Here is a 72,089-nt window from a genome sequence, read left to right as displayed (position 1 = left end):
CAGAAGGTTTCAAGAGTGACAGGATGTACAGTCGACAAAGGAACCTTAGGCAGGTAGTCAGGGTGGGGATGCAAAATCACTTTCACCAAACCTGGGGCAAAGTCTAAGCAGGATGCGATATTGACAGAGCCTGCATGTCCCCAATTCTTTTCAGAGAAGTTATAGCCATAAGAAAAACCATCTTTAGAGTCAGAAGTTTGTCAGACGCTGATTCTAGAGGTTCAAAGGGGGTCTCAACCAGACCCTCGAGGGCTAAAACTAAGTCCCATGAAGGGATCTTGGCTCTTAATGGAGGCCACAACTGCCTGGCACAACAAAGTGAGCAGGCAGAAGATGCCTCCCAAGCGGCACCCCATCCACCAGGGCGTGGCAAGCCAAAAGAGCGGCCACATGAACCCTGAGAGTGGAGGGGCAAGCTAATGTTTCAAAGGGGGTCTCAACCAGACCCTCGAGGACTAAAGCTAAGTCCCATGAAGGGATCTTGGTTCTAACAGGTGGCCTCAACCGCCTACCCCATGAATGAAGCGAGCGAGTAGAGGATGTCTCCCGAGCGGCACCCCATCCACCAAGGCATGGCAAGCCGAAAGAGCGGCCACATGAACCCATGAAGGTTTCACAGGTCGGGCCTGGAATGGAATATCGTGCCCTCTGCCTGAGACAGAAGGTCCCTCCTCGCCGGAATCGCCCAAGGCGAGCCGCTGAGGAGAGACACTATCTCCGAGAACCAAACCTTGTTCGACCAACGCAGCGCTATCGATAAGAAGCAAGACCCTTGTTGGCGAACCCCGGCTAGAACTCCCAGGAGCAGAGCGACTGGAAGGAGGGCATACAGACACATTTTTGGGCCATGTATGAACCATCACACCCAGACCCAGCGGGGCTGGGTGACAGAGAGAAGCAGGGACATTGCGCTGTCTGAGAAGAGGCGAAGAGGTCCACTCCCTGTGGTCAGCTCTGTAAAATCTGATCCAGATCTGCTTGACTACTTCTGGGTGGAGTTTCCACCCCCCCATCTGTAACTCTGTCTGGACAGTAAATCTGCTCCCACATTCAACCGCCCTTGAATGTACACTGCTCGAGTGACAGGAACTTGTTCTGGGCCCAGAGAAAAATCTGTCTCGCTATTCTGATAGCGTGAGCACAGACCCCCCTGGTGATTATATATGAGATATTTAGCTGTACTGTCCACCTGCACTAGGACATGACAGCCCCTCAATTGGGGGAGAAAGTATTTCAGGGCCAGAAATACAGCCGTCAACTCGAGGCAGTTGATGTGCCAACTGAGTTGATGACCCTCCCATTCCCGTTGGGCTGGACGACCACTTAAGGCCGCACCCCAGCCCGTCAGGGAAGCGTCCGTCGTTAGCAACTTGCGACGACAAGGTACGCATAGAGTGGGACCCAAGGCAAAAACCGGGGTCTGAACCACATAGTTAGTGTACGAAGCCACATGGCGCGCCACTTTATTTGCCTGAGGATTGGCCCTAAGTCCTCTGGCTTTGAGCCACAACTGAAACGGTGTTATGTGCAACAACCCCAAAGGGAAACCCGTGGATGCTGATGCCATTAGACCTAACACTCTGGTGCTGATGATCAGTAAGATCTTGGTCTTGCCTGACTTTGCTCAGGGAATACTGAATGGTCTTGATTCAAGCGGGAAACTGTTGTGCCCACCTTGTGACCAAAAACCGAACAAACCCTAGATAAGTCGTTCTCTGGGCAGGAGAAAGAACACTTTTCTTGGTGTTGAGTCTCAACCCAAGAGAAACTAGATGAGCTAACACACTGTGTTGAAGCAGCATCTCATGTGATTGTGCTAATTTTAGCAATCGCCTCTGTAATTCAAAATTTGAATGCCCCGGAATCCCAATGGAGCCGGTAATACATCCATACATTTCGTATACGTGCGGTTACAAGGCTAGCCAAATGGAAGACCCGAAATTGGTAAGCTTTTGCCCCCAAGAGCGAACCTCAGGAACTTCTGTGTTGTGGCAGACTTTATATGCGAATACATGCGTCCTTCGGATCAATCGTGCCGAATCCAATCAAAATGTTGATTATGCGACACGACCGCCTTCACTGTAACATCTTGACCTTGAGTACTTTAACTGCTTCACGGTTTAAGACTCGAAGATCTGAGATTGGACACACCCCCCCCACCCTACTGGGGACCAGGAAGTAACTGCTGTCACTTGTGACAGTACGAACGCCAACTCCGCCTTCACGGAAGTGGAGACCACGCCGTTCAAACAAGGAGGATGACAAATAAATTAGTTTACTAATTTTTACCGTGCTTAACACCCATGCAGAAACGCCTGGCAGAAGTTCACACGCTGCCTGAGACTCTGAGAGTGACAATTTTAACACTTCCTGTTGTGGGGATGTTAGACGTTCTATGTCCTGGATGATAGCAGGATTTAAACACTGAACGTCTAACATTTCACTGGAAACCACTGCCCCCCCGAATCACCAGAGGCGGCGGGGATGGAGTAGTTTTGAGGATAACGGGGTGGGGCGAGCAAATGTTTGACACGCCCTGTCCCGTGGGGGCAGACTGGGCACCAGACCCCCGGACTTCTTATATTGATGACAGTCCTGAGGTCTGCCCTGGGAGGTTGTTGAGGATGACGAGCCGGTCTCCAGTCTTTACGAGGGAGAGCGCGACTCGCCACACTCTGCTTATTACCCCCCTAAATCTTGAAGGACTGAAGAGAGGTTGTGTGGCTGATAGCCCCTCCCCTTGAGTGCATTGAGGAAGAAACTGAGTGAACACTTCATGTTTCTTCCACTCCTTTAAATCTGGCCACTACAGAGTTAACTGAGTCACCAAATGAACCACTCAAATCCTTCAGAAGGTCAGCCTGATATGCCTGCAAGACAGCCATAGTGTGCAGCGCAGCACCAGCCTGTCCCTTTATATTTATTATTCTTATATAAATCATATACAATATATATTCCATATAAAATAATATATATATATATTCCATATAAAATAATATACAATATATAATTCATATATTTAAGCTTTGCCCACGACAGCCGACGTTTATTTTCTACATGGCTTCGTGGGGAGGTATGTCTCTTTAATGAAAATGCAGACCCAGGCGAGAGATGGCTCGTGAGCGTCTCCCACCTGGGGTATTCTCACATATCCACGCGATTTCGCACCCATGATAGTCGAAAATGTCGACGTCAAGGGTACAAAAACACGTGAAGTAAATGTTTTCTAGACAGAAACCTTAAGCTCACTGCGTTCGGGGATCTCTCATTCACGGTACCAGACAAACTGCCCTGGCCACCGCGCGAACAACCACCTCGATAAATTCCTCGTATGGATTCACTATCATGTGAGGAACGATCGCAGGCGGCTGCTCGAGGTCCGCGGACCCAGAGATTCATCATCATTCCCCGCGCGAGCCGAAGAAACGCCGGAGCGCGCTTCGGGATCACGCGGGGAAACATGCATTTGGTGAGCGAGCAAGCGAAAGGGACGGACCCGTCTCTTGCTCGTCAACAAACCCATTCGAGAGCTCCGAAAACTGGTGCGGACTGAAAGTAGCCCAGACGAGCATAAAGCATTTTAACTGCAAAGGCTTGCAATGCTCGCACTCGTCTGACTCAATGCAGCGACCGCATGCTCTTCCCCAAACACACACAGCAATAAACGTGTGCATCCAGTTCTATTTGAAAGAGAACATGGATATACAGCGTTTACTCTGCTGACTCGTTTCCAACTGATTAGATTTAACTAGAACTCTTTCCACTAATGTTTCTTTGTAACAGAGATGAGAAAGAGAGAGAAAAATCTGCACACTGCCATGTTGAAAACTAACTCCTAACAAAGATCTCAAGTTGAGTCTTGAAAGAGAGAGAGAGAATTTTTTTTTTTTTTTCAGAGACTTTGTAACACACCATAACACAGAGTTGGTCTGAAAACAAAAAGACCTGGTTTGCTCCAGCTGAAGCTCATCTATTTATAGCCTCGTGCAGCAGGTGCGCCTATGACGTCACCGGCCGAGGCTATAAATACCTCCGGGTCAATTTCATTGACGTGTTTTCACACTATTTTCACAGCTGGTTATGTCAAAGACATTTTTCCATTTGCATAAGCTTATGCAGCATTGAGTGTAGCTTTTGAAAGGGAACTTCTATTTTGGTCTTGATTTTAGATGAAATATGTCAGTTCCGGGGGGATTGTACTGATGTTTGACTGTAAGATTTCTGCGAGTCTGACGTTTCTCTCTATGTGTTTCACTGAGCCAGAGATCCAAACACACACCTTCTGCTTCAAGATACACTAGCTGTGAAGATTTGTGTTTTAGATATTTATGATAAATCATAACAGGTAAAAGTTCAATGTGACCATGTAAGGAAATGTTATGGATTTCTGGTTTTGAACATTTCATTTTTTCTAAAGATTTCTGCTGTATTTCAAAGAAAAAAATACATATATTAAAAAAAAAACATGCTGGCAGTCAACTTTAAATAATTTAAATGGTTTCTTATAGAGTTTCTTATTTCTCCATTGTATTTTAAGTTGATTATTACAGATATGATGCTATTGTTTTCTTGTGCAATAAGTGGTTTCCGCGTCGCCTCGTGTACATAACATCCATTTCTACAGGATTACTTTTTACACACACTTTGATTCTATTTTCTGGTATTTGTACACGTTTGTACTGTAGGTGACGGTAAATAACATTGTTTTTCTTTTGTTTGGAATAAAAACGTTCTCTCGTGTCACTTCTGATGTGAAACGCTCTTTCTCATGACCGAATCTCTCACTGATGCTTTGGTTTCGGCTTTACTAAATCAAACAAGTTTATGAGTTTCATCAGATTAGAGGTTGAAGAATAGAATTAGTTCTTATTTTCTGATGGAAGACAGTAAAATTAGTTAACATGAACTAACGATGATCAATACATCTTGAGCATTAATTTGTTTTAACATTTTCTAATATTACTAAAACTAAACATTATGGCCTGGTTTCAGTTCCAAGAGAAATACATGTAAACGTCATAATAAAAGCCAACGGTAACACTTTACAATAAGGTCTCTTTTGCATTAACTAACAATGAGCAATATATATATGGTAACACTTCAGTATGGGGAACACATATTCACTATTAACTACAACTTTTGCCTCAATAAACTCCTAATTTACTGCTTATCAAGGTAGTTTTTTCAGCATTTAAGTTTAGGTATTGGGTAGGATTAACGGATGTAGAACATGGTCATGCATTAATATGTGCTTTATAAGTTCTAATAAACAGCCAATATCCTAGTAATATGCATGCTAAGGAGCAACTAGTTAGTAGCGAGAATTGAACCCTAAAATAAAGTGTTACCCTATTTATTTCACATTTGCATTTATTAACCTTTGTAAATGTTAGTTAATACAAAATGTCCATGTTCATGTTAGTTCACAGTGCTTAACTATTGTTAACAGAGACAACTTTTGATCTTAGAAAGGTTTTAGTAAATCCTGTAGAAGTATTACGTTAGTACATGTTAACTAATTAATCTAATGTGTTTTAACATGTTACCTGGCCAAATTTTATTGATCATGTGATCTGACCCAGACAAGAATAAAATAAGAAATTATGTTCAATGTTCTCAGTCTTTCTTTCTCATGTAATTACAAATAAGCAGGAAATACAGCGGGACTCTTATTTTGAAATGTCTATCAAATAAACACTGTGGCTGACCGAAAGCTGGATTCCAGCCACCGTTAAAAAACTAGAAGAAGAAGAGAAGAACACTGTGGCTGTGTCCGAAACCACACATACTCTTTGAGTAGGTACTTCATTTCAGTAAGTACGTACTTAACAAGGGCTAAAAGAGTACGTACTATATAGCATGAATGTGATCCGGACATGATACGCCATGATGCTTTGCTTTTATTGATATTTCTTTATATGTAGTTTTGACAATTTTATTTTTGATAACTTGAAAAAAAAAAAAAAGAGCAACAGCTGCACTAAAATCAGTATCTTGTAAGAGTCGGTTTTGGTGCTAAGACAAAAGCTGAGAAACACACTCCAGCAATTGAACAATAAAAGTCACTAATCTTGAGAGAAAGATCTCACAGAAACTGTGTGACAACACCCTGACAAACATTCCTCCCCCCTCCCCATTTTGCCCTCTCCTTGTCCTGTTTTCAAGTCACCAAATGCAGATATACCAGTGATGATGTATCTTGTAAATCTATTGTTTTATCCCTTTCATGTTTGATGTCTTTTTAAAGGTCTCGGTACGAATGGTAAAATGGTCTCAGTTTCACTGCAGTCACTGGTAGTATTAGAAAGATTGGAAAACTAATGAGAATTCAGTCCTCCTTTTGAGGAATTTCTTCAAAGATATCTGATCCACTCCCCCAAAACCAGGTGGGGGTGTTGCAAATATTTACAACCTTTTGTTCTAGTTGGAGTATTTAAGGCTGGATAATCTAACTCTCAGGGGGAATATTCTGTAGTCAGACCCCCCGTGTGGTGCAAACTGCATGTAGATGTGCCAGACATGATAACTCTTTTAAATTATTTTCATATTGCTTTGCAATTGTGTTTTATGTTTTTACGCTGATCAGTTGTGTACCATGGATTCTTGTTTACTTATTTACTTTTCCTGTTTGGCCAAATTAAATGTTAATCTTGATTTATCTAGTATGATTCCGAAATCATTATTCTAGAATGGATCGATGTAGACTCCTTTATTACCGCAAAATCTAGGGTTATGATAGATCACACCGATGACGCCACGACTGAAGCATGGAGCGCAGCGTGCGCGATATTCCGATTCCTGACTATCGCTGGATTAGCAAGTTGTAGTCCGTGAATATTACTAAAATTACACTTTTTGTTGAGTGAGCATGTGCAACCACTTAAAGGTAAAATATTCACTCTGCATCCTCTGACTAATTACAGAAGTAAACATTTTGTGTCCGTGAGCGCGCGGTCCGGACGCGTCATGTCTCTCTGCGATATTGGGTCTCTCGATGAACGAATATAAAAACTAGGAAGATACAAAGAAAATCAACGATCTAAATTAAATCGCAACTAATCGTAAAATCAGCTGATAAACTCTAAATGTAGCACACTTTATGGAGTCACTTAGAATTGGAGTCAGATAAAATTATTAATGGAGTCAGATTTAAAATGAGATATCAATTAATTAAGAGAACTTCACCGAAAGGCTGAAAAGGCTTACACGCAGAATTCCTTTTGACCAAGTCATTAGTATCCGGTTTTTGGGCTAATGGATGGAGATTTACCGTGGTGACCTGTCCTCCGTGATCTCCCGGTGGCGGCGAGTGTCTTTTCAGTTAAATATTGGGATTGCCACAAGCGAGAGGTTTGATCTTCTATTTTTTCAGCTGTTATGGTAAGTCCATTCTTGTTTGTCTTTTAGAAATGTTGGGAGTGTATAGTACTGAATACTGTATAAATCTGATGGGGCGTGAAAATTTTACAACCATATTGCTTATCAGGGACATGAAAGCAACAGCGTAGAGTAGAAATTATATCCCTTTTTTTAAAATTCTCCTTGTTTGCATACGCAGCAAGAGAGGAAATTTTATTTCTGTACTCAAGAGAGCTCTGTAAATTAAAACCTTGAATTCTGAGGAAAATGTCCTGTTACATTTGTTTATTTGCTTTGCTGCAACAACGCGACAAATAAAAAGAACAAATGGTCACGTTAACTTGTGAATTAAATCTTGTGAGTAGATGAGCTAAAATATAATTGAAAAGATCTCACTGGAATCCTTTGTGTGTAAAATGTGAAGGTGGGCCTGTTCGGTGACGCTGTCACCACGGTTACCGACAGGTTCCTGGAGGCGAAAAAACAGGCAGCGGCGCTCAAGCAGTTCCTTCCCCGTAAGCCCCAGGTCTCGTCTGCTGCTGGGCGGGAGCAGCAGATGCCGAGTACAAGCTCCTCGCACAGGGCGCAGCAAAAAGTGAGTGTCGCCACTCGTACACCCCCGCAGAAAGGGTCGTCGGGTGCGCGGCGCTCACAGGCGCAGCCTTCTAACCCCAGGGCTGATCTGAGGACAGTCATTGTGGCGAGGAAGGCTGCGTCAAAGAAGTCCTGACGCCTCTGGGCCCAGGACAGTGAGGGTGGTCCCCTCCGCGGGCGCACGGTGCTTACCGCTGTACACGGTACCTGTGCGTCCGCGGTACCCTCACGGGGTCAGTCCGCCAACCCCGCCCGAGTGCCGGGGCGCGGAGGGGCCCCGCGGGTCATTCGAGGATGGCCCGCACCCTCTTCGGAGGGAAATTATGCCGTCGAGTCAGTCGTTCCCTGCCGGTTCGCCGCTTCAGGGCGCTGCACTCGCGAGGCTGGTTCCCTTAGTAGATTTTGTGTCAGAGTGGGAAAATCTGCCTCACATATCTCGTTGGGTCCTGCGATGTGTAAAGTTGGGGTACGCGATTCAGTTCAGATGCCGTCCCCCCAGCTTCAACGGGGTCCTCTCCACTGTGGTGGACCCGGTGCAGGCTCTGGTGATGACTCAAGAAGTACAGACTCTGCTGCAAAAGGGGGCTATAGAGAGGGTTCCCCCCCCCCGGACAGGGAGTCAGGCTTTTACAGCCGGTACTTCATAGTGCCAAAGAAGGATGGTGGGCTGCGCCCCATCTTGGATCTTCGCGTCCTGAACCGAGCCGTGGCAAAGCTCAAGTTCAGGATGCTGACACTCAAACAGATCGTGTCTCAGATCAGGTCCGAGGACTGGTTTGTCACGATAGATCTCAAAGATGCGTATTTCCATGTCTCCATCCTTCCGCAGCACAGGAAGTTCCTGAGGTTCGCTTTCAGGGGAGAAGCGTACCAATATCGGGTGCTTCCTTTCGGTTTAGCCCTTTCACCCCGCACGTTCACGAAGTGTGTGGACGCTGCTCTGGTCCCCTTGCGTTTGCAGGGGATCCGCATCCTCAATTACATCGACGACTGGTTGATACTAGCACAGTCAGCGCGTCTCGCGGTTCAGCATCGAGATGTTGTTCTCGCGCATATGAGGAGGTTGGGGCTGAGGCTCAACTCCAAGAAGAGTGTTCTCTCTCCTGTGCAGAAGATCACTTATCTCGGGGTGAGTTGGGATTCGGTCGCTATGCAGGCTCGTCTGTCGGAGCCTCGCGTGGGGTCAATCCTCTCAGCCGTGAAAGGGGTGAAGCTAGACCAGCCGCTCACTGTAAAGCAGTTTCAGAGACTGTTGTGTCTGATGGCAGCCGCGTCCAACGTTATTCCTTCGGGCCTGCTGTTCATGAGGCCGCTACAGTGGTGGCTCAAGACCAGGGGTTTTTCCCCGAGGGGGAACCCCTTTCGCGTAATCAAGGCAACGCGGCGGTGTCTCCGCACCTTGGTTATGTGGAAGGACCCCAGGTTCCTGACCCAGGGCCCGTCGCTGGGGGCACCGTGTCAGCGTACTTCTCTGACCACGATGCCTCCCTGACGGGCTGGGGGGCGACCATGAGTGGTCGCTCGGCCCAGGGTCTGTGGCAGGAGCACCGGCGTTCATGGCATATAAATTGCCTGGAAATGTTGGCGGTGTTTCAGGCTCTGAAGCACTTCCTGCCGCATCTCAGGGGCCATCATGTGCTTGTACGCACAGACAGCACATCGGTGGTCTCCTACATCAACCATCAGGGGGGTTTGAGGTCTCGTCGCTTATACAAGCTGGCGCGCCTTATCCTCCTCTGGGCTCAGGGAAAATTGCTGTCAGTCAGGGCTATGTACATTCCTGGGCGGTTGAACGTGGAAGCCCAAGTGGACCTGTTCGCCACTCACGAGAACTCTCATTGTCATCTGTGGTTCTCCCTGTCGCCTCCAGCTCCTCTCGGACTGGATGCGATGGTACAGGAGTGGCCGAGGCTGCCCCTGTACGCTTTCCCCCCGATCGCTCTGCTTCCGGGAGTTCTAGAGAGAGTGCGCCGGGACGGGGCCCGTCTCCTTCTAGTAGCCCCGTTCTGGCCGGGCCGGGTATGGTTCTCGGATCTGGTGTCTCTCCTCGACGGCTCTCCCCTGGAGATTCCGTTCCGGAGGGACCTTCTCTCTCAGGCGGGCGGAGTTTTTGTTCACCCCCGCCCGGAGTTGTGGAAACTGTGGGCTTGGCCTCTGAGGGGGCCCAGCTCATAAGTTCCGGTCTCTCAACTGAGGTTGTTGAGACCATTCTACACTCCAGAGCTCCTTCTACGAGGAAACTTTACTACCTGAAGTGGAGACTCTTCACCTTATGGTGTCGAGATCGCCTGCGGGATCCAGTTAACTGCCCTGCGAGCGTGGTGCTGGAGTTCCTGCAGGAGAGATTCTCTGCTGGGTTAGCCCCCTCCACACTAAAGGTGTACGTGGCGGCCATAGCTGCTTACCACACTCCTTTGAGTGGTGTTTCATTAGGGCGACACCCTCTAGTAACTCGTTTCCTCCGTGGAACCTTGAGGCTGAGACCTGTGACACGCACCAGGGTGCCGGCCTGGGACTTATCCATCGTCCTTCGAGGCCTTTCCGAGGCTCCCTTCGAGCCGCTCGAGGAAGTTCCTGAGAAATTTCTCACTTTCAAAACTATTTTTCTCTTGCTATTTCTTCTCTTAAAAGAATTGGGGACTTGCAAGCCCTCTCTGTCGCACCCTCGTGCTTGGAGTTTGCCCCGGGTATGGCTAAGGCCTTTCTCTCTCCGAGGCCCGGGTATATTCCTAAGGTCCTCACTAATCCTGTGAGACCTATTGTGCTCCAGGCCTTCTGTCCTCCTCCCTTTGTGACGTCAGACCAGGAAAAGTTAAATCTGCTTTGTCCAGTTCGCGACTTAGACGCCTATATCCACAGAGCTGCCCTGTGGAGAAAAACTGATCAGTTGTTTGTTTGCTACGGACCTCCATCCCGTGGGGGTCCGGTGTCAAAGCAGAGGATGAGCAAGTGGGTAGTCGAGGCTATCTCACTGGCTTATGTGGCGGCCGGACAGCCCTCTCCTTTGGCTGTTCGGTCCCATTCCACTAGGAGTATGGCTGCTTCTCAAGCTCTCTTGGCAGGGGCCTCCCTGCAGGAAGTGTGTGATGCGGCGGGGTGGTCCTCGCCGCATACTTTTGTCAGGTTCTATGAACTAGATGTTTCTGCTACTCCGGGGTCTCGGGTACTCGCCTCGTAGCTGTTACAGGCGGGCATCCAGACTCGCATGGGGACGTGGGTATTCTCGTTCCCAAAGCGGTGACGCAGCTCGAGTTCCCTTGAAGGGGAACGTCTCGGTTACGACTGTAACCTTAGTTCCCTGATGGGAACGAGACGCTGCGTCACCCGGCCATACTCCTCGCATGCCCGCAAGCGCCTTGTTTCAGGCCTTCTTCAGAAGCTAACGGCGTGTGTTTGCCGGTGTGCTTTATAGCTTCCGGGTCTATGACGTCACCCGCCTATGACGTTCCGTCTCTCTATTGGACTGATGACATACGTGCTTCACGACGCAATCACGCAGGGGCGTTCCCAAAGCGGTGACGCAGCGTCTCGTTCCCATCAGGGAACTAAGGTTACAGTCGTAACCGAGACGTTTTCCATTGCAATGAAACTCGCAAGTGTTAGCGAATTCCTCTCTGGGAGCAGCAGATTACAGGGGACCTGATTGGGGAAGTCATTTTACTGGGAATGTAATGAAAGTTGTGTGTTATGTTAACTAAAGGCATTCACTCTACAGGGTCACACATCACAGAGATCCAAAGGGTCAAGAGTTCAAATGACACCATAAACACCTGGTGACGAATGCTCTAAACAACAGATCTGACTTGTATAAACAGCATCATTTAAAGAGATTGCCCCAGGGGAGCTGGGTGTGATAAAATCACAATGCAGCAGATTGTGTAAACACAACTGCAACAGCAACTTAAGGTGCAACTGGTCTGACTGCATTTACACACAGTCAGATCTGACCATTATAAATCAGTTTATCTAACCTTTTCCTTTACAGAAACATGATCATGATAATGATACATGTCTTTGTAAACTACAACAAATGTTCTCCTAATGGCATAAAACCGTAACAGGTTAAAGCCATCTACAACCACTATCTGGCTAAGACCAGTAAAGAAAAAATAAGATAGCATCATCTATCTTAATTAAATTTGTGTAAAGGTTCAAGATTAAACTGTATTTCGCTCTGTGCTTGTTTTCCTTTCAGGTGAATGGCTGCCACCCTTCAGATCCAGATTCCACTGTGTCTGAAGTCAGGACACACACACAACTTAACATCTTGGAGATGGGTGGGAAGAGACTTCATGAAGCCATTCACACCTCACAGCACACATAGTTACATGGCTTCCCAGTATAAAAACTGGAATAAAATTATACAACACAGATTATGGTAGGATAGACACCACCCATCTCCTATACACATCCATACACAACACACATCCTTAATTCTATCACCGCACAACACATTTTTCCTGGCATAGATCATGGGACTATCCAGGCAAAAATCATACACATAATGCAAATTTATCATACACTATTAATCTTCATACATACAGGACAAAATAAATTATTTTCATAATTCCCTTTTTATTTGGTTTGAACAATTTTATTTTCATAATTACCTTTTTATTTTGGTTTGAACAATTTTACGGCTTACAGCCATGTCAACTTCCTGTATGTAAACACTGCAAGATGCATAAAACATGTGCATGGCTTTGTCACACATTAATTAATGGACAATTAATTGATCAGTAAACTGATGGACAAAATGTTTAATATGTCCAGTCCTTAGCATTGTTGAAAACTGGAAGGGCCCCTAGTTTCCAACATATGACTAATGACAATAAAATATATCTAAAGACTTAGATCTGGGATGCAGGCATTTCTATAAATTAAGTAAACAATTCTCAGTCAGACCTGCATCATTGAGTGTGACTCCGCCTGTACATCAAATGCGCAGAAGATGAGTGCCAAAGTTAAGCTAAAGATTTTAAATCTCTTTTTCTGTAAATCTCATTCTCTAAGTAATCTGATTGAAACATAAGAATTCAATAATGATTTGCATTTAAAACAACTGATACAAACAATTTTATAATGGCAATTGTCCAATTGTGTATTTCCATGTTTAATTATGTGATATATTTTAATTATGCATACTGCTGGTAAACCTACTGTTCCATTGACGGTTTTGATACCCTTCCTTCAATTCATCCAGACCATGTTTAAATTCCACTTCAATATCACTAGTGGTATTGAAGAATCTGGCGATCAAATGAGACTTGCTCACTAAATATATGACACTGAGAAATGAGACCGTTTTTACCACTCGCACTTCTGACAGGAGTTTATCAGCTAACAGTAAACCAGCTAACAGTAAACAAATATACACCGATCAGGCATAACATTATGACCGGTGAGTAACACTGATGATCTCCTGTTAGTGTGTGGGATATATTAGGCAGCAAGTGAACATGTTGTCCTCAGAGTTGATGTGTTAGAAGCAGGAAAAATGGGCAAGCGTAAGGATTTGAGCGAGTTTGACAAGGGCCAGATTGTGACGGCTAGACGACTGGGTCAGAGCATCTCCAAAACTGCAGCTCTTGTGGGCTGTTCCCGGTCTGCAGTGGTCAGTCTCTATCAAAAGTGCTCCTTTTAATGATTAACTAAGAGGAAACTCTTAACTAAGAACTTTTACTGCCACTCCTACTAGTAAGATAAAAATGTTTTGTGAATATGGAGGCAGGTTTATAAAAACATTATAACCTATTATAATACAACGTAAACATTACATTTTGTATACTTAGCTCATTATTTGACTCACTGGAATCTTTAAAGGTCCCATGGCATGGCATTTTTCTATTATTTTATAATGTTTCCTGAGGTGTAATTATATTGTTAGTATGATTTTTACATATGTCATAATTTAGAAATAAAAGGCATTTTTTCTATACTGCTGTTTGCCCTGTGGCTGAATGCCCTGCTTCAAGAGGCGTGTCTGCTGTGAGACTTCAGTAAAAACGCCCACTGTTGTGATTGGCTGACATCTTTGCATTTTAAATGAGCGGAGGGGGTGTGGTTTAACGAGGTCTACGAGGCACGAGCTGCTGCCAGAGAGACGGATGGACCTGAGTTCACTTCACATCAGTTCTCAGTACGTCTCAGTTCAGTGACAGTTGTAGTTACGGCATATACTACAGGTTATTAGTCTATTTTTAGTCGGAGGGACTGTCACTCATGTCAGAAAGTTAGTAACTTTAGTAAATTATGGAGCAGCGCTGACTGGAGACGCAAACCGTTTAGAACGATTCAGTCCGATTTGGTGAACTGATTCGGTTCACTAAAAAGAACCGATTCAAAAGAATGATTTGTTCGCGAACCGGACATCACGGAGACGGAGCGATTGCTAACAAAGTTATTTATAGTAACTACTGAGTTATGAGAGCGCTGTCAGTCAGCGCGAGTTTATTGTGTTTGTATCTGAGAGTTCTGAATAAACACGAGTCCCAGTCACACCGAGTCCGTCTTCATCATTATTCTACCAACTTTGTAACACATGCAAAGTACCATTACAGCTGTCGAGATGAACGAGTTACGAGTAAGTGTTGATAATAGCATTATTTTTAGATATTTTCCTATCATATGAAAAGCGTCAGTGACGCGCATTGAGTACACAGCGCAAAGAAAGACACAACAGCAGTAATCGAATGTAATCCAGTTTATTGTGGGGATAGCTGGCTAGCCCGAATATGCTCACGCTTACCCCCCGTCTGCTTAATCTCACCCGCGTTTGGTGCCTCCGCTGTGGGCCAGATGCAGTACTGGGGGTCGGGGATGTTGAAGGCCGAGCTTCGGTGTGTGTGAGGTTTATCTCTAAAGATGTTACTCTGCTGATGTTGAGCAGAAACGACTGTATGCACATTTAAGAACAGATAGACGCGACGAGGACGTACAAAAACACTGACTCACAAGATAGTAAACACCTTTCTGTCGGGAGAGAGAGAAGCCGCTGAGTGTGCACGAATAATAAATAATTAGCTATACATAAGAAATCACTGATCACAGATCAGAAGGAACTGAAAAAAGACCAAACACTGAGAAACTGCCAGCGTTCACTCGTTCACAAGTAATGATCTCAAGTCAAGTCAAGTCAAGTTCATTTATTTGTCTCCCTTGGGAGAAATTTGGTTTAGAGACAGGGTACTGCTGCATAGGCAGACATAAAACATATAGACAACATAAAACATAAAACATCCAACAAAGGAGAGGGTACATAACTGGCAACCAGATGGGGACCAAAGTGCAAGAGGATCAAGCTTGAAGTACATTGCAAATACAATTACACATTTAAAATGCAATGCACAGTAAAGTGCTGGTGCATGTTAAAGTGCGGTGCGCAATACAGTACTGATACACATTCGAACACACACTACAAATGCTATACATATTAAAAATACTGGTACGAATTTAAAAAGATGCTGGTACATGTTACAGTTCTGATAAAAAACCTCCCTACATTTGCTCATTAATGAGCTTAACTGACACTGGGACAAAAGAATGTTTGAACCGGTTGTATTTACATAAGGAGACCCTGTATCTTCTCCCTGAGGGCATCTGCGAGTATTCGCTGCACAAAACATGGGAACTGTCATTTAGAATGTTTTTTGCCTGAGTAAGGACAGCCTCGTTGAACAGTTCCTGAGGGTTAAGGGGGGGGTGACCCATAATCCTCTGGAGCGTTTGCATGGGCGTGCCAGATTCTCTGGGCGGAGGAAAGGGAGGTAACCGATCCCCAAGTGGACGCTTGGACGTCAAACCAGGAGACTTCAGGATTGGCTCGTCTGGCCTGTCATTTTCTCAAAGGCAGAGAAAGACAGCCAGAACTCGAGTTTACACCGATCAACATTTCTATCCACTTGGGGACAATATTCAGGCTAGGGGAACTCATATTAATGTTGAAAAACCTCATAAAATGAAAATTTCATGCCATGGGACCTTTAAATAAATGAATAAATGGAGCCCCACTTAGAGCCCACCATGGACCCATCATGTGCCCCTATGGGTTAACATACACAGGGCCCATGAGGAGCTGATGGACAAATTTATCCGAGCCCAATTTGGGTTGCCCATGCAGGGCCCAAGTGACACACGCAGAGCTTCACAAGTGTTGCATTATGATGAGAACAACAGTTTATTTGAGCTGAATGCAACAAGTTCACACTTCAGCTGTTAGTCCACAGAAAACCACACACACACACACACATTATTAGTGTTATAAAAGGCAACTTGGTAACACTTTGCAATAACAGTACATGAATAATCATGTATTAATACATGAATTAATAGTTAATTCAACATTAACTCATGATTAGTGAAGATATGAACTAATCATGAACAAATGAAGAGCTATCATGAACTAAGACAGGAGTCATAATGATTCATGCATGAATAACAGCAGCATTAATACATGTTAGTACATGTTTGATAATTAATGCATTAATTAACATGTATGGGTAAACTAAATCAAACAGGTTTTCTAAGAATGAATAACAAATATTTTGACTTTGAAATACATTTTAAAATGTATTATTGTCATAATTTAAACCATTTTTTATCAGAAGCTTCATCATAAATATTACTGAAAGCTACAGGAATAGTTTTTCATTACTTGTCACCCTTATCAAACATAGAAAATACTAAATCTGCTATATTTTATCTCAAAAGGTCTCAGTCTGTTTTGTGACATTCTCTTTCCCATCAAACTAAACCTACTGTGACTTATAACAGTTCCTGAGAAATCAGTTCCCAAAAAATAACCAAACAGGAAACATGCAGTAAAGTCAGGAAGTGAGGGATCGTCTGCTGGGATCCAGTTCTCTCTCCACCCAGAAACAGGCCGTGATGATACTGTACCTCCATTCTCTTAACTGGGCTGAATACTAGTTATACTAGTTACATGTGTATTTGATAGTAAGTTTATGATAAATCATGAGCTGAATTTGGTAAGTAGTTAACAGTGAATTAATCATGATGTGCCCCCTCAAGTAAAGTCATGACACAATGATGCATTAACAAGCCATGAGTTGATGTCGGTGTATGGTTAGTTAATAATGAATTAATCATGATGTGCCCCCTCAAGTAAAGTCATGACATAGTCATACATTAACAAGCCATGAGTTGATGTCGGTGTATGGTTAGTTAATAATGAATTAATCATGATGTGCCCCCTCAAGTAAAGTCATGACATAGTCATACATTAACAAGCCATGAGTTGATGTAAGCCGCGTTTCCACCGAAATTACCCGGAACTATTTGTACCAGGAACTTTTTTCCCAGGAACTTTTTCTCCCCCAGACCTGCTACAATCTGCGTTTCCACCGCGGTCTAAAGTACCGGGGAGATTAGGCAAATTAGTCCGGTGACGTGAGAATGCGCGCGGCTGCTCCTCCCAGTTACCGACGGACATTAATCACTTTTGAGCGATACTGTCTGCAACAATAACAAGTGTAGGTGATGCAAGCAGCGCTGCTTTTGCTGATTATGTACACACATTACCAACACTGCTTATTTAAACGTGCACTTTCACCTGGTTTGACCATTTTAATGCAAAATGGGATGATGGGCAATCCAAAATCTGAATGTGTTGTAATAGCTCAATTCCAAAACAAAACATTTTCTATAAAAGGATAATGAGGTTTCAGTCATGACAGATGTGTGAAAAGTTAATTGAATGAAAACAATAGACTGAATTAAGCGGTTGAAAGATTAGGTACTAGACTGCAAGTATTTTATTTTTTATCACAATAACATCTCTTAACATTCACAAAAAAAGTCACATGACTAGTATTACAATATGCTTCATTAAATGCATAATTTTAGAGACTTCTTCCTCAAATTTGAAATGAAGCAGGACCACACTTATGGCTTCACTTAAGTTGTGGTTTTAAGTTATTATACTACATTCACATAGTTATACATTTAAAAATATAATATTTGGGTTTTCTAGATATGTTTATGTGCATATTCAGAAAGACTTGCGAGCAGCAGCCCTTTTATTTGCTTCCTACACTATATGAATACAATTAGAATGTGGTTATATAGTTAGAATGTGGAAATTAAAGACACAGTGACATTTTACACATTTGACTTTATTTTAGACAGATTAGTTCTTACAAAATTAAAATAAGTGTGCACAAATAAACAAATAAATTACTAGAACAATAAAATGAAAAAATAAAATGTGAAAACAACTTAATAAAAAAAAGTGTATTTTTCAGTAACCTGTCCAAGAGCTGTGCCAACACGTACAATATATAAAGTACAAATGTGGTAGTGCAAATGCTTCATTCAAGCGGCTGGTCATTGTGGCTACTTCTTGAACGACTGGACAAACTGTCCAAGAACAGACAGAAACCCGGTCTGAAAGTCCCCCTGCTTTCTTCCGCTTCTGACTGGTGGAATGCCAGCTCTTGCCTCCTCATCTCTCCTCATCTCTGACCGTTTATCAAGAGAACACCCAATACCCAAACAGCGATACAGCCACAGCTATCCTTCACCAGAGAGAGCCATGCATCCTGGCAGGAGGTCAACCCAAGCAGCTGAAGAGACTAGATTTAAAACTACAAAATCATCTTTTAAACTAAATATATAGAAGTATGAAATCACACAGATTTACAATCATCTTTAAACTCAATATATGAAAGCAGAGAAAGAGATACATAGATTCATTATCCTTGATTATTCAGGTTAGGGAAATAGTAAAAAGAAACATTGAGAAGGATAGGTGTATAAAAGAAGAGACACAGGTAACTGACCTGCCCCTTCATTACAAATACATTTTTAAAGCATGTATTTTGTAATCTGTAGTGAAATACTTTTTAAAATGAACCTCCCCAATCCTGTAGGGTGGAAAAAATTATTTGAATGTGGCAGTACCAGCCTCTCTATATCAACAAATCATCAGGGTCATGTGAACTAATGAATATTCATGAGCCAAGCAGTAACAGTGTCGTTAACACGCAGACTAACCATTTAAGAAAAACTCCCTTGGACTATCAGGCTACTTTTACAATTGCATATCTTCTCAAAATGGTGCTCCAAACTCGGGAACAATACTGTAAGTTATTTTTAATACTTCTTGGCATTTGTTTTTTCATGGAAATAATATAAAAATAACATATAAATATAATATAATTTATGGCTTAATAATGAATTGGGTCAGCAAAATGATCAGCAAACAATTATTATATTAAAATTGTCCATTTCAAACAACAGAATGGCACATCTTTCTTTATAGTCTAAGTATAGCTTATAGTACACAACAATTAATGTCCCACATATTAATAAGATATAAGGACACAATAGCAGTAAAACTCTTATTAGCACATAAGCTGCTTTAACATTTAATACAAATAAAAAAAGAAACAAAACAAGAAAAAGGCCAAATCCCTTTTTTTTACATTATTGTAATAATATCAGTGAACCTTTGGTAATTTGATATGCTATCAACCACTGTAAAAAAAAAAGTTTTAATATAGGCCCATCTCTATATGTCAAATATTATTTGTTTGGGGGAAAATATTTGTGTTTGTTGAATGTTAATTTTGTATCATAGGCCACAGGCATATCTCTTGCAATTTTACATTGTTGGTTTACTTAAAAACATTACTTCAATCTTATTATTAGGGGCCAAGCACCGAAGGTGCGGAGGCACCTATTGTAATCGTTAGATTTCTTATTATTATTATTCCGCCATGGAAGTCTATGGCAGCCCATAGAACCGCTTGCGGGAAAGTTGTGAAATTTGGTACACTGATAGAGGTTATTACCAATAGTACCCACACCAATTTTGGAGTCTCTAAATCAATCTCTCTAGCGCCACCACCTGTCCAAAGTTTGACTCATGTTTTTGCTAATAACTTTTGAACCATAAGAGCTAGAAACAAAATCTTTTTTTCTTTCGATTTATTGGTTTAAACCGATTCGATCGCACCCTATGACGTCATTTACATCATTACAATGTACCCGCCATTTTGAATTAACCGAAACCCAACTTTTTCGAACTCCTCCTAGGCCGTTGGTCCGATTTACACGAAAATTGAACCAGATCATCTCCAAACAGTGTTGACAAAAAAACATGGAATTCAAGTTGATTTGTTAAATCGTTTTTGATTTACACGCAAACAAATTTTACGTAATGCTTGAAAAAACACACTTAAGCCAATATCTCCGCAACGCTTTATCGTATTCAAACCAAACTTGGTACAAGTCATCACAAGCATAACTTGAGGCAACATGCAGCGTTTCGTCGCAGCGCCACCTACTGGTCCGGAGATACGAAAAATGGCTATTTTTGCTTATAACTTCTGAACTATTTGTCCAAAAATCATAAAAGTAATCTCGTTAGATTCAGGACGGCATGCCGAGTCGTCTGATATCCAATTTTACCATATCGGCCATTTTGACTGTCGGCCATTTTGAATTATGTTCTAAAATGCTGTATTTTATGAACGCATGAACGGATTGTTACGAAACTCGGTATGGGTCATCAGCACGATGTTCTGAAGTAGCCTGACAAGTTTCAAAACAGCGCCACCTAGTGGATAATTTTTTTTTTCAAACGCCTATAACTTTAAGTGGGGTTGACTTATTTTCATGGGACTAACTTTTTTTGTCTCCTGAATCCTTGCCAAGTCCAACGATACCAAACTTGCCAGGTTTCGGCGTATGGTTTGTGCAGCGCGGTAATTTAGCACTTAAAAAACGTTAGCTGATATCTTCGAAACCGCTAGTCCGATCGAGACGAAACCAGCGCCAGAAAATCGTAAACATAGGTCGATAGTTATATGCTACTGCCCAAATGTCAAAATATTGATAGTAAGGGGTAGTAAAATCCAATCAAAGTCAAGTGTCAGTCATTTTTTACATGTTTTTTCATATAAATGTCTATAACTCCAAAACGAAATGAGATATTTTCACCAAAATTGACACACACGTGTATGGGCTCACCCCGATGACACATAAAAAAAATTGTAGGATTGTGCCTCTTGGTGGCGCTATAATAGAACAAAACATGACATTGGCACTGTACAACTCAATGTTTTAATGTGGTGTTTTAACGGTTTTGCTTCAAATGTCTTTACTCATTTTTTCAGTTGGTCTGCTGCTATCTTCCTTGTTTGCTTCTGTTGCGCTTGGCCCCGTTAATGGCTGCTTGCAGCTATATTTATTATTATTATTATTAGTGCTATTTAATAATAAATATGAATCATTAGCATTAAATGGGTCATATATTTTTAAGTTACAAATGTGTAGCTATATTTAGGTATTGTATAGGCTAATAGAAAATGCAAATGCAGTTTGTTCATGACAAGGAATGCACTGTGATGACATAATGCTTTTACAGTTTACAGGGAAAGATCATTACGGAAGATTTTTATCGGTCTGTGTCTACTGGTAATCATGTGTTGTCTGGTAAGTTCATTTATCACAACTGCATCTTTTAAAAATGCCTCCTTAATTCTTCAAATTAAAATCAATGATGCTTAATCAAACTAAATAGCATACAAAATATTGGGTACAATGCGGATTCAGTAAAATTGTGTAAATTCATTTGAGAACAATATCCTCCATGATATATGCTAACATTTATGAAGTAGCCTATGTAGACTTACAGGTGTGGCAGGTTATTGTTATTGTAGGGTACTATAAATGATTCTGAACTTCTCAATGTTGTCTATGGCTATAATATTTTCCAAATTGTAGATGTCAGAAAGATGCATTGAAAGCATATTATTATTAGTATTAGTATTATTATTGTGTGTATGCATTTCTAGTTCTCAGGGATTAAATGTGGAGAGATTTGAGATGGGATGTTATACCTACTAAACCGCCTCCTCCCCTGCCCCGCAACTTTGTGGGCCTTCATTTCTCCTGTATATTCATATTGAGGTTTCAGAATCGTGGAGGTGTGTGTATTGGCATGGATAGATAAATATTTTATTTTTGGTCGGGGTCGGGCCTGGGCAAAAGTGACAAAAAACGACACTTTCTTTCTACTTTTCGAATATTTTCTTAATTTTTAATTGAAAATAAACGGCTTTCCTATCTGATATGTGATGAGAAAAGGAAGCACAGCGAATTCAACCTCAGGTTGAATTGCGTCAAAGCTTAGTGCCATGCACCTTACCCCTACACTATAATGTATCCTGACTTTATATAATAAACCTGCACTTGGAATTGAAAAGTCTTACCGTTATTTGCGGCCTGATGGATGGATTCTCTCCCGCGTTAATGCAAGTTTTTTTAAAAGTCCTGTTTATAGAAATGTGCATCGCTGCTGTTTATCTATCACACACAACTGCAAATGATAGGCTAAGTGAATAGGTAAACACAATTCATGAACTCACAGGCGCAAGCCGCAATACATGCATGAGACAGCCTATAAACATTCCCTAAAACACAGCTGTCAATCAAATGAAAGAAATGTTACACTTCACGAATGAGGCGGTGCTCTTCCTTTCTGCAACACATTTATTTCTGTTTTCCTCTTTGAAGATATGAAAATGACAGGTTAGATCAGGAGCACTCTCTGTAGCTTGTACACTCACTCAAAACATACTGAGCGCTCTTTTACTCTACTAGCGTCAGTTTCCTTAACTCAGTATCAAATATAATGTCTCAAAGTGCAAGCATTAATGCATATTCATGATGACACTGACTAGACACGAGATATATACACAATCTTTAAAGCTACCTTCTCTAAACCCACGAACACTTTAAACACAATACACCTAAACATGTTCAGTACTCACTTTTACACGGTGCAGAGGTAAGTATAGTAGATAACAATGGTATTACATTACACCTCTTAACCGGATTGAGGGCGCATTCGTCCTTAAGCTTTATTTGTTTAAATGAGCTCAAATGACTGTCAGATGTAAGTAATTACAAGTGACAAACTATACATCATTTAAAAGATCTACCCAGCTAACAAAAAAAGGTCCGCAGAACGTCCCCTAAATGGCCTCAGCGATTGTCCCCTGGACGTCCATGTGTAGGGTCCTCTTGAGATCCCGCGAACGTCCTCAAGACGTCCTCCTGACGTTTATAAGGACGTTCACAGGACATCCAGCGGCCATTCGGGACGTTTAGGGGACTTTCCCTTTAGCAGCATTTTATTTTACATTTCGGCAAACCAAAGAAAACAGACACGTATGAATTGTAAGGAATGTCTCTGGTTACGTATGTAACCTATGTTCCCTGAGAACAGGGAACGAGACGCTGCATCAGCTGACGCTACGGGGAACGCCTCCAGCGTGACAGGTGCCTGAAATCATAATTACAAAACGTCAATCCTATTGACCGGCGACAGCCTACGACGTCATCAAGGTGCAACCAGGAAGTATAAAAGGGCGCCTTGCCAACATGACAGTATTTAAACGTCTGAAGGGACTGTTTGGCAGGCAAGCCTTGAGGCATGGCAAAGCGACGCAGTGTCTCGTTCCCTGTTCTCAGGGAACATAGGTTACATACGTAACCAGAGACGTTCCCTTTCGAAACGTTCCCTGACGCTACGGGGAACAATATACCAACGCCGCCATGCCGAAAGGAGTGCATGCCCACTGGCAGTGACAACTGTCAGGACAAACAAATTCAACTGAAATGCCTGAACCACTCCCCTTCTGGTCACATTAGGCTGTCAGTGACAGCGCTCCCTACGGTCAAAGCCCAAGCTATAAACCTGAGAAGCAACCTTCGCATACCATATGAAGTCCTACCCTGGCCGCTCGAAGGCCTGGAACCAGCCCATTCGACAGAAGGGGTTCCTTTAAGGGAACGTGGCAGGGGGACCCGAGGGAACCCGTGCCAGTCACTATTCCGGAAGAATTCACCAAATGCCACCAGGGAGGCCTGACCTAGCGACATCTATGTGGGACACATCAGTTCGGCCAACCCCTGTCTGTTTAAGTACAGAGCCTCTGGTACTTGCCTCCGGAGAGACATCCTGCTAGGGTACTGCAAAAAGACAGTGTCCTCCACCAGCCGGACCTCAGAGACGGGTTATCCTGGAGAGCAGCGCTCAGCGAAGTGCTTTCTAACCCTTGCTAGCTTTTAGCGTTGCTAAAACGTGCTCAGGAGGCCGAACAGGCCTACAGGCTGATCCTAGCTGGGAGGCCTCGAGGGGCCTACAACCGATGGATCAGTGCCAAGCGGCTATAAGCTCACAGAAGACTCTCACTTGAGAGGAGCTTCCAAGCCTGCCTGGTAGGTAACCATGCTGTAGGCGATCTATGAGAGTCCCTTCCTGTAGGGACCGCATAGTAACAGCGTCGTCTCGTCATGCTAGGGTATGCAGGTGACCACCAGCTGTCAGCGTAAAGCCAGTTATGTGTTCCATCCTAGGTAACTCGTCCCCCAGGGAGGCCAGAAGGGGCCTCCACCTGGTAACCTGTGCCGACTGCTCGCGTGTCCAAACCGCGGAGCTCGCCCTCAGGGAGGCCTAGCAGGCCTACCACCTGACCGCAGTCGAGCTAGCCCTCGAGGTAGCTGGGAGAACAGGGACTCGCTCTGTCAGGGAGGCCTAGTGAGGCCTACCACCTGTTTAGTCGTTGGGCGTTCCTCCAGGGAGGCTTAGTTAGGCCTACCACCTGACAATAGGTGCGCTAGAGATAGCTTTTTCACAGTGACTAGACTCATCTAGTGACTGTGAAACTGGAACATGCCCTTAGAGGAGGCCAGGTGAGGCCTACAATCCAATAGCGAATCCCCCAGGGAAGCCCGTGCCGCTTGCTACCTGTTAGCAACCCCTGCTACCACGTGTCACCGAAACTGGGGACCGGGGAACGATCTCAGGGAGGCCCGGTGCCTACGACCTGATGGCAGAAAGTGCTAGCCTCCAGGGACCTCGGCCACCTGGAGCCCGGGAACACCTCCTCAGAGGAGGTCAAGTGAGCCTGCTTAGCCCACAGCAGGCCCTTAGGGAGGCCTGGTAACGCCTTCCACCTACAAGCAGCTCATGCCAGCCGTCGAGGGACTGACGCCTCAGGCAGTGTGTGGTAGTGTGGCCCGCAGTGTGGCCCGCTATTCAGAGCAAGCTCTCAGGGGGGCCTGGAGGGGCCCACCACCTGAGCCAAGGTGACCCAAAAACGGGAACCTACCCCTCATCTCTAAATAAGAGGTATGCAGGTTCTATGAACCCTGCCGTGGACAGAAGACTGGCTGCTGCACCCAGGCTGACGGTAGCTGTCTGCTGCTGAAGAAGAACTGGACATCCAGATATCACCTGGGGACTCATCCCCAAGGAGGCCAAAGAGGCCTACTAGTTGAAGAGATTGTCACTGAAGTTTGACGTCGATGATTTACAGTCGCAACGTCGAGACTCCCTCCTGGAGTCTGCTGCCCAGACTGCCCAAGGTGGCTACTCACAACCAGCTGGCCTTCACACGCCCGCACCTGGGGCTGGCTCCATCCCAGAGGCTAAAGGGCCTCCGCGATAGCGCAGTCTCACAGAGCAGTGCCTACAGACATGAACCTAATCACATTGCCAACAGCAGTGCACTCAGCAAACAAATGCTTAGGAACCCTCTAAAGCGAGGGGAGTACAACTTATGTCACCAGCTTCAGGGCGGCCGCCTTACTTTCTTATACAGCGGTCTGCCGTTCGTGCAAGGACGTCAGCCATTGGTAATGCTCAGGCCTCAGGGGAGCATTCGATCAAACCGCCATGCAAAAGGTTGCGATGTTCAGCTCGACCCGAGCCCTAAAGAAGGTGGAGCAGAGGACATAGAGCAGAGGGTAAAACACATCATACAAAAATGTAACCCACCGGCCGTACCATCCTCCAGGATGAGGCCGGGGGCCGCCAGAAGGTGGCGGCCACACCAGCTCTGAAAGGCGGGGCACAGCAAAACTAAAGTCTTAGACGCACACAGCGAAAGACGCTCAGCCCAGCCCCACGACCACTGGCAAGGTCGCTATCCCTGCTGCAACACCTACACTGCATTACTAAATAACCCCAGAACGCAGAGAAGGGGGCGGGCCTTGGCCGGACTACTCTGTAATAAGAGGAGGCTGAATCAAGGATGCTGAAAAACAAGCACTGTTCTTATACTTAAAGACAGGCCTAGGGCGACATACCTGCTTTTAAAGGAAGCGCCCCCCAATCCTTAGCAAAGCCTAGGCCAAGTGGTGCGGTGCTAAACCTGCACTAGATCTACCCAGGGCTCGGGAAAGAAATATTATCACCCCTTAAATAAACAACGCCCAGGGGAAAGCACAGGAGGAAGGAAAAAAGGCAGCGCTCATCTGCGCACCCTGGGAGGCGGAGTCCGCTGCCTGCGCTGGTTCCGGTTACCAGCACTGGCTTCCTTCCTCTTCTTGTTGCGGGTGTCCCACCTTCTCTGCGCACCAGTCCTCCACGGAGGGGGCGCTCGAGAGGCGACGCTGGTTCGCTGGTCCCGTCTCCAGTCCTCAGACCGTGACGGGCCAGGGACACCCGGTCTCGTCCACGGGCGGCAACGACACATATCCAGCCTCAGCCAGTCCCTCGACATCAGCGAAGTAAGCTCGCTGATGCCGATGGATGCAGGCTGAATAAGGCTTCTTCCATCCCTTCGAGATCTGTTGATGGAGATCTGGAAGAAATGGAAGACTCCCGGGAGCTGGGCGGTCATGAGCGGAGAGAAACCGGTCATCCAAACGATTTGGACGCACAACCTCTCTCCTCGCGCGCTGCCACGGCAGCTGCAGTCTACCTGCAGCGCGCTCCATTACATCCACCAGCTCCCCGTACATGGGACAGGATGGATGTGAGGTTTCAGCCTCAGCTGACTCACCAACCTCTTCATCCAAAACGCTCGCAGTTTGCACAGGAAGCTCCCTCGAGAACTTCCCGTGCATGGTCCTCACCCAGACAGTAAACACAGAGTGTGTGTGTGTGTATCCTCAGGTGTAAGATACCTGGTACACGGGTCCACACATCTGCGGAAGTGGCGTTGCTTCTGAGCACACTTCATTCTCTCGATTGTAACTTTCTTTGACGCTTTACGTGAAATCGGCAAACAGTCCCTGAAGACGAAAAGATACTGTCATGTTGGCAAGGCGCCCTTTTATACTTCCTGGTTGCACCTTGATGACGTCGTAGGCTTGCGCCGGTCAATAGGATTGACGTTTTGTAATTGTGATTTCAGGCACCTGTCACGCTGGAGGCGTTCCCCGTAGCGTCAGCTGACGCAGCGCGAGTTCCCTTTCGAAAGGGAACAAAGTATATTTATTTTAATAGTTGTAAAGGTGATGTGCTCTTTCCGTGTTTGCAAACGCACAGGCAGCTGTGTGTGCGCGCGGGCGCGTGTGCGTGTGTGCGCGCGGGCGCGTGTGTGTGTGTGTGTGTGTGCGCGCGCATCTCTGGTTGTCAGCTGTGGGGTTAGTCCGATGGCAATTCTTCCACTTGGCTTCTAACCTAAAACAACAAAATTAACACACTCAGTAGTGTTATGATTTTATGTCTAGTATCATAGTTTGTCCATTGAAAAAAAAAAGACTGTTGACTATTTTGATTTCGTTAGACCATGGTCCAAATTAGCCTAATACTATATTCAGCGCATATTGGAAGATAACGGTTGTCCCAATTTGGGCTTTGTCTTTTTACTCAGTATATTTACTGTATAAAGTTCGATATTTAATCCCTATATTTGTCAATATCAGATAATGTCGTCTCATTTCAGCTTAACATAAGTTATAGCTTCGAAGTGCTAGCATAATGGTTAACAGCTGTAGGCTACTACACGATGGAAAACTTCAGCAAAAGTTTTAAAAAGGTAAAATTTTCATATTTTAAACATTACAAGATTAACAATGGTTATGGTAGCTAATGTCTACTAATCAAAAATTATAAATACTTTTTCTACCGACGAAAGAGAAAACTCAAAGCCGCCTCTGAGGAAATCCGGCAGGACCGTTAACTGTCTCTACGCAGCTAAGCGTTGCAATGGATACATGCTGCGCGTACCTTTAAAGAATGACGTCACTCGGGCAGGTCTCCCAGTGTGGCTATAGACGGTTTCAACGGCAACAACACAAACATTTTTTAAATTTTTTTATTTGAGCTATGTGCGCTAAAAATTAAGCAGTAAAATATTTTTCCTAAAATAACTTTTCTTGAATAAAACCGCCTTCACCTGACCAGGTAAAACAGGAAAATGTTATTTTTCTTACCTGTTATTTCCACTTTCTTTCCAGCAATGTGTTTTTTCATTCTTCACGTTTTCTTTGGCTGCATTCATTAGTTGAAGTCGATTCATTCTTTTAGAGCTCCGGAGATTCAACCTTATTTTCTTCATGCATGTGTAATACATAATAAATTGTAACCTATGTTTAATTATATTATTGAAGGGTATCCTGTTTTGATGTTTAAATTACTGCTGAAAACAAACTCGCGATTTGATGATAGTGATACTGGTAAGTGTAAGAGGAAAGTTATTTGTAACATTGACCTACAATTCATTCAAATCATATTTTTAGGCTAGTTTACTTGCACTAAAATGTTAATCTACAAAATATATATATATATATATATATATATATATATATATATATATATATATATATATATATATATATATATATATATATATATTTTTTTTTTTTTGCATACTTTCCATTTTCACAGTTAATTTAAGGGATTTTAAGAAATAAACAAATCCCCTTTTAAATCCAATACAGGTTTATTTTAGTTAAATTTTTCGTTTGTCTGAGTTGTGTCAGGTCTGATGATAAAAGGCAATGCATATGGGCGACTGGATTTTGCAAGTGTTGCTATCCCATATGGAAATGGCAGGTGAGGGACGAAATAGACGTTCGTAAACTGGCCTAGACAAATGTCCTGGGAACGTCCGGCAGCGAACGTTAAGCGGACCAAATGTAGATGTCCTCCGAACATCCGCCAGCGAACGTTATAAATGGAGACGTCCTCCGAACTTTCCACATGTCCACTCTCAAGCAAGGCCAATATCCTACATCTAGAAGTCGAAGAAGTGTCTTTAACCTCCCCAGATGACCGCTGTGTGGATTGTCATGCGCGTAGCGTAAGAATTCTTCACGGTACCTTGCTGGAATTACTAATTGCAACTTCTGTCCTGTCTGTCCTTTCTGTCCGTTGGGTACACTGCGAAATAGAAATCCATTTTGTAGAACATAATGCACTCGAGATATATCTTGAACAGTCTGTGACTGTGCTTTACCAATTAACTCCTGAAGTTCTACATCATTCTGTTGAGCGATGCCAACTTGAGTAAGATCTACCGGAATGTCAGTGGCAAGTGCTGTGGCCTTCACTACAGCAATTATATCAGATGAGGTGAGATTATTTTGGGTTCTGGATAACACATCCGGTACAACATTACACTGTCCTTTTCTATATTTGACGGTAAAGTGGAACCCTTGTAAACGTATAGTCCAGCGTATTAGTCGTGAAGATGGTTTTGGGTGTTGAAAAACACAGGTCAATGCTGCATGATCTGTAACCACTTCAAATGGATGACCCTCGAGATATGGCCTCCACTTCTCGACGGCCCACACCACAGCCAGACACTCCTTTTCTGAAACGGAGTAAGCCTTCTCGGGTCCTCGTAACAGTCTAGAAGAGTATGCTATCACATGCTCTTCTCCCTCTGACTCCTGTGTAAGTACAGCACCCAAACCAAGCTCACTGGCGTCAGTTTGAACTTTGAACGGTTTATCAAAGTCAGGTGGTATCAAGACTGGGGCTTGTGTCAGATCTTTTTTAATGATGTCAAATGAATGTTGGCATTGCTCCTTCCAAAACCACATGGAATTTTTCTGCTTCAGTGCATGTAAGGGGGCAGCTTTATCAGAGAAATGTGGTATAAAACGATGATACCAGCCTGCTAAACCTAAGAAACGTTGAACATCCTTAAGTGATTGAGGTGTAGAGAATGAATTGACTGCTGCTACTTTGGATGGATCAGTTTTTATACCATCACCTGAAACAATGTGTCCTAAAAACGATAGTGATCGCTGGATGAGATTACATTTTTTTAGGTTGAGGGTGAGACCTGCATCATGAAAGCAATGGAAAACTTGGCTAAGGTGTTGAAGATGTTCCTTCTCATTCTGTGAAAACACCACCACATCGTCAATGTATATGAAACAGCACTTGCCTTTGAGCTTTCTTAATACATGCTCCATTAATCTCTGACAGGATGCAGCTGCATTTTTCAGCCCAAAAGGAAGCCGTAAAAATTCATAGAGCCCTGTTGATGTGACAAAAGCAGTTTTCTGGATACTGTCCTTCTCCATATCCACCTGCCAATATCCACTTTTCAAATCCAGAGTGCTAAACACCGCTGCTCCATGCAGCGACTCTAAGATATCCTTGATCTGGGGCATTGGGTAGGCATCCAGGTATGTCTTGGCATTAAGACCTCGGTAGTCAACACAAAGTCTTGAACTTCCATCTTTTTTGGGACTACCACCACTGGTGAAGCCCAAGGGGAAATGGATGGTCGAATTATCTCTTTGGCTAACAAGTCCTTAACTTCTGAATCAATAAATATTTGCTTGTCTACTGAAACCTTGTAAGCACGTTTTCTTACTGGCACATCATTTGTAGTGATAATGCGGTGTTTTACCAGACTTGACTGTCCAATCTCGTGTGTGCAAACTGATGGCCATTCTAACATTAAATCTTCCAGTTGTCCCTTAAACTTTTCACCCATGTCAGCTTGTTGTGCGAGTTGGTAGATGGATTGTAGCGTTTCATCAGATATTGTAGGGGTGGGTAAAGCAAGATAAAAGTTTACAGTTGAATGGCATTCATTGGTTAGGAATGGGGAAGTGTTCCCTTCAGCAGTCCCTTCTTTTGTAGGCAAACTGCACTGTGCTTTTTGAAAATCTAACTTTATTCCCAAAGCAAGCAGAAAATCCATACCTAGGATGATCGGTACAGTTAAGTCTGCATCATTCAGGATAAACAGTATGAGTTTCATATGTTGCCCCTGGATCTCACAACTCCATTCCACCTTACCAATGGCTGTCTGCCGCTGTCCGTTGGCAAGCAGGAACGACTGCCCTTTACTTGACTGGAATTGTTCCTCTTTGCATAGCTGTTTCCACAAGGATTTTTGGATGAGGGACAAGGTGCTGCCAGTATCAACCATAGCCTTGAAGTATCTGTCTTGTAGGACGATGGGAATGGTGACTGTGTTTAAATCAAATTGCACATTGGATTGGACTACTCTGGTATTAGCATGAGGAGGTTTACGTTGAAGATCTTGAGAAGATTGAAGTTTCTTCCTTTGCTCCTCAACGTTGACAAGACTCCAATATCTCTTGGACTCATCGAAATCTCTTTCTATCTGTGTCCCAATTCTAACCAACTCTCCAACTTCTTTAACAGTTCCTCTTAGCAAACTTGCAAGACGTGGGTTGCAATTTGCTTGGACCACTTCCTTCTCAGGCATTTCACTCTTCCAACTCAAACATAAGGCTCTATATTGGAAAGCAAAATCTCTGATGCTCTCCTTCGCACCTTGTTTCCTCTCAAGTAATTTCCTTGCAGCAACCCCCTCATAATCTTCACTTAAGAATGAGAGCAAGAAAGTTTCTTTAAACTGTTTCCAATTTTGAACATTTCTCCGTTCAGCCAGCCACCAGTCTTTTGCGGTACCTTTTAATACAGCTGTTAGTGAAGCCATTATCTCACACTCACTGAGGGGGCGAACAGCAAAATATTCCTCGCATCTTTCAATGAATACGACTGGATCTTCTTCCTGGTTATTACTAAAACTAGGAAAGTCGAGTTTCACAGGTGGATTATGTTGCATTGAGCTCTGGCTTTCGGAAACTGGCAAGTGGCTATACGTTTGGTCTCTGGGTTTGACAACAGGATGTGTTACTAAAGGGCTTTGATCACGGTGAACCGGCGTAGAAATGGATGGAATAAGAGATCTAAGTTATCTAAGAGCTCCAACTGTTTCTTAGTTCTGTCACATTCCCGTTCCATACGGTATTTTATTCTTTCTTCGCTCGCCTTGCACTTAGACTCAAATTCAGCATATGGAACACAATCACTCATCCCTTGAGCGCATTCTGTTAAGCGACCTTCCAACGAAGTAATTATTTCTGTCAGCCTTTCTATTAATGCTGTAACTGATGTAAATGAGGTGTGACCTGGTGCTTCATCTGTTTCTGTGGGAGGTGGCGGTGGAAGATCGAAGTCATTCAGAATGTTGTCGTCATCAGGAATGTTATCCCTGATCCTTTCTTCCTCTTCCTCAGAGTCAATGTACAGTTCGCTAAACGTGCTAATCAGCTCCTTGAGAGGCTCTCTCTGTAAGGTGAATGGCTCTGATGCAAAATCCAGTCTGGGTGCTGACTCATCCCCATCTGAAGCAATATGATTGGCCATACTGGGTTAAAATAAACACTGGTTAATAGATGCAAATGTATAAGTTTGCTGGTCCCTGTTCGGGCGCCATTCTATAACTGCCTTAACTATTTTAAGTTTAAGACTGCTATAAGTCTGATTTTTAGGGAAGGGAACCAGCAACAAACTATTGCTTCATAGACATAATATAACCAGGTATAAATCACACAAAACAGTCAGGTAATAAACATGTGTTCTTGCAACTTTATCTAAACACAAAAAAACACAAAACATAAACAAACCAAACAAATTATCCCACAATGGATACTGAAAAACAAAACACACAATGACCATACAAGAGAGAACAACTGTAGAAGTATCAGGCTTGGGTATAAATACCAGTCTTTGCAAGTTTTGGTTGGTGAGAAACCAGCCAGCCTAAGATGGACACAACAGTGTTCAGGATGTAAAAAAAACCTTATAGCATATAGTCCACAGATGCAAGAGACCAGTTGGTGAAAACGTAGATGATGGTAAACGTGCAGGTATTCCTTACGATCCTTTGTGCTTAAGATCCAAGAGATCCACAAGGCAAAGAACCTACACAGACAATAAATTGCACTCCAAGCAATCTCAAAAAGTGGTGTGAATGCTAGGGTCACCAAAGAGTCCTTTTTGACTGAGCTTAAATCCAAAGTTTCCCAATCAGGACTCAAAGTAGTTTGTGGCCACACAGCAGGTAAGCCATGCTTCCTCTGTCCAACAAATCTGGCTAACTCTACTACCCACCTGGGTATATGCCACCTCCTGAAGCACCCTGGTGCCTCTGGTGGTGTGTAGTAGTAGTACCCTCAGTAGGAGTGAACATGGTAAGAGGCCTGAGTCTGTTACAGCATGACATGCATGAGACAGCCTGACACCTAATTCCCTAAAACACAGCTGTCAATCAAATTAATGAAATGTTACACTTCAAGAATGAGGCGGTGCTCTTCCTTTCTGCAACACATTTATTTCTGTTTTTCTGTTTGAAGATATGAAAATGACAGGTTAGATCAGGAGCACTCTCTGTAGCGTGTACACTCACTCATAACATAATGAGCGCTCTTTTACTCTACTAGCGTCAGTTTCCTTAACTCAGTACCAAATATAATGTCTCAAAGTGCAAGCATTAATGCATATTCATGAGTCATGACACTGACTAGACACGATATATATACACGATCTTTAAAGCTACCTTCTCTAAACCCATGAACACTATAAACACAATACACCTAAACATGTTCAGTACTCACTTTTACACGGTGCAGAGGTAAGTATAGTAGATAACAATGGTATTACATTACACCTCTTAAGCGGATTGAGGGCGCATTCGTCCTTAAGCTTTATTTGTTTAAATTAGCTTAAATGACTGTCAGATGTAAGTAATTACAAGTGACAAACTATACATCATTTAAAAGATCTACCCAGCTAACAAAAAAAGGTCCCCAGAACGTCCCCTAAATGGCCTCAGCGATTGTCCCCTGGACGTCCATGTGTAGGGTCCTCTTGAGGTCCCACGGAACGTCCTCAAAGACGTCCTCCTGACGTTCATAAGGACGTTCACAGGACGTCCAGCGGCCATTCGGGACGTTTAGGGGACTTTCCCTTTAGCAGCATTTTATTTTATATTTCGGCAAACCAAAGAAAACAGACATGTATGAATTATAAGGAACAAAGTATATTTATTTTAATAGTTGTAAAGGTGATGTGCTCTTTCCACGTCCCCGTGTGTGTGTTTGCAAACGCACAGGCAGCTGTGTGTGCGCGCGCGCATCTCTGGTTGTCAGCTGTGGGGTTAGTCCGATGGCAATTCTTCCACTTGGCTTCTAACCTAAAACAACAAAATGAACACACTCAGTAGTGTTATGATTTACCCTTCGTAGTGCCACTATGACGCAATCACACTTCAAATGCGGCCTTCAGAGGTGCAGCCTTCACATTGGGATACCCTTCGTAGTGCAGTTATGACGCAATCACACTTCAAATGCGGCCTTCAGAGGTGCAGCCTTCACATTGGGACAGCCTTCATAGTGCCGCTATGACGCAATCACACTTCAAATGCGGCCTTCAGAGGTGCAGCCTTCACATTGGGACAGCCTTCATAGTGCCGCTATGACACAATCGCTCTTCAAATGTGGCCTTCAGAGGTGCAGCCTTCACATTGGGATACCCTTCGTAGTGCCGCTGTGACGCAATCGCTCTTCAAATGTGGCCTTCAGAGGTGCAGCCTTCACATTGGGATACCCTTCGTAGTGCAGCTATGACGCAATCACACTTCAAATGCGGCCTTCAGAGGTGCAGCCTTCACATTGGGATACCCTTCGTAGTGCAGCTATGACGCAATCACACTTCAAATGTGGCCTTCAGAGGTGCAGCCTTCACATTGGGATACCCTTCGTAGTGCAGTTATGACGCAATCGCACTTCAAATGCGGTCTTCAAGGTGCAGCCTTCACATTGGGACAGCCTTCGTAGTGCCACTATGATGCAATCACACTTCAAATGGGGCCTTCAGAGGTGCAGCCTTCACATTGGGATACCCTTCGTAGTGCAGCTTTGACGCAATCACACTTCAAATGTGGCCTTCAGAGGTGCAGCCTTCACATTGGGATACCCTTCGTAGTGCCGCTGTGACGCAATTGCTCTTCAAATGTGGCCTTCAGAGGTGCAGCCTTCACATTGGGACAGCCTTCATAGTGCCGCTATGACGCAATCGCACTTCAAATGTGGCCTTCAGAGGTGCAGCCTTCACATTGGGATACCCTTCGTAGTGCCGCTGTGACGCAATCGCTCTTCAAATGTGACCTTCAGAGATTCAGCCTTCACATTGGGATACCCTTCGTAGTGCCGCTGTGATGCAATCGCTCTTCAAATATGGCCTTCAGAGGTGCAGCCTTCACTTTGGGATACCCTTCGTAGTGCCGCTGTGACGCAATTGCTCTTCAAATGTGGCCTTCAGAGGTGCAGCCTTCACATTGGGACAGCCTTCATAGTGCCGCTATGACGCAATCGCACTTAAAATGCGGCCTTCAGAGGTGCAGCCTTCACATTGGGATACCCTTCGTTGTGCCGCTATGACGCAATCGCACTTCAAATGCGGCCTTCAGAGGTGCAGCTTTAACATTGGGATACCCTTCGTAGTGCCGCTGTGATGCAATCACTCTTCAAATATGGCCTTCAGAGGTGCAGCCTTCACTTTGGGATACCCTTCGTAGTGCAGCTATGACGCAATCACACTTCAAATGCGGCCTTCAGAGGTGCAGCCTTCACATTGGGACAGCCTTCATAGTGCCGCTATGACGCAATCACACTTCAAATGCGGCCTTCGAAGTACGCGCCCTTCACTTTGGGAACCAGCGATTGACTGTAAAAAAATATGGACGTAGTGTCCTTGACGTCACCCATAGGATTCTGATGAGCCGTTTTGAAGCGCAAAGTAGGGTCGAGCTGGCCATTGCCATCTTGGCAGCGCGTCACTCCCGGATAACAGAAAATGGGCAAAAAGGCAGGATGTGGGCAGAGCTTAAGTGACGCGATGACTAACAGACAGCAGATAAATGGCTATCCACCTGTCACTCGAAGTGGCTACGCCCTTAATTATGCAGAACTTTAATTCTTTATATAATGTAAACGAATGAGTTATAAAAAAATTCACCCCCTCACAGTTGTCATGAAGGGCAAAATTAGCCGTATAGACCAAAACCACAATTTGTACCAGGCTGTAAACATGCTTTATTCTGCTGTAAAGTTGGGCATTTTAACATGAGCTCAATGAGATTCTGCTCCCTTCTGGAGCCTGTCCCTAGCAGCCAGTCAATGAATTGCAGTTTAAGGCACTTGCAGTCGAGCGCAGTTGATAGGCTTGTTTGAGATGTGCCTCACCTCACCTGAAATTCAGCCGAAACTAGGCGGCTGCAGTGAGGGGAGGAGTGAAAAAAGTGCAGGCAAGACGGACAGTTCTCTCTCCTCGTAGTGGATCAGAACCCTAACCTGCGAGATCAAAGGCGGATATCGCGGGATTCACACTCTTGCACTTTGTTGCTGATAAACTGGATGTAATTTAAGTTATTTTGCTTTTATATGAAAATAAATATGATGAACAAGACACCCAAAGTTTTTGTTATTTATTTCCATTCGAAAGACGTGTTTATCCATCATTTTTACTTTAATTATATATTAGTTTTTATTTTCTAACCAGCATGCATCTCGCGCTGATCACCGGTGATCGGTTCTGCGCAGATTTTGCTCATCTCAAACAAGCCTGCTCTCCACCGAATGCGCTGATCAAAAGCATGATGGGTAACGATACAGATCCACTTTCGCAGCACGACTGAAGCGTGGTGTTGTGACGCTTCCCCTCATGTGTATGTTGATGGGCGTTCCTCAAGTTAACCGCTATGGGCGTGCGTTTGAGCCAGCGGGGAATGAAAAACAAAGGACTGGCGAGAGACTTCCATAAACTTTGCATAAAGTTGAGCTTCGGTCAGCTTTTTTGACGCGCGGCATTTGTTTCATTCCGCCTTCCCGGAATGCTTTGCGTACGCGTAAAAGTCGTTTGACGTCACCCATAGGAATAAAGTGGAGTGCGGCGCGACAGAAGTGTTGCACGGACAAGTGGATCAGCACCTTGAAGCGTGGTGTTGTGACGCTTGACCTCATGTGTATGTTGATGGGCATTCCTCAAGTTTACCTCTATTCTATGGGCGTGCGTTTGAGCCAGCGGGGAATGTAAAACAAAGGACCGGCGAGAGACTTCCATGGGCTCTACTTCTATTGGATAGTTGCGTCGCATTCAACGGATTAATTTGCATAAAGATGGGCTTCAGGTGCTTATCCACTTGTCGGTGCAACACTTCTGTCGCGCCTCAAGTGACTTTAACGCGCCCGCAAAGAATTCCCGGGAAGGTGGCGCTACATTTGAACAAATGCTGCGCATCAAAAAAGCTGACCGAAGCTCAACTTTATTCAAATTAATCGGTTGAACGCGACGCGACTATCCAATAGAAGTAGAGTCCATTGAGACGGAGGGAAGTCTCTCGCTGGTCCTTTGTTTTTCATTGCCCGCTGGCTCAAACGCACGCCCATAGCGGTAAACTTGAGGAACGCCCATCAACATACACATGAGGGGAAGCGTCACAACACCACGCTTCAGTTGTGCCGCAAAAGTGTTTCTACCTAGCTGTTGCCGATACCTAATTTTACAGAGGAAAAAATAAAAGTCATGAAAAAAGCTGTTGTCGAGTGATGGGGCTAAATGCACATGATCATTGTCTTAAAAGGTGAGTTAAAGATACTAAATACTAAAATAAATATAATAATGTAGGGGAGAGCGGGGCACAACCTAACGCTTTTTGACTTTCTCAGTTTGTGTAAATCCACTTGGGGTTCAAAGTATTTATTTTTTCCCACATTAATTGCACACATGTCTAGTACAATTATTTGGTTTTGTTTAATTAATACAGTGTATACTTTTTTCTTCAAAGAATGGAAGTGAAATGTGACAACATGCCCCATGGGTGGGGTACATTATAACATGACCAAATAACAGCTACAAATGTTACCTGATATAATAAAAACAAATATACAAGACAAACTAAAATATTTTTTCAATAAAATACAATTATTAACTTTTTAAAATAAAATAAAATAATTTTTGAGTTTGACTACAAACACATCGCTAAATACAGATATACAGCAACATAGTTCAAAACATAATAATAATTAATAATTTCTGAACCTTAACTCTCAGTCATTATTCACCCTTTTCTCATGGTTTCTCAAAAGAATTCATAAAAGTATAGAATATAATGGCATATTTCTAATAGGGGCTCAGTGTTACAACACACCCCATCTGCGCAATTGGGATGTAAACCGCGGCTCGTGTCTTCTGCTGGTTAGATCAGCATTAAAGAACCATCTCAACTGATAAATAACAGATATAAGATTAAAGTAATATCGGATGTCTTATTTTAAATAAACACAAAAAACAGAGATGAAAACTAAACTTTAAGTAAGAAATTTACTTTTGCTATGGTTAAATACATGTTCAGGAATATCCTCCAGAGATTTTTTAATTTTGGCTATTTTTTCTCTAAATAATGTTGATTATCACGGCAGGGAGAAGGGTTCCGCAAGCGAGAGCCCTGTAACTGGGAAAGCCCTTGCGTGAGTTGGCTTAACTGCTCTTGTTGCTGCTTTAACATATCCCTTAACTCATCAAACTCAGACCTTTGGCTACTGACATCTGCTTGCGACTTCCCTTGTACCCCGTAATGAAGCCCAAATGTTACTGGAAGTGACTGACTTCGAAGCCTTGCACCCCCTGGCATGCCTTCCCGCTCCCACCGAATTGCTTCACTACGGACGTCCAAAAAAGTACATGATGGTTGACGGCGCACCAATTGCTTAAGTTCACGATGCAACGCCGGGTCCAAAACAAATTCAACAAATTGGTCACGCAGTAATATTTCAGCGTTTGGCATAGCGGTAGACGACTGTTGCTTAACCTTCTCCTGGAGGCCCATTGTAACGGTGGCAGGCCCAAATAAACTTATATAAACCGTCTAGGTTAACTATGCATAGTTCGGGCGCCAGACAAGACAGTTTCTGACAGTTTTTGACAGTTTCCTCTTGTCAAAATAAAATTTCTATTTGTTGCTTTTTCCACCGATTACAAACATAAATCAGAGTCTCACACAAAGAAAGTTCATATTCCCAGTTATATATTTTCACCAAACTACCAAGGAAACAAACAAAAATAATTCACAAGGTCATTGTCATGGTTCTTGGGTATATTTTCATAAACAATAAATGTAAGAAAATCACACAAAACACCAACAAAGGAAATAAAAATAAACAAATAAATAAATAAGAAAAAAATTTATTAAGCACCCTTAGTTTCACACAACATTTCCTCAACAGGAGGTACTGGAAACAGAAAGGATGAAAAAGTATATAAAGAGAAAGAGATCACCTTGGTTTCACTTCAAAAATAAATTAAAAAAAAAAAAACAATCGTTCTTCAACACAAAAAAACAAACAATTTTTTACAATGGAAACAAAAAATAAATAATTAAATATATAAGAAGACAATACAAGTTGAGGCAAGTATCTCTTTGGACAGTCCCGGCAGATTCAACACCTTTCAACAGGTTCGCTGCTCAAACTGTGCAAATTAATTAATATATAAAGAAAAGCATTCAATCTGTCAGTTCATTTCACAAAAAAGAAACTTTTTCACGCTAAATCAAACCAAACACCAAAAAATGGGAAACAGTCTTTGGTGTGATGTGATGAATGGGCGTGCGTGAAAGTTCAGGTATGTTTGCGGGTTCGTGTAGTGTGTGTGTGTGTGTGTGTGTGTGTGTGTGTGTGTGTGTGAGGAGCGCTGAGCTCGGGCCGGCAATGGCAGGGAGGAAACAGTTTTTTTTGTCGGTTGGAGTCTTTTACACTAAGAGAGTTTAAACAGGAGTTCGTTCACCTGAGCAGCTCACTCGCGCTCGTCAGCCACAAAGACTTCGTCATCCTTCAACCAGCAGCCGAGAGTACATGCCGCACTCCAAATATCGCCCCGGAAACTCACGTCCGCTTCAGCGACCCAGACTGGCTCAAACAGCAGCGATGCGTTCAGTCTCACCAACCTGATGTCTCAGGTAATCGGTTTTCTCTCTCTCTTCTCTTTTTTTTCCCTCCACTCGTTCCTCCTATGACTCCTCCTTATATACACATTTCCGGTTAATTTATTTCCCTCCTCCATCCGGCCACACAGCAAAAAAACCTCCCCTTTTTTCCTCGTACTGCCACACCATCAAAGAAAGGGAAAACTCTAACAGGGTCTCCCCTTCCTACTGCCTCCGGGAGAAAAAGGCTTCTTGCAAAGCTACATATGACAAGGAACACCCATACAATTCACGAAGGGCCACAATTATTCTAGCCGATTCTCCTCTATCCGTATCAGGGCGATGCCTAATTTCTTCACGAGCTTCCCCTTCTAAATGATCGAAGAGGAAGAAAGCTTGATCAGCCAATGACAGGCAACGGGCCCGCATACAAGCCTGCGCTTCATCAACCCATTCCTCAATGCCTATACTGGATGTTCCACCAAATTTGGGGCATTTACGGTCCCTCAGCACAAAAACAAACCTATCCACTGGGGAAGCACGAGTGCTGGCCAATGCAGGTCTAGCCACTGCTGCTGCAACGTCACTATCGTTAGTGGTACTAGTGCCTGGAGAACTTACCGATGGTTGTTCCTGTCGCAGCCTTTCATTATCAGCTCTCAATTGAATCACCAGGTCTCGCAACTCCTGCAACTCACTTTCCATTTTAACTAAAAAAAACAACAACAAAAACTGTTACAGAAAATTTTTAGTGGGAGCTCAGTTGAGCATACACCGCTGTCTCGTCCCTACAAAAACACACAAAAAACAAAAAAAATATACCTGAGTCTATATACCCGACTACGCCACCTTGGGAATTTCACCCACAGCATTTAACTAAAAGGCTTTACACAGGTTCCCTGCCCAGTGGCAAGCAAAACGTGGAGACACAGGTATCAGTCAAATACAAAAGTTTTAATTGTAATAACATAAAAGCATACATGAAACAACGTCACTTATAAACTTTAATACAGACTTGCATAAGTCACTTCAAATGTCATGGAGCTGCGGCCAACTACAGGGAAGATACTCCAATAATAAGGGATCTCGAAATCTGCACAGCACACTCACATACCAATTAAAGAACCCCAGTGCACGCCACCGACCACAGCACACAATGAAGAAACACCACCATCTATAGACGAATGGTCGCCCTGGTCAATAAAGCCGTAGCTCCTAGATGAAAAAATAACTCAATACACACACACACACACACTTTAACTCAAAATAAACTACAACAAATTAAGCCCCAAAACAAATGTTTCACAATATTATCAACCAAAATAAATCAATTAAACAAAAACAATAAACTCAATTTAGGTTAAGACAAAGAAGAAGAAAAATTAAATCAACTTAAATTCAAATAACCCAAATTCACATTAATGGGAAAACTGAATTACGACATGCAAGAAAAATAAATCAATAAGCCTACTATAGTTTTACAAAACCAAAAAACACAAAAACAGATGCAAAATACCTGATTTGAACAAAGAATAGATGAATATAGATTAATTAAATTGAATTTGTTGACTCCAACAAATTTAACAAAAGGTAATAATCACACAGAATAAGCACGCTCAAAGCCTTTTGTTGGAACACAACATGTGCACACAAGGACACAGTTTGTTGGCACGGGTCAAACTGCACCGCGACCCAGAACACACACAGACTCAATGCAAATCGACCAAAGGACGAGACAGCGGTGCTGCAACCGTAAGGATGTTATTCACCCTGCAATCTGCGCAAGAAACATACAATTAACATTCAATATTCTTTATAGAAAACAAGAAAAAACAACTCATAGCCATCAGCCAATTAAAGCAGCTGTGACAAAACAGCAACCGCAGAAGCGACCATAAACACAGCCGCTTTCCTTTACCGAACCAGATTCACGTTCAATCGCAACAGCGGAACCCACAACACATCCGGGAAATGAAGCTCTGCCCAGGTGCGTTCCACAATGGCTTTCATAGCCCGCACAACTGATGACATTAAAATGCCCAGCCCAATCACTTAACTCTGGAAATCATGCTTATGGTTAGTAAAGTAAGGTTCATTGCATTTATTGCTGAAGTAATTAACTGTACAGCTCAAACAAACAAAAGAACAGAGAAATTAAAAATCATTGTATCTGCAGCAGCTCGTCAGCTGGGTACAACTGAGGTATCAGTTGAGGAAATTCAGACTCTATTAGGGAAATCTGAGAATAATGCAAGCTATCAGGAAACCACAGACAGACCAAGGACGCAGGATAGTACAATGGAATGCTAGGAGTCTGACTGCGAATGGTCAAGAGTTCAAGAAGGTTGTGCATGAAATGAAAGACCTTCCTGATATAATATGCATTCAGGAGACATGGCTTAAATCGCCCTTAGATTTTGTTATTCCAGGGTATTTATCCATTAGAAAAGATAGATCAAGAGCAACAGGTGGAGGGTGTGCAACTTTTATAAAGAATGGGGTGGCTTATAGGGAAGTAAAGGTGGAAACACAATATGAATGTGTGGACATCATTAGGAAAAGTTACAATAATAAACTATTACAATCCGTGTGATCTAATATCGTTAAGTGAATTAAATAAGATTTGGAGTAAAGAAGAAGGGATAGTGATATGGTGTGGGGACTTTAATGCACACAGTGTGGTATGGGGAAGTAAAAAATCAGATAAAAACGGCACAGTGGTGGAAGAATATATGGAGGACAATTTATTGGTATGCTTAAATGATGGTAGTGGGACTCCACTCCACCCCCGCAGCCACTGATGTTAACTTCCTGAATGAGCTAAATTACTTTTATGCTCGCTTTGAATTTTTATCATGGCCAATTTAAGTTTACAATTAAAAACAACAAAACTACTCAAAACTATTAAGGATTACACATCAGTTTTTAAATTATACACATTTTTATCAGCTTTATACCTCGGCGTGTGTGTGTTTCGGCAGGAGACACGGGACGAGGGCTAACGTACTGGTGACCGCAGGGGAAAACATGCTGGTCTCCGTTGCCTGCAATTCATCGGGGCCACTCGTTACGTCTGGAAAAGCACGTTGAAAAAAGTTACTGCAACGTATTTAAACACTGCAAAGAGTTTAATAGATGATACCAAGATGAGATATTTACCTTCAACCCACTCGGATTCCTGGATGGTTTCCAACAATGCACTAGCCGAGTCTTTCGTTACCGCTGCACCAGAAAAGGACGGTCTGTGTCCCAACAACGCGTCCAGGCGGTCATACCACTTGTTGATACGCCGGTCGGAACCGCTCCAGTTGTTATGATCCTTTAATTTCTTGTAATCTTGTCTTAATTTCTTTAACTTCTCTCTGCACTGTTTTCCAGTGTGACTGGAACCGAGTCGATATCTTCAGGTATACCTTTTCATTGCGGGTCGCCGTTTCCAGTTCCCGCTGGATGTCCTCCTCCGCATATATGCTCAATAAAGCCTGAACCTCGTCGTCGGTCCATCGGTCGAATTTTTTGTTGAACTCCATTGTTGCAAAGAAAATATTTACTGAACGCAGAACCCACCTCGCAAAAGACTTGTAAAAATGGCGGTGGAAAAAAAATGCTGCGAGAGCTCAACCAATCAGCATGTTCAGCGCCCAAGTCCCACCCCCGAAAGTTCACGAACTTTTGAAAAGTACCACCTTGCAAGCAGGGCCGTTTGGAGGGGGAAATATTTCCCCGGAACTTCATTTAGACCCTGGTTCCTGCGGTCGAAACACACCGAGTTCCCCCCCAAAGTTCCTAGTTCCGGGGGAAAGTTCCTGCGGTGGAAACGCGGCTGTAGTCTATGTACGTAGCGGCCACCCCTGGCCACCCCCTAGCTCCGCCACTTGCTAGAAGGACAATTAAGTATGCAAAAAAGAAATACTGGAGAGATTATTGTGATTCTATAGGAAAGGAAACTGAATTAGGAGAGGTATGGAATATGTTAAAGAAGATGATTGGAATATATAAAACCAGAAATATGCCAGTAATCTCAGGAGAAGGAAGGACAGCTATTACAGAAAAGGACAAGGAACAGAATTAGTAGTTAAAACCTTTCAGAAAGCACATAGTAAAGAAAACCTCGATGAGAATTATAGAATGAAAAGACTGGAAGTTTTGAATCAACATCAAGATATATGTATTAAAAGACCTGATGGAAAAGGAGCATTAGATGCTGACTTTGAAATATGGGAACATAAAAGGGTATTACACAGGGTACAACGATCAGCACCTGGACAAGACGGAATTTGTTATATTATGCCCAAATATGCAAATGACAGAATACTTAAAGTAGTATTGGACTTATATAATAAGATATGGATAGAAGGAAGATTGCCAAGGTCATGGAAACTTGCAATAATTATCCCAATAGCTAAATCAGGGAAAGATGCATCGATAGCAGGGAATTACAGGCCAATTGCGCTGACATCAAATTTATGTAAACTGATGGAAAAAATAATTGTAAATAGGCTAGTTTATGTACTTGAGAGGAAGGGAGCGTTGGTACCTAATCAATATGGTTTTAGGAAAGGCCGATCAACATTAGATGCATTAGTAAAGCTGGAAACAGATGTAAACAAAGCTTTAGCAGTTAAAGAGGGATTAGTGGCAGTTTACTTTGATATGGAAAAGGAATATGACATGTTATGGAAAGAAGGATTACTTATTAAAATGAAGAGAATTGGAAAAGAAGGAAGATTGTTTAATTGGGTATTAAGTTTTTTATTTGACAGAACAATTCAAGTTCAAGTGGGTAGGGAAGTATCTCAAACTTTAAGTGTGGAAAATGGAACGCCTCAGGGTAGTGTGATTAGTCCTATATTATTTAATATCATGATTAATGATATTTTTGGAAAAGTGGCACCGGGAATTAACACTGGGTTATATGCAGATGATGGAATAATGTGGAAAAGAGGAAGGAATATATCTTTTAATATGGATAAAATCCAAGAAGCTTTAGAAGTAGTTGGAAAATGGTCATTAGAATGGGGTTTAAGATTCTCAATATCTAAAACATGTTATCAGATATTTACAAGGAGGAGAATAAAGTGCTAAAATTATATGGGTCTAGAGAAAGTGTCAACATTTAAATAGCTAGGATTGTGGTTTGATGACAAATTAATCTGGAGGGATAATATAGATCATATATTAAAGAAATGTGGTAAAGTTTTGAATCTAATGAGAGCAGTAGCAGGACAAGATTGGGGTGCTGACAAACAGTCATTAAAGGGTATTTACACCCCAAATCAGAAAAAGTTGGGACAGTATGGAAAACGCAAATAAAAAAAAAAGAAGTGATTTCTAAATTTACTTTGACTTGTATTTCATTGCAGACAATATGAACACAAAATATTTCATGTTTTGTCTGGTCAACTTCATGTCATTTGTAAATATGCATCCTTTCCTGTCATTCAGACCTGCAACACATTTCAAAAAAAGTTGGGACAGGAGCAATTTAGGGCTAATAATGAGGTAAAATGGTTAAATAATGATGTGATTTGAAACAGGTGATGTTCACAGGTGATTGTAATTATGATTTGGTACAAAAGCAGCATCCAAAAAAGGTCTAATCCTTTATCCACTATCTTACTGCATGAACAACTATCCACTATCTTACTGCGTGGGTAACTATCCACTATCTTACTGCGTGGGTAACTATCCACTATCTTACTGCGTGGACAACTATCCACTATCTTACTGCATGAACAACTATCCACTATCTTACTGCTTGAACAACTATCCACTATCTTACTGCGTGGGCAACTATCCACTATCTTACTGCGTGGACAACTATCCACTATCTTACTGCGTGGACAACTATCCACTATCTTACTGCATGAACAACTATTCACTATCTTACTGCATGAACAACTATCCACTATCTTACTGCGTGGGCAACTATCCACTATCTTACTGCATGAACAACTATCCACTATCTTACTGCATGAACAACTATCCACTATCTTACTGCATGAACAACTATCCACTATCTTACTGCATGAACAACTATCCACTATCTTACTGCATGAACAACTATCCACTATCTTACTGCATGGACAACTATCCACTATCTTACTGCATGAACAACTATCCACTATCTTACTGCATGAACAACTATCCACTATCTTACTGCATGGACAACTATCCACTATCTTACTGCATGAACAACTATCCACTATCTTACTGCGTGGGTAACTATCCACTATCTTACTGCGTGGACAACTATCCACTATCTTACTGCATGAACAACTATCCACTATCTTACTGCTTGAACAACTATCCACTATCTTACTGCGTGGGCAACTATCCACTATCTTACTGCATGGACAACTATCCACTATCTTACTGCGTGGACAACTATCCACTATCTTACTGCATGAACAACTATTCACTATCTTACTGCATGAACAACTATCTGTAAGAAATTTGATTCCCTGTGTCTTTGTGTGTCTCAGTCTCTGCTCAGCAATCAGTTACAGCTTCAGGATCCTGGGAGAGTGCAAGTCAACGAACCACACGAATTAAGTCAATATGGTTTATTCAGAATGCAGCTCTCAGAGATACAGCAAAAAGACAGTGATATTTATACCATTATTCCACGCCCTTTCAGTTAGGTGTGTGTGTCCATTATAAGAACAGAAGAGTAGAGATAAGTTCAACAGTTGAACGTCCTTGGTAGTAGCAAAAATAGGAACATACTGGTCGCATAGAAATGATAACAGCTAGGTTTGTGCGTTTCTGTACACACGGCCTGATAATGGAATGTGCTTGCGCACACACCAAGAGCTGATAAAACAGGAGACACCTGTTGCCTTTCTCATGCTCAGAAAATGAAGTTAGCAGAAAATGTACACTCAGAATATATACACATATAATCTTTCAATCCCCTCTTTTAAGCTGAAAGCTTAACGTTGAGCAGTTGGTTCATAACGATGTGATGGTGTCAAGCTAGAGACAGTAGCGTACACTCGATTCATCAAACATTGCAGTAAGCATGGCCCAAAAATACAGACAGCCAGTAGAATCAGCAATATTGGCATTAACATAGTTACAAATGGCGTGACCCAACCAAATACGGAATGCAGGAAGCCCCAACCCCAATCCTTTTCTCTAGTTTCATCCTTATACAACTTCTTCGCTGTTTTCCTCATCTCTTCCACAGCATGGCCCACAGCTCCTTCAGCTTCATCCTCAGCTGGGACAAAGGTGCAGCACTGATCCCCCACCATGGCACAGACGCCCCCTTTATCAGCCAGGAGCATGTCCAATGCCAGGCGGTTTTGCATGGTCATCAGGCGCAGGGCACCTAGTTCTTTTCTCACTCCGGTCATACCATCAGTGGTGTCATTGACAAACTTTGCCAGTCGATAATGAAGGACCTCGATGTGAACCCATTGATCTGCAGTTCCCTTTTGGGGGAACATGGAGGTCCACCAACGAGTCCAGTGGGAGGTCAGGCGGTGGTCTTTAGGGACTTCATCCATGGATACGTCCCTTCTCAGTCGACGATGCGTGGGCCTAGGCTGGTTAGTTTGCTGGAATATCTGGATTGGGTAAGATAACTGAAGTGGGGCACACAGACCAGACCAGTTTTCCGGTATATCTTTGGATAGGTCTCCTGGGCCACAATACCACCACCAATCAAGGTGTAATCTGAAAGTAATATTACCATATGACTCAAATATCTTTAATAATGTCTTTTTCATCGTGTTGACGTGTACGGTGGTGGCATTGAAAGAGGTCCAGAGTGGTTGTTCACTGATCACCTCTTTACACATCTCTCGCCTAATCCGACCCCTGGGGTCGGATGGATTGGTGCTAGTGCCTTGATAACATTTAGTAAATATAAAATTCTTTGGAAAGACGGGCCTGATGTTGATATGCTCAGGTAGGAAGGGGTGTTGGGGCCGGGAGCCATTCTGAGAGTGGTCCATGCATTGGGCTCGAGGGAGCCATGCAAAATCTCTTCCTCCAGGCCATACGTACACATAGGTGCATGAATGATCGTATAAAGATTGGTCTAGCACGGGCATAGAGATACCAATTACAGATGACATTATTTGTTGACATACGTAACATGATTCATCGGTGACGCCTCGAGCGACAGAACTAGCATATTGCCAAAACAAATTATCCGTTGGCTTTACAGCCAAGGTACATGTCATACAGAGAACAATTACATACACATAATACGGCTGCATTCTGAGAGTATGCTTAATATCAATACAACAATAATAACAATACAGAAAATAATGATGATGATGCTAAAATGGTACCAAAGCAAAAAAAATAAAATCAGAAAGGATATTGGTGCTGATGAGTGTTATTTCATGAGCAGCGCTGCGTGTTCAGCTCCTCTGCTATGCGATAACAGACAGTCAGCCAGCAAAGAATCGTGGTCAGTCCCAGTCAGTCCAGGTCACGCACAGCCCCAGCCTCTCCGCCCTTTGACGCAGTAGTGGTTTTTTCAAACCCTACCCAAGTGGCCCCTTGTTCAGGTATCGGACAGCTCTAGTAAACCTAGACAGACATGGTTATTCCCTACAATTATTGCCATTGCATTTCCATTAATGCACACGTCCTGGGACACCTGTAACACACAAAATTAGTTAGCAGCTTGTCCAGGGATTTTCTTCAACCTTGTAGCGTGGATCCACTGTGGAAAAGATTCCGTTAGTGCTGCAGTTCGAGTTACCGCCACAATTTTTGTCGGGGAGCTATACTTTGTAGTTTCAAAAGAATCCCCCATCTTTAAGAATTGTTTGACCATCACTTCGTCCCCAATTTTGAATGGGTGTGTTGGGTCTAATGGTAGTGGTGCAGAACTCGAATGCAGCTTCCTCCAGTTTTCATGGAGTACCTCACATAATAATCTAGCATATTCCCCCAGGGGCACATCACATCCAACACCTCCAAGAATCCCACCTCCTTTCCAGGGGGCGGGGAATGGACGACCCATTACCATTTCATATGGGGATAGCCCTTTTAGACCCTTATGGGGTGCCATTCTCATTTCGGCTAGGACAACAGGTAACAATTTTGGCCAGTCATTATGACCAGCTGTGTGCATTGCTTTTCTCAATTTGTCTTTGATGGTGCGGTTGGCCCGTTCCACAATTCCGGACGATTGTGGATGGTACGGTATGTGGTGCTGCCACGTAATCTGTAATTGTTTTGTCATATCCATTAGCAATTTTGCGATGAAAGCAGGGCCTTTGTCTGAGTCTATGGCGAGTGGTATACCATATCTAGGTATAATTTCCTTCATTAAGTGTGTTACAACTGTCTTCGCATCCTCCTTAGCACACGGGAAAGCCTCAATCCACCTTGAAAATTTATCAATGAATACCAATAAGTATTTGTACGGACCTTTCTTAGGTAAGTGCGTAAAGTCCACTTGCCATTGTTGTAACGGACTATCTGGTAGCGGTAAAATTTGATGTTTCGCTACTGGTTTCGTAGTATTATTCATTGCACATGTCACACATCTCCCTAATGTGTCCTGTATTCTTGCTGCCAAATCTTGAATACATAAAAATTTAGACATATCCTCGTATACCCCTCTTTGGCCGCGGTGTGTGACACCATGAAACTCCCAAATGAGGAAGTAAGCACATGAGGCTGGCACACAAACGCGGCCATGACCATCAATGATAATACCCAATGAATTTTCAACCCCACCCATGTGGTTCCAGTAGGCCCTGTCAGAGTCAGATGCCGAGGCCTGCATTGCTCTTAAGTCTGTATTTGGTATCATACCACAGGTAAGGACCTGTGGGTCAGCTGATACTGCGGTTATATTTAACCATGGAGGCATTTTACCTGATAAAGCCCCCTCTTTTGCCATTTTGTCAGCTAAAGAGTTGCCTTTAGCTTCCCTCGTGTTGTCATATGAATGACCTTTGGTTTTAATTATGGCCAAACGTCGAGGTAGTCTACATGCCTGTATTAGATCCATTACTAACGATCCATGGGCTATAGGCTTACCATCAGCAGCAACGTAGCCTCTAGTAGCCCAGATCTGGCCAAAATCGTGTGCCACACCAAAAGCGTACCTGCTGTCAGTATAAATGTTGACATCCTCATCCTCAGCCAACGTACAGGCTCTGGTCAGAGCAATCAATTCAGCGGCCTGTGCTGATGAAAAAGGCAGAGAATAGGATTCTAATGTTTTGTCAGGTAACTCACAAACGGCATATCCACACAGATATACCCCATCTTGTGGTTTGGAACAAGAGCCATCCACAAATAGCGATCTGGCGCCCTCTATTGGAGTGGACAGCATGTCAGGCCTGATGGAACAATCAGTAGTTATTGTCATCATACAATCATGTTCATCAGCTTCACAATCATCCTGTGCATGAATCAGTCGTTGTAAGGCATGTGCTACTGTGTCATGTGATGAAGTAGGCTTGACCACCAGGTTTTCAGTATTCAACAACACACCCTCGTATCCACTCCGTCGTTGGACTGACAAGTGTTGGGTGGATAAATGCCTAAGCATGTACTGAATCTGATGAGCACAGTGTAATGTCAAGTGATGACCTTGTACAATCTTTTGACAGTCACCAACCATTACTGCAGCCGCAGCAATCGCCTTCAAGCAGGCTGGCAGGCCTTTCGCCACATTATCAAGAGATTTGGACAGATATGAACATGGTCTAAACCCTCCCCCATGTTCCTGGGCCAGCACCGCACTGGCCACATCACCATGATGTGTAACATATAGATGAAAAGGTAAATCATAGTTAGGCAGCCCCAGGGCCGGTGCTGAACACAAGGCTGACTTCAGGGCCTCGTATGAGTTCAACATCGGCTGCGTCCAGGTCAATGGACCTGACATGGGGTCCTCATGAGTGAAAGCACTTCTGAGTGTTTTGTCATGGTATGAGCAATCAGGGATCCACTGACGACAGTAATTAATCAGACCAAGAAAAGCCATTAGTGCGTGTTTTGTTGCTGGTCGTTTGGTGTCAACAATAATTTTAATTCTCTCTGGTGATAGCAGCTTTTGGCCCTTTGAGAGCACATTGCCTAAATAATTGACTTGTGGTAAGCAGAACTGAAGCTTCTGCTTTGACACCTTGAAACCACAGTCAGCCAATCGCTGCAGAAGGCAGGCAGTAGCCTCTTTGCAGTCTGAATCACTTTCGCCAGTCACCAGGATGTCGTCGGCATACTGCAACATGCATGAATTTGTGGGCAGCTTTAAATCAGACAAACAATCCCTAATTACCTGTGTGAAGACCGCTGGTGAGTCAACAAACCCTTGTGGCATTCTGGTCCACGTGAACTGTCGGCCGCGGTGCGTAAATGCAAACAATTGCTGTGTGTTAGGATGCACTGGGACACTAAAAAAGGCAGAACATAAGTCAACAACAGAGAAATATTCATGATCTGACTTAATTGATGACATAATGGTCGGTACATCAGGGACCACTGGGGCTACTGGCACAATAATCTCATTAATTGCCCTCAAGTCTTGAGTGAATCGCCAGGTGCCATCAGGCTTCTTAACTGGATTCACAGGCGTGTTGTATGGGCTTTTACATGGCACGACCACTCCCTGTTCCATCAATGAACTTAAGACCTTGTCAATACCCAGAGCTTTGTCTTCAGACAGGGGATATTGTTTTCTGTACACAGGGTCGTGGTGTCTAACTGTGGCCTCGTATGGTTGACAGTTGACAAAGCCTACGTCATTTTTATGTGTGGCCCATAGATGATCGGGCAGCCCAAGACCATCTAAAATTTGCTCCCCTGTTTGGGACATGCAGGCAAAATTATGAGGAACTACAGCCCCATGTATTGCCATCAAACAATTATTTTTTGCTGCAGAGCTATTTACAGTGAGCTTAGAGCCAGAAAAACAGAAGTTTAGGCACAATTTTGACATCAGATCCCTTCCTAAAAGGTTGAAGGGTGACCCTTCCATGAACACAAAACGGTGTCTCAGCCGAGTGTCAGGGTCATCATCACAAAATATTAGAAAAGGAGGAGTTAAGTAACTCTCAAAAGGGACCCCATCAATTCCCACAGAGCTAATAGTTTTTCCAGAGATAGGTCCCTCATATGTAGACCCCAGCGAGGACATGGTAGCCCCTGTATCTAAGATAAAGCTGTATATTGAACCATTTACATTCAAATCGACAGTTGGTACATCACTGCTGAGTGGCGAATCAAAGTTGACAGATAATAAAGCCTCATTACAGCAGCTGTCGCTGGGGTTTTTGCTCTGTGGGCAGCCCTAGTACTGGTGATATGGGCTCGGCCCCCCTCTTCCTGCATTGTGGGGAGGAGGAGGAGGAGGAGGAGCGTCAGCCGGCCCAGCGCTGCGCTGTGGGCCATAGTTATTATACCCAGCTTGCTCATACTGCTGAGGACCCTGCCAAGCAGGTCCAGCACCATACATGGGCACAGACAGTGGTCTCCTTCCCGTCTTCAAGACGGCGCCCTTTTGCTCATCAGCTATACGTTTTCTGCACTCCTTATACCAATGTCCTGGCTTCTGACAGTAATTGCATTTCCCTGTCTTCTTACCCCTATACTGGCCCTGTCCCTGATTTTGAACTGCGACGCAGGCTACATTTTTCTTCGTGCCCTGGATCTGAAATAACCCATCTGATTCTAGCGTCCGAATTTTGGCTGCAGCATCTTTTATTTTCAGTGTACTTCTGTCACTTAGATGATGTTTGAGCGTATCCTGATGGGCCGGAGTGCAACTAGCCATAAAGGTTGAGATAAACATCGGGTTTGGTTCGTCAGGTTTTAGCTCCAACCCACCAACATTCATCCAAACATCAGTAAATCGCTTTATGAACTGAGAGGGCGGTTCATCTTTTTCTTGTTTACAGTTAGTGACCTGTGATAAGTCACGGTTTGCTGCTTTTAGGTTTAACAGATACTTTTTCAAATCTTTTTCCAATCTCTTAAGCATTCCAGCCGACTCGTCGCGCCACTTAAGTTTAGTAAACGTTTTCCTTGACTTCCTGGATCCCTCCTCTTCTTCTTCCTTGTACGTGTCTACTTTATCAGTTTCTGGTGCCAATACGGGCACGGCTTGTATCAACGTATCTTCATCATACGCGTCTCCTAACTTGCATTGTAGGATAAACCTATAATCCGCACCCACTAACTGACAGTGACGAGATGTTCTAATCAGCATATCTACGAACGGTATTGGTTTCGACGGGCTAGGCAACAGATCAATTATATCTTTTAGAGCGCTTGGAGATGGGGGTTGAATGTCAATTCCCCCTCTTCGCTCCATCCATACGGCTGCCACATTTTGCACTTTAGGAGGATCGATTACGGACCCGGAGTCTGGTCCTGAATCGTCCATATACTCATTATCATCACATTCCTGCTCTATCTCTTCACTTGTAAGAAGTGAAGGGTAGATTTTCGGTATTTCTCTTATCTTTTGTTCTTTCTTATTTTCTCTAGGTTTTTCAGAAATTTGCAGAGGCGCAGACGTCGACGATTTCGAAGCACACACTAAATTAGGCGGTGAAACATAAGGGGGAGGATTTTCCCGTGACAAGGCAAAATCTTCTGACTTATCAGCTGCAGGTTTTTTCTTTTTAAATTTCTCAGGGTTAGGAACAGTCTTTAAGACGGCTTTTGGGACATATGCTCGAGTTTTGTCTCGCCATACATCAGCCATTTTATACCACACGTCATATCCCCCTTTCATGTAGTCATAATCCCAATTTGGGTCGCCCTGTCGCCCATAAATTAGGTCGAACGCACTTCGTAGGAATCCAGGGTCGAAAGTTCCTTCCCTGGGATAACTACGCCATTGTGCACCTTCTGTCCAGCCAGCTAAATTATCCAAATATGGATTTGTATAATACCCCCAACTGCATCTTTCCATCCATACCTTAGGGGTTTCACTTGGTTCTGGTTTTGGATATGTTTGACCCATTTTCCCAAATTAACTGGCCAGGCACTGACACACACAGTTTACTTAGTCTATAATTGTACGTCTAGAATTTATACAATTTTCCCTTAAGTTTTGAGATACAACCAGAGCAGGTAAAAAATTAAATTTATCTCTTACCTGTCTGGATGTATCCCGGACGAGCCCCCAGAACACTGTAAGAAATTTGATTCCCTGTGTCTTTGTGTGTCTCAGTCTCTGCTCAGCAATCAGTTACAGCTTCAGGATCCTGGGAGAGTGCAAGTCAACGAACCACACGAATTAAGTCAATATGGTTTATTCAGAATGCAGCTCTCAGAGATACAGCAAAAAGACAGTGATATTTATACCATTATTCCACGCCCTTTCAGTTAGGTGTGTGTGTCCATTATAAGAACAGAAGAGTAGAGATAAGTTCAACAGTTGAACGTCCTTGGTAGTAGCAAAAATAGGAACATACTGGTCGCATAGAAATGATAACAGCTAGGTTTGTGCGTTTCTGTACACACGGCCTGATAATGGAATGTGCTTGCGCACACACCAAGAGCTGATAAAACAGGAGACACCTGTTGCCTTTCTCATGCTCAGAAAATGAAGTTAGCAGAAAATGTACACTCAGAATATATACACATATAATCTTTCACTATCCACTATCTTACTGCGTGGGCAACTATCCACTATCTTACTGCATGAACAACTATCCACTATCTTACTGCATGAACAACTATCCACTATCTTACTGCATGAACAACTATCCACTATCTTACTGCATGAACAACTATTCACCATCTTACTGCATGAACAACTATCCACTATCTTACTGCATGAACAACTATTCACCATCTTACTGCATGAACAACTATCCACTATCTTACTGCATGAACAACTATTCACCATCTTACTGCATGAACAACTTTCCACTATCTTACTGCATGAACAACTATTCACTATCTTACTGCATGAACAACTATCCACTATCTTACTGCGTGGGCAACTATCCACTATCTTACTGCATGAACAACTATCCACCATCTTACTGCATGAGCAACTATCAACTATCTTACTGCATGGACAACTATCCACTATCTTACTGCATGGACAACTATCCACTATCTTACTGCGTGGGCAACTATTCACTATCTTACTGCATGAACAACTATCCAGTATCTTACTGCATGAACAACTATCCACCATCTTACTGCATGAAAAACTATCAACTATCTTACTGCATGGACAACTATCCACTATCTTACTGCGTGGGCAACTATCCACTATCTTACTGCGTGGGCAACTATTCACTATCTTACTGCATGAACAACTACCCAGTATCTTACTGCATGAACAACTATCCACCATCTTACTGCATGAAAAACTATCCACTATCTTACTGCATGAACAACTATCCACTATCTTACTGCATGAACAACTATCCACTATCTTACTGCATGAACAACTATCCACTATCTTACTGCGTGGGCAACTATCCACTATCTTACTGCATGAACAACTATCCACTATCTTACTGCGTGGGCAACTATCCACTATCTTACTGCGTGGACAACTATCCACTATCTTACTGCGTGGGCAACTATCAACTATCTTTCTGCATGGACAACTATCCACTATCTTACTGCATGAACAACTATCCACTATCTTACTGCATGAACAACTATCCACTATCTTACTGCGTGGGCAACTATCCACTATCTTACTGCATGAACAACTATCCACTATCTTACTGCATGAACAACTATCCACTATCTTACTGCATGAACAACTATCCACTATCTTACTGCGTGGGCAACTATCCACTATCTTACTGCGTGGGCAACTATCAACTATCTTTCTGCATGGACAACTATCCACTATCTTACTGCATGAACAACTATCCACTATCTTACTGCGTGGGCAACTATCCACTATCTTACTGCATGAACAACTATCCACTATCTTACTGCATGAACAACTATCCACTATCTTACTGCGTGGGCAACTATCCACTATCTTACTGCATGAACAACTATCCACTATCTTACTGCGTGGGCAACTATCCACTATCTTACTGCATGAACAACTATCCAGTATCTTACTGCGTGGGCAACTATCCACTATCTTACTGCATGAACAACTATCCACTATCTTACTGCGTGGGCAACTATCAACTATCTTACTGCGTGGACAACTATCCACTATCTTACTGCGTGGGCAACTATCAACTATCTTTCTGCATGGACAACTATCCACTATCTTACTGCATGAACAACTATCCACTATCTTACTGCATGAACAACTATCCACTATCTTACTGCATGAACAACTATCCACTATCTTACTGCGTGGGCAACTATCCAGTATCTTACTGCATGAACAACTATCCACTATCTTACTGCATGAACAACTATCCACTATCTTACTGCATGAACAACTATCCACTATCTTACTGCATGAACAACTATCCACTATCTTACTGCGTGGGCAACTATCAACTATCTTACTGCATGGACAACTATCCACTATCTTACTGCATGAACAACTATCCACTATCTTACTGCATGAACAACTATCCACTATCTTACTGCATGAACAACTATCCACTATCTTACTGCATGAACAACTATCCACTATCTTACTGCATGAACAACTATCCACTATCTTACTGCGTGGGCAACTATCAACTATCTTACTGCATGGACAACTATCAACTATCTTACTGCATGAACAACTATCCACTATCTTACTGCATGAACAACTATCCACTATCTTACTGCATGAACAACTATTCACTATCTTACTGCATGAACAACTATTCACTATCTTACTGCATGAACAACTATTCACTATCTTACTGCATGAACAACTATCCACTATCTTACTGCATGAACAACTATCCACTATCTTACTGCATGAACAACTATCCACTATCTTACTGCATGAACAACTATTCACTATCTTACTGCATGAACAACTATTCACTATCTTACTGCATGAACAACTATTCACTATCTTACTGCATGAACAACTATCCACTATCTTACTGCATGAACAACTATTCACTATCTTACTGCATGAACAACTATCCACTATCTTACTGCATGAACAACTATCCACTATCTTACTGCATGAACAACTATCCACTATCTTACTGCGTGGACAACTATCCACTATCTTACTGCGTGGACAACTATCCACTATCTTACTGCGTGGACAACTATCAAATTTGGCTTTGATGCATTGTTAGTTTTTGTGCAGCATCAGATTAAAAAATTGTATCCCTCATTTACTCCTCGTGGCTGTTTTTGCCCCATTGACTTCCATATACTGTTGGTGTCAGAGGGAGAAGGCAAAACATCCTGCAGCTCGCTGTAGAAATAGAAAACGACCTTGACCATGCCCTTTCAAGGTCAAAAATCACCCAATATGGTCATATCAATGGCAGAAATGAATTCCACATACCAAAATTAGTCAAAATAGAGGTTTGGCCCACATCTGCAACAGCTGTGCCAGATTTATACCAAAAGTGGGCCACATGCCTTTGCTATATGTGTGTGCTAAAATGTAACAATTCATTAATTTACTTATTTGAAGGGACATTTCACTGAAAAACAATGCTGATTTATTTAGCACATATGATCTCACACATATAAACATGTATTTGCTATATCAGTACAGTATTCAGTGTCATCCAATGACATCAGGACATGCTCAAACTAATATTAATAACTGCAGTGTGCTAAATGATGATATATGTGCTAAATCAGCATTGAATTAGGAGTCTTTACAAAAAATATATATATATATATAAAATACACATATGATCCTTCAAACTTCAAAAAAAGAAAAATTCAATATAAATCAGTGAAATTGTAGGCTCATTGTGGGCTCAACCCTGTGTGCAAGATCTCTTGATAGTGGGTTCCAATTCTACTGAATTGCTTTTAATGCTGGAAATTATGTGTACATGCACTTTTGCTATTAAAATTGGGCAATATTTCACCAATATTTTTTTTTCCAGAAATTTCCCAGAAAGTTTGCATTTCTCAATCCATATATTAAAGAAATTGTAAATAATTGAATAATTTTGCCATGATTGCATAATATCAACTTAATATCAAATATAATTTCCTATTTTCATAATAATTTGATTATTTTTTTAAATGTATTTATTTAACAGTATTTTGTGTGATTTGTCAAAATACTTTTTACATTTCACAATGACACGTTTCAGATTGGTTCAGATACTGAAATAGTCTTCTGTCCAAAAGGAGTCCTGGCTTTCTTGCACATCCACAAACAACCACAGTAAGGGTCCCTATTCAGATGTTCGATATTGAACCAGATTCATACGTCCACAGACGTCCCAAAAGGGTCCTAGTCAGACGTTCAGAAATTATACAAATTTGGCACATCCACAGACGTCCATAGGGGATCCTAGTCAGACGTCCAGATATTGAACCAGTTTTGCACGTCCACAGACGTCCATAGGGGGTCCTAGTCAGACGTCCAGATATTGAACTAGTTTTGCACGTCCACAGACATCCATAGGGGGTCCTAGTCAGACGTCCAGATATTGAACCAGTTTTGCACGTCCACAGACGTCCATAGGGGGTCCTAGTCAGACGTCCAGATATTGAACAAGTTTTGCACGTCCACAGACGTCCATAGGGGGTCCTAGTCAGACGTCCAGATATTGAACCAGTTTTGCACGTCCACAGACGTCCATAGGGGGTCCTAGTCAGACGTCCAGATATTGAACCAGTTTTGCACGTCCACAGACATCCATAGCGGGTTCTAGTCAGACATCCAGATATTGAACCAGTTTTGCACGTCCACAGACATCCAAAGGGTGTCCCTTGTCAGACGTTCAGATATTGAACCAGTTTTGCACTTCCACAGACATCCAAAGGGTGTCCCTTGTCAGACGTTCAGATACTGAACCAGTTTTGCACGTTGCACAGACGTGCAAAGGTGGGCCTGAACTGACGGACGTTATAGAGACATGACAGACTATTTTACGTCACATGTTTGCTTGGTAGTAATTTGCATATCAATATTTTAGTTAAATTGATCTTGATTCATACGAGCCTATGCAAAATATTATGTGATGCATAGACTTACGGGATCCAATTGCATTGCAAAGATGAAACCTTTGACAACGTCGGCTAGTCCACTGTTGAAGAGTAATTAGGTGAAGTGAAATTACAGTGTGAACGAAAGCTATCGTGAACTTTGTAATGTTTGGAGTGGATGTCATAACAGTTCCTTCATAAAAAAAAGTAGATATTTTTCCTTTGTGCTGTGTGTGGAATAACAACCCGGAAGAAAGAACGCAACGAGTGGACCATAAGGTCTATCATAGGTATACTGTTTATGCATGAAATCATTCAAATCATTGGGTAAAAATGCATGCTTATGTGAGACCCATGCTGTTTAGAATCATTTTTTTATAGGACTGCCGTCTGCCAATCAATTGCCATGTTCCATGCATAATTCAGACACAGGTCACACCGTATGCCGTTCCCATAGCATCAACGTTATGCCGCTGTGTCTCGTTCCCTTCTCAGGGAATCAGGGTTATGTACATAACCCTAGAAGTTTAGTTTAGTAATCTACAAGCATGATTGTAGTCAAAACTATTGAAGACAAAACTTTTGATTAACAACAATATTTTGTGTATTTGTAGGTCATATGGTCTTATATAGGTAATGCAAGGAAGAAACACCCTCCACCCAGCTTTTTCTCTCTGCACTTTGCCGGCCTCCATACAAATTCCTCTTCTCCTTCAGTACTCACTTCAGAAGAGTCAATCTCATTTTACTCTGAATTCGGTATCACTTTATATGACTACTCCAGGTTACAGAGGGCTCTTTACTGGCCCAGGCCTGACAGAGCAATCACAAATGTGTCCATGACGACTAGTCCAGACCACACTGAATTCATCATTCAGGACCTGAAAGAGAGCTATCAAATAGGGGAGGAACTTTTTGTTACTGTGCACGCAAAGGACTTTGGCAACAAATCCAAGGGTTACGGAGGTGACTTTTTTCAAGCCAAGCTGTTCTGGGACAAAACTAAGGTCAGTGATTTTTTTTACACATGATGTACTTAACATGATCTAATCTGCTGCTTGTGTCATAGAGAGTTATACTGAAAATGTGCCTCTGTCACAGGCCAGTGTTTTTGGGGAGGTGGTAGACCTGCTCAATGGCTCCTACTCTGTACGCTTCCTCCTGCCGTGGGTCGGAGAGGCACTGGTGGCTGTGCGTCTAATTCACTCCAGTGAAGTTGTGCAGCTCCTGAAGCATCTCACAGATACTGACGCTGACAGAGTGTTTTTCTATGGACATTATGAGGGATCAGGACCAAATAATATCTGGCTGGCTGAAACAATGGTGTGTAATATAAAGTGGGACAAGAATGGACTAGAGCGTATGAGAACAGGAAACTGCTGCTGTGAATACATCGATCCACCTACTGGAGAAACTTGGCTCTGTCAGAGACCCAAATCACTGCCATGCAATGCCCTTGTGTACACCTCTTTGGGTGGTTATAAAAACCCCCTGACTGATGAGGAGAAATTGCTTATGTGAGATTAACAAACTTTTGATTGACTGTGCATTTGATCTATTTGATGCATTGATGGAAGGGAATTATGACAGCCATGTTCTCTTTGGCAGGGAGCAATCTAACAAAGGTATTAACGGAGATAAAAGGATCATAAACATTTTTCATTCTGATGGAAATGGAACTATTGGTATGTTGGTCAATAGCTTAACCCAGCAGAATAATGGGAAATGTGTTGCACATAATCAATTTTCAAGTCAAATAAAATCTCCTTTTTAAAAACGTATACATTTGACAGAACCTACATTTATTCGTCCTGCAGATGTTACAGAGAAATGTCGTCCTGGTTTACACACTCCAGTTCCGGCTGGCTTTTACCTGAATGATGTGTGGACTTCATTTGTCTGTAGCGCCCGCCATTTTACAACCCAAGCAACAACAGACTGCCTGAAAGACAAACACATCTACATGATGGGAGACTCTACTTCAAAACAGTGGTTTGAATTCCTTGTGGAAACATTACCAAGTGAGTTGCTTATTTGTTAATTAGAATTATATGGTATACAGTTTATAAATGCAGTAATTGTGGGTCTGTTTTTCAGCCCTGGAGCAGAAGTTTTTCAACAAACCATATTTCTTTGGGCCACTCATAGCAGTGGATGTGGCGAACAAAATTGACTTATGCTGGAGGCCTCACGGCGTTCCTTTACGCACTAAGAAAGCAGTATTTTCTAATCTGCACTACATGAGTAATGAGATCAATAACCTGGCTGGAGGACCCAACACTGTCCTTGTGTTCAATCTGGGGGCCCATTTCACCACATACCCTCTGGATTTCTTCACCCATAGAGTGTTGAGGGTCCGCAAAGCTGTTCTAGCCTTGTTACAGCGCGCACCTGCTACTACTGTTATAATCAAGACTGTCAACACTGGCTATAAGGTAATGTTATAGGCTTTTGTCACTTCAAAAGCGGAAGCTTCAAATAGTAGCATAAAATATGTTCCTCTGTAGCCTGTATCAACGGCAGTTCCCGTAGCACAGGATTGTTGTTATGTATTGATGTACAGTTAATAACAGATATTTCATCTAAACACATCAACCTCAGTTTGCCATAATGCCATAAACACATCAGTTTACTATCATTAATTGGGGATGATGTTAAATGAAAAATGGTGTCATGTTATTGCGGCACATATTTCATGATTTAAAGGGGAGTGTAGCAACTCATAATGTAATAACTGCATATCATGTAAAAACTGCACATAATGTAATAAGTATTACATTATTATTGTAATAAAATGTTCGTAATGTAATAATTATTATGTTATGAGAAATGTATTACATTATAAATGTACCAAAATTATAATAGCCTGTCATAATTGGATTAGCTTATAACAAAAGAATATTAATATTCCCTCATAGTAGATAAAAAAAAAAAATCTAAATCCAGTCTTTAAACTATAACAAAATGCAACATTTAAATATTCATGCAAAGTCCCCGGGCGCCGCAGCAATAGGGCTGCTCACTGCTCTGGGTGTTCAGAGGCTCTTTTCGAGCCTATTGAAGAAGTTCCTGATACATTTCTTTCACTAAAAATGTTTTGCTATTATGTCTCTTAAGAGAATGGGAGACATTCTAGCTCTTTCGGTGGTACCATCGGGCTTGGAATTTTCTCCGGGTATGGTTGAGGCCTTCCTTCATCAAAGGCTGGGATAGATTCCTAAGGTTCCTACTAATGTTGTAAGACCAGTTATTCTGCAGGCCTTTTGTCATCTTCCCTTTTGGACGTCAGACCAGGAAAAGCTTAATCTGCTCTGCCCTGTGAGAGCTTTAGATGCTTATGTCCACAGAGCTGCCCTGTGGAGGAAAACTGCACAGCTGTTCGTATGTTTCGGGTCACCTAGAAGGGGGTGCCCAGCATCTAGGCAGAGAATGAGCAAGTGGGTGATCGTGGCCGGTCAGCCTTCACCTTTGGCTGTAAGGTCACACTCTACTAGGAGTATGGCTGCTTCTAAGGCTTTATTGTCAGGAGTTTCCCTTCAAGAAGTGTGTGATGCGGCAGGGTTGTCCTCACTGCATAGCTTTTTGTGAGGTTCTATGAACTTGACCTCAGCTCTACACCGAGGGCATCAGTGCTCGATTCGTAGTGTGTAATTTTACACAGGCGGGCATCTGGCTCCTATGGAGATGTGGGTATAGCGTTCCCACAGCAGTGACGCAGCGCAAGTTCCCTTAGTTACATACCTAACCGAGATGTTTTATGTTGTTATGTTTTTGTATGTTTTAAAAGTTATCACAAAATGACAATATTGATTTCTCATAATGTAACATTATTACATTATGAGCTCAAGATTTTATTATGTACATTATGAACATTTTATTACAATAATAATGTAATGCATTTTACATTATGTGCAGTTTTTACATTTATGTGCAGTTATTACATCATGAGTTGCTACAGGGAGCGCAGAAGCCTACTGAATGTGCATGTGCAATACTTCAGAGTCTGATTACGTTTTAAAATATTTTAATAAATTCAAAATAGAAAACAAACAACACGTCAAATTAAAGACCATCCGAATTAGATAATGTCATACATCCCATAAAAAATGTATTGCTTTCATGCACTCTACTTTGCAATAAAATCATTAAGTTGATCAAATTTAAATTGTTCAAATAAAGGAATATTTCCAGCCTAGAGTGAATTATTCAAAACTGGTTTGATTATCCATTTGAATGCAATGATGGGATAGCATTTATACACGAATACACCCTTTCGTATATTGTAGTGTATTCCGATAATTCTTCTTAGCAGTAACTTGAACAGTGTGCAAATCTTCATTTATCTCTTGACTGACTGTGGCAACATAGTCAATGCTGAAAATTGCCTCACTCACATGATGTTGGACATTAAAATGGAAGAATGCACACATGGTGGGCTATCGTGTAATGCTAAATAAACCATTTGAAATATTTATGTTTATTGTCAAATTCAAATTAGTATAATTTTTTTGAAAAAATTGGCAACCGTCCATTGACAATAATGCAGGTGCAAAATAAATTACGCTACTAAACGGAACTGGATGTGACAACATATCTCCATAAATAAAAGTGATAAAAGTGTATAAAAGTGTATAGAGTACCAAGTGATACAATGAAGCCACTCTGTGATGCAAGTTTATGAATGATATTGTGTTTTTCTGTCTCTATAATAGGATATTTTTGGCAGTGACTGGTATTCTCTACAATTGAACAGAATTCTGCGCTGGGCTTTTCAGGATGTTGGGGTTCATATTCTAGATGTGTGGCAAATGACTTCATGTCACTACAGTGAAGAGAACATTCATCCTGTCCCTATTGTCATTAAAAATGAGATTGACATTTTACTCTCTTTTATTTGTCCGTACTGAATTTAAATTAAATTATCATGACAATTTTGTGTTCAATAACTGTTATTACTAGAAAAATAATTCTGGTTATGTCTAGGTTATGAGCTGTAATTAAATTGTCAAATTATAAACCACTCATTGAATCTCCACTACAACCATTTAAAAAAGAAAAAAAAGAGAATGGTTTAGTACATGTCAGAGATCTCATTTTTTGTTATACAGTATCATCCTCAAATTCAAAACATATTTTTTTTTAGACTTGCTTGAAAAACCTGTTGTCTGTTTTTAATGATATGTTTATTTGTAATTAATACACTAAATACTATGCACTGATTATTTTTACATTTGGCTATTCAGTTTCTGCATTATGTCTTGAAATATTCTGTTAAATAGATGTAAATGTAAAGCACTGTTAATTGTTTTTTCATATTGTATTTGTTCAGTTTTTTTATTTGCATCATTGTTCTTATTTTTAATAACAGATAAACTATATTGTGATTAAGTCAAGTCAAGTCAACTTTATTTATATAGCGCTTTTAACAATGTAGATTGTTTCAAAGCAGCTTTACAGTGTTAAACAGGAAAATAATGCAGCATAATTTTATTCAGCTGTATAGCCATTCTGGAAAAAATGCTGATGTCATCAGTTCATTTCAATTATCATACAGTGACAGGGTTTTAAATCTTCTAAATCAAGTAAAATTACTCAAAATAAAGTCATTTAAGCATGCCAAATTCAACTTTTATCATATAAAATGTAATTTCTAACCAGCAAAATTGTGGCCAGTGAAAATGCGGAGTGGCTAGTAACTTTGGAAAACCACTAGCCACAGTGGCTGGTGAGCAAAAAAGTTCATGTCAAGCCCTGCATCTTCTTCCTGAAGCACTTTTTAATTGATTTCCTCAGCATATTAGGTCATATTGTTTATTGTTATGGCCAATATTTGAACAGTGAAAATAATAATAAAAGAGTTTTTGAACTTTGATGTCACTAATGCTGATTATTCATTGATTCATTTGAATTTAAGTATTTAAAATACTTTCACAGCAAAAATTATGTATGCGATGTTACATTCCATGTGTTTTCATTAACATGTTTTGGAGGGTGTTTGTTTCTCTTCCACTTTTTGTCTGTTTTGTTAATTTCTTTAGGGAATCCTCACTACGGACGAACATTATTGACGTCACTACGTCATACGTAACGATTGACGTTCGGCCAATCGGCGGACGTGCCTGCAGGATAAGAGGCCTCGTTTCTCATGGATGGCCAGTGAGCAGATCAACGCGAACTCTCACTCATTGCTGTCTCTGTCTTAGTCATATTTGTGACTGTCAAAGTATTCTAATTGTTATGAGAAGTCTCTGCTTTAGTCATATTTGTGACTGTCAAAGTATTCTAATTGTTATGAGAAGTCTCTGCTTTAGTCATATTTGTGACTGTCAAAGTATCCTAACTGTTATGAGAAGCCTTTGCTTAATCTGTCCTTGTTAACTCTCTCTTGGAGTTTGTTCGGTGCTATGTTAGAGTTAGACGCGTCACGTTTGAGAGTGCTTGCGATAATTGTATTGCCGGCAGGTGTTTGAGATCAGAGCGTTACACACGTATGAGTCTCATGGTGAAACAACTCGTCAGTGGAGGTCGGATTTCTTTGTTTTGTGTTAGTTATTTGTCTATTTACTTCCATTTAGATAGTTAGTTTTCTCTAATGTTATTTAGTTAGAAAGAGAGATCGCCCTCAGTTGTAATTTTGTTTGGTAGTTAGTGTAGTTTATTTATAGCGTCGCATACGCTGAAGATTTCGGTTTGGTTTCTACATTTTTCTTTGTTAGTTAGTATTAGAGGTTGGGTTAGTAATCATTGGGTTTTATTTTGATTATTTCATTGATTTGGGCGACTCTTGTTATTCTTGATTCTTTTGTGTTCTGCTACTTTTCATTATGGTGATTTTTGTGGTATTGTTTTCCTGGGAATAAATTACTTTAATGTCATTTATTCAGGTTGTTGTATGTTTTTCTACCTGCACCCCTCAACAGTCACATCGCACATAAATGTTGCGTCATCCCTTTTAAACATCTTTTAAACACGTAACAGCGATTAATTTAGATTAATTAATCACAGAGTATGTAATTAATTAGATTAAAATGTAATCGATTGATGGCCCTAATAATAATACTTCTCTGTATAGAAATTTGACACAGACTTATGAGAATCTATCAATATTTCTCCTCATCTGCACACTTTTGAACTAAAAGCCCTGAGGGATGTCGTTTTGTTGTGAGTCTTCATGACGAGAATAGAGGAGTTTTTATGAATGAGATCAGCTTTTGCTGGTATTACAATCTTTAGAAGGTACCGACGCGGTTTTCGTATTCATAACTCCTGACACATATTAACAAATTACGGTCACTATATGACTTTGAGAATAAAACAGAGGTCAAAAATGGAAGCTTGAGTCTTAGATCTTTTAAATGATGTATAGTTTGTCAAGGTAATTACTTACATCTAATCCATCCATCCATCCATCTTCTTCCGCTTATCCGGGGCCGGGTCGCGGGGGCAGCAGTCTAAGCAGAGATGCCCAGACTTCCCTCTCCCTAGACACTTCCTCTAGCTCTTCCGGGGGGACACCGAGGCGTTCCAAGGCCAGCCGGGAGACATAGTCCCTCCAGTGTGTCCTTGGTCTTCCCCGGGGCCTCCTCCCGGTTGGACATGCCCGAAACACCTTCCCGGGAAGGCGTCCAGGAGGCATCCGGAACAGATGCCCGAGCCACCTCAGCTGTCCCCTCTCGATGTGGAGGAGCAGCGGCTCTACTCCGAGTTCCTCCCGAGTGACTGAGCTTCTCACCCTATCTCTAAGGGAGCGCCCAGCCACCCTGCGGAGAAAGCTCATTTCGGCCGCCTGTATCCAGGATCTTGTCCTTTCGGTCATGACCCAAAGCTCATGACCATAGGTGAGAGTAGGAACGTAGATTGACCGGTAAATCGAGAGCTTCGCCTTACGGCTTAGCTCTTTCTTCACCACGACAGACCGGTACATCGACCGCATTACTGCAGAAGCTGCACCGATCCGTCTGTCAATCTCCCGTTCCATCCTCCCCTCACTCGTGAACAAGACCCCTAGATACTTGAACTCCTCCACTTGGGGCAGGAACTCTCCACCAACCTGAAGTGGGCAAGCCACCCTTTTCCGACTGAGGACCATGGCCTCGGATTTGGAGGTGCTGATCCCCATCCCAGCCGCTTCACACTCGGCTGCAAACCGTCCCAGTGCATGCTGAAGGTCCTGGTTAGAAGGGGCCAACACGACAACGTCATCCGCAAAGAGCAGAGACGAAACCGTGTGGTCCCCAAACCTGACACCCTCCGGCCCCTGGCTGCGCCTAGAAATTCTGTCCATAAAAATTATGAACAGAACCGGCGACAAAGGGCAGCCCTGCCGGAGTCCAACATGCACCGGGAACAAGTCTGACTTACTGCCGGCAATGCGGACCAAACTCCTGCTTCGGTCATACAGGGACCGGACAGCCCTCAGCAAAGGACCCCGGACCCCATATTCCCCCAGCACCCTCCACAGGACGCCGCGAGGGACACAGTTGAATGCCTTCTCCAAATCCACAAAACAAATGTGGACTGGTTGGGCAAACTCCCATGAACCCTCCAGCACCCTGTAGAGGGTATAGAGCTGGTCCAGTGTTCCACGACCAGAACGAAAACCACACTGTTCCTCCTGAATCCGAGGTTCAACTATCGGCCTAATTCTCCTCTCCAGTACCCTGGCATAGACTTTCCCGGGGAGGCTGAGAAGTGTGATCCCCCTATAGTTGGAACACACCCTCCGGTCCCCCTTTTTAAAAAGAGGAACCACCACCCCGGTCTGCCATCCCAGAGGCACTGTCCCCGACCGCCACGCGATGCTGCAGAGGCGTGTCAGCCAAGACAGCCCCACAACATCCAGAGACTTGAGGTACTCAGGGCGGATCTCATCCACCCCCGGTGCCTTGCCACCGAGGAGTTTCTTGACCACCTCGGTGACTTCAGCTTGGGTGATGGACGAGTCCTCCTCTGAGCCCCCAGCCTCTGCTTCCTCAATGGAAGACGTGACGGCGGGATTGAGGAGATCCTCGAAGTATTCCTTCCACCGTCCGACAACATCCCCAGTCGAGGTCAACAGCCGCCCATCGCCACTGTAAACAGCGTTGGTAGGGCACTGCTTCCCCCTCCTGAGGCGCCGGACGGTTTGCCAGAATCTCTTCGAGGCCAGCCGATAGTCCTTTTCCATGGCCTCACCGAACTCCTCCCAGGCCCGAGTTTTTGCCTCCACAACCACCCGGGCTGCAGTCCGTTTAGCCTGCCGGTACCCGTCAGCTGCCTCAGGAGTCCCACAAGCCAGCCAGGCCCGATAGGACTCCTTCTTCAGCTTGACGGCATCCCTTACTTCCGGTGTCCACCACCGGGTTCGGGGATTGCCGCCTCGACAGGCACCAGAGACCTTGCGTCCACAGCTCCGAGCAGCCGCTTTGACAATGGAGGTGGAGAACATGGTCCACTCGGACTCAATATCTCCAGCCTCCCTCGGGATCCGGTCGAAGCTCTGCCGGAGGCAGGAGTTGAAGATCTCTCTGACAGGAGACTCGGCCAAACGTTCCCAGCAGACCCTCACAGTACGTTTGGGTCTACCGAGTCTATCCAGCTTCCTCCCCCGCCATCGGATCCAACTCACCACCAGGTGGTGATCAGTTGACAGCTCCGCCCCTCTCTTCACCCGAGTGTCCAAGACATACGGCCGCAGGTCAGATGAAACGACCACAAAGTCGATCATTGACCTACGACCTAGGGTGTCCTGGTGCCATGTGCACTGATGGACACCCTTATGCTTGAACATGGTGTTCGTTATGGACAAACTGTAACTAGCACAGAAGTCCAATAACTGAACACCACTCGGGTTCAGATCAGGGGGGCCGTTCCTCCCAATCACGCCCCTCCAGGTTTCACTGTCATTGCCCACGTGGGCGTTGAAGTCCCCCAGTAGAACGACGGAGTCCCCAGTCGGAGCACTCTCCAGCACCCCTCCCAGGGACACCAAGAAGGTCGGGTACTCTGCACTGCTGTTTGGCCCGTAGGCACAAACGACAGTGAGAGACCTATCCCCGAGCCGAAGCCGCAGGGAAACGACCCTCTCGTTCACCGGGGTAAACTCCAACACATGGCGGCAGAGCTGGGGGGCTATAAGCAAACCCACACCAGCCCGCCGCCTCTCACCATGGGCAACTCCAGAGTGGTGAAGAGTCCATCCCCTCTCGAGAAGTGTGGTTCCAGAGCCCAAGCCGTGCGTGGAGGTGATTCCGACTATCTCTAGTCGGAACCTCTCAACCTCACGCACAAGCTCAGGCTCTTTCCCCGCCAGCGAGGTGACATTCCATGTCCCAAGAGCCAGTTTCCGTGTCCAGGGATCGGGTTGTCTAGGCTCCTGCCTTCGACTGCTGCCCGATTCGCTTTGCACCGGCCCCTTACGGTCCCTCCCGTGAGTGGTGAGCCCACGGGAAGGTGTCCCCACGTCGCTCCTTTGGGCTGAGCCCGGCCGGACCCCGTGGGGGAAGGCCCGGCCACCAGGCGCTCGCATACGAGCCCCAACCCCAGGCCTGGCTCCAGGGTGGGGCCCCGGCTGCGCCATACCGGGCGACGTCACGGTCCTCCTTTTTTTTGGCATCATAAGGGTTTTTGAACTGCTCTTAGTCTGACCCGTCACCATGTATATATTATATTATATCTTGTATGTTATACCTTTTGTACCTTTGTTTTGATTGTATTCATCGTTTTTATTGTTAACAAAAAAACACATCCATCCCCCACACTTTTGAAAAGCTTGCTACGCCTCTGGTTTCAGCCAATAAACAGGATCAGAATACAGGAATAAAGACGAGGAGATATTCTTTCTTCTTTAGATTGTATTGGACTTCAGCAGTGCTCATCAGAACATTCCAATATCCAGTATTGTCATTATAGTCTGATAATAAAACAAATAAATCACCATTAGGTACTGCCATCTAAACAGTTACAGTACATACATTAAATCAGGTTCATTTAACATAAATATCTCAATAAACATTATTATCCCCCTAAACGTAAACGTAACTATGTAAATGGAAGCTTTAGCGTAAGTTCTGCCAGGAAGACTTAATTGTCATGTCACTTTAATTTTATCTATCCAATCACATGCTAAATACCTGGGTATAAAAGATCGGTACTTACTCATGTCTGAGTTCGCAGATGCTGACGCTCCCATTCATCGCCATCCTCCCCACCACCTCCAAGTCAAATCCTTCCCTACATCCACCCCACCACCACCAGGATGGTCCCTTCCATCACGTGGGGGTCGGCTGCGCCTCTGCCTTCGTCTTCAGGCAGGATATGCAGAGTCCGGACCCTCAGATTGCGAGCTACGGACGGGGCCTATGCCAATATACTTTATTGCTTGCTGGGTTGTTAATAAATGGATAATTGTCACAGTATTTATTCTCCCGAGTCTTTCTGGCAGAACTTATATATCAGAAGGCTCACACTAGTTAACTTATTATTTCCTGCAGTGTTTTACAGCATAAACATTGTTCTATCATTATAAATCTCACTCATCACGCTGGCACATGATAACGCATAGTAATTCTACGATAGAAACACAAAGAAACAGTCACTTACTTTCCGTCATTAACTCAACGCATGAACATTGGAATTTGTTCAGAAGGGACTAAGGAAGCTGCACAGCACAGATACATAGGCTAAATGCTGTCGTTAAACTTGAACTCGTTTCCATACCCGCTATATCTAAAGGCCCATTCATACTTCTGCGTCGAGTGTACGCCGTAGTGTACGCCGTAGGCTACGCGCGTAGCCGACGCCGTCGTGAGCATTTATACTTCTGCGCTGTTGTCTGCGTCAATATGCAATTCCACATGCAGACGCTAGTGGGCAGTGTCCTCGGGCATGTTGGTGTAATCAAGACAACAGCCGAAGAAAAAGCAGTTTGTTGTGTAGAATGTGTGCCTTCATGTCGGAGTATCAGCAGCAGTGAGAGAGCGGCTTTTCTTGCAGCTTGAGTTGTTGTATCTAATACAAATTAAGCATCTCTAGTTGGTTAGTAAAGTTAAATAAGGTGATCTGGCGCTGGAATGCGTTTGTGAAATCATGCAGACATCGTGGCTGCTGTTTTCAGTAGCGGTGGCTCGAGCAATCGATTGTTGTTGCGGAGACTTCATTCACGAAATATACCCTAATGTGTCCCTGTTCTTGATATACAATCACTGATTAACATCTTTGGTTTTAATGAGAAAATAAACTATACTCAGCGGATCTATGTATTTATTTACTACCATAAAGAATCGCTGGACTGCAAAATATTGTGTTATAGCAGTCGTAAGGAACTATCATCCAATTTCTTGACACACACACACACACACACACACTCCTATCGCAGATTTTTTATTTATTTATTGACCTGAGGGAAGGGTTCTGGCAGACCAATCACAGCGCTTGCGGTCCGCGTAGAATTGACGCGTTGTTACATTTTTGGAGAGGTGCGCGTCAGGGTACGGCGTAGGGTACCCTCTGCGTGCACTCGACGCAGAAGTATAAATTGGCCTTTAGGGTTTGCATCCATTAGCGTTGCACTACTGCCATCTTCCGGTTTCACTTTCCTGTAATGTCCATTACATCATATTCTTTTCATTAGACCTGTCGTTCTTAAAAAATTGAAAAAACTTCCTCTTCTTTGTTCATTCGCCCCACTTTCCAGTATTTCCTTCATTCCTGTCTCTTTTCCTAATTCTTCCATCATTTCTTTTCTTTGTTCATCATATTGTTTGCAACTCATCAGCACATGCTCTGTCGTTTCTGCAACCTGACAATAACCACAAAAACCTGTTGGATGCTTCCTTATAATATGTAGAGTGCTATTCAAATTACTGTGACCTATCCTAAATCTGGTCATAACTATTTCTTCTTTTCTATTTCCTCTCTTATTCTTCACATCCCCAACTTTATTTTGAATATGATACAAATGTCTCCCTTTAATTTCCCTGTTCCACTGATTTTGCCATTCTCTAATGGTTTCTTTCCATATAATACTCTTTCCTTCTGATTTTGACAGCTTAATATTTGTTTCAATACTCCCTTTTTTAACAGCTTGTTTGGCTAACTTGTCCACTCTCTCAT

At 43.0% G+C, this 72,089-nt stretch overlaps 1 protein-coding gene across 1 annotated transcript; it reads left to right on the top strand.

Annotated features, from left to right (window-relative positions):
* Nucleotides 1–21,362: 21,362 nt before the first annotated feature.
* LOC307130424 (NXPE family member 3-like) lies at nucleotides 21,363–63,904 on the top strand (the record flags this gene model as incomplete). Its single annotated transcript, XM_079823390.1, has 7 exons — nucleotides 21,363–21,411; nucleotides 59,612–60,004; nucleotides 60,099–60,514; nucleotides 60,606–60,682; nucleotides 60,815–61,018; nucleotides 61,095–61,432; nucleotides 63,710–63,904. The coding sequence occupies exons 1-7, from the start codon at nucleotides 21,400–21,402 to the stop codon at nucleotides 63,902–63,904; spliced, it is 1,635 nt and encodes a 544-aa protein (XP_079679516.1). The 5' UTR covers nucleotides 21,363–21,399.
* Between the last annotated feature and the right edge of the window lie 8,185 nt (nucleotides 63,905–72,089).

This window comes from Gobio gobio (assembly GCF_949357685.1).
Source record: "Gobio gobio genome assembly, chromosome: 8".
NCBI lineage: Eukaryota > Metazoa > Chordata > Actinopteri > Cypriniformes > Gobionidae > Gobio > Gobio gobio.
Note: the sequence above shows the minus strand (reverse complement) of the source record. Positions and strands in the feature narration are given on the sequence as shown.